Source organism: Ochotona princeps, chromosome 3 (assembly GCF_030435755.1).
Source record: "Ochotona princeps isolate mOchPri1 chromosome 3, mOchPri1.hap1, whole genome shotgun sequence".
Taxonomy (NCBI): domain Eukaryota; kingdom Metazoa; phylum Chordata; class Mammalia; order Lagomorpha; family Ochotonidae; genus Ochotona; species Ochotona princeps.
In genome coordinates this window covers 100,631,297-100,687,211 of record NC_080834.1, presented here as the reverse complement: position 1 = coordinate 100,687,211, position 55,915 = coordinate 100,631,297, and the positions used below count along the sequence as shown (strand labels likewise).

Below are 55,915 nucleotides of genomic sequence, written 5' to 3'. Positions count from 1 at the left end.
AAAGCCGTAGTTTATTAGTGGCATCAAACTGTATACACTGAGGGCCATACAGGATAAGGGAGGAAGTATTGAGCTCATCAACAAAACCATCAATGCTTTTGTTTGGAACTCTTGTCTCGTATATTCCACCAGGTGTTCTCATATACATACTCGCCACTCAACTGTTCTTATGCAAATGATATCCAATAAGGTATACAAAAGGTAACCATTTGGTTATTCTCCTCCAAATATTATCCAACCAACTGTAATCCTGTGCTCACTGACCTTCTATGGTCACAATGTCCTCCTACAAATCCCCCTTCTGTTTGGTAAAATTAGGCCTGAAAGATGTATGTAGGGGGAACATGCTCTTGGAAGAGCAGAAAAATGGGGAGAAACAATATTATATATTATATAAGTTCTGCCGAGGTAACGTGCTTTTGTGTCTAACCGAAATCAGAGTGGCACAGGAACAGTGTAAAGACCAACATTGACATACATAGCAGCTGAGTTCAAACATAACATCAAAGTTCTTTACAGTTACATCTTGTTTAGCATTAACAGTTTTAAATTGATAAAAACTTTTCAGGGAGATTCTTAACCCAATTTAAACTTTGCAGTTTATAGTGATTAAGCACTGTTTTTACAGAACTTTGCATTTAACAATTGAAGAATAGAAAAGTCTTAGACAGGTGAGCAGGGAAATCCCCAACAACTTAGTGAGTGAGGAAGAATTTAACTCTACGTGGGGCTCATAAGCAACCCTGATGGTTGGTTTAAGAGAGGGCTGGGAGCCAAGGCTGGAACTAGTTAAGAACCAGAGAAAGCTCCTCCTACAATCCTTTTGTCTCTGAGTGCCTCCCGGGGCTCCTGGCTTAAGTTCCCAGGTCACCAGACCCTATGAGCAGAGTACTGGGCTGCTTTAGTCCCTTGTGAGAAATCCAATAGGAAAGGACTGACCTCAGAGTTCTCGGCCTCCAAGGGCACTCATCTTCCTTGTGATCTCCTTGGCAGTTGGGATACGGTTCTGGATGTCCTTGATGAGGCAGTGAAAGCACATGGGAGGCCTCCGGGGGTCTCCGGGACTAGGATAGAGGGCTCCTCTTATCCTCCTGCTCCACCCTGAGATCCCCCTTGCTCTATACACACAACCTCCTTTAAGAGGGTGTCAGAGTCATCCTTGGATACCACCACAAATTTCTATGGCTTTTCTAATGTCTAAGGTCATTAAAATCTATAAATAACAAGTTACACTTAAAGTCTTCCTCAAACATTCTAAGAAGGTGGAGAATTTCTCTGCACTCCTGACCTGTAGTGGAACCGGAGGAATATTAAACAAATTTAGCTTTTCAGTTCTTAGAGGCAGCTCCACTGGGGGTTCCATCTTCTCCATGGGCAGTGTTGAGTTCAAGGGAGCTGCAGCATTTTTGAGGTCAGATGAGCCATAGTTTTGAGGATCCATCAGGAAATTCTAGGGACAAGAGCATAACCTTTTCCACGGATTATTAGTGTTTATCAAATGCATCATACTGTCAAGGACAGTTGCGCTTGATGCACCAATCTCTTAGGATCCCTCATGTCACTCGGTGTTGGGAGGAGTTTGGCCTCCTCCTCCTCCAATGTCTCCTTGATAGCGATGGATCTTTCAGGATGAAGTCGCGAAGTTGTCTTACTGCAGGCGCTTCCTCCGGTGAATGGAGTCCAGGGCTTTACATTACCAGCTGGCACCCACTCAGGCTGCAGCTCAGTTTCTGGGAAAACACAAACAAACCCTCCTCTTCCTACAGTTAGCAAGGGGTCAGGACCTCTCCACTTGTGAGTGGCTGGGTCCCTTGACCAAACCAAAGGCATCCAGGTTTAGCCTGCAAGCAGCCTCCAGTAACGCAGTGCTGGTTATTGATGCGAGATCATCACTCAAATATCTTTAAAACAAATACAAAACCTTGACACATTAAAGGCAGTGAGAGATTTGATAACCAGCCAAAAACACAAGAATTACATTAATACATGCAATTAATACATGCAAACACTTTGTAGACAAAGAATATCACATTAACTTATACCTTGAAATAATCAAATAGTGTTCGAGTTCAATTTTATACCAAATTATTTATGATAAAATTTCACATTTTTATTAAATGTCCCCCCAAAAAACCCTCAGGATTTACAAAAGCCTAGTATCTTCTTTGAATTCCAAGCTCCCAAAAGTTGCAATGGATATACAGATGAAGTCAGTTTGCTAAATATCTACCACAACAAAAAACCTTGAAATTGGTGATTATTGTGAAAGCTAGCCATTAAACTGAAGGCCAGCTTCCTCAGCATTATAAAATATTCCAAAAGACATGCGGTTACAACTTGGGTACATTAACAAACAAAACAGCAAACATTCACTTTATAATGATATAATGACATCACCCAAACACACCTTAAAGCAAGAACCTCTTTTGTTAATTTTAAACAATGAGAACTTAATGAGACAGTGAACATAAAAATTAACTTAATATAAAGACTTGTACTTAAAAATTAGTATACATAATTAAGCAATGCTGTATAGGAAAAGTGCTATATGAATAACATGCATACACCACAACTGATTGGAATTTCAGCCTCCAGGATTTATACTTGCAGGGTGAGGAGCACAGGTGGGGCAATGAGACAGTGGCAGTTTTAAGTTTGTAGCTTCTCTGCAGATTCCCATTTTGTAAACCTGTGTATGTTTGGGACCTGGGGCTGACCCCTCCCAGAGTCTTCTGGCCACAGGCATCTGCCATCACGGTCAAATTTGGATTTACATTCTTTTTTCCAGTGTTGGCCTCTTTGGCACTTAGGACATATTTCAGGGGAGTGACTGTTAAAAGTATCCGCATGGTATTTTTGAGTTGAAGGAAGCATTCGGCAATCTTTTCTAAGGTGTCCTGGCTTGCCACAATTAAAACATTTAGCCTTCATTTGTTTTTGAATAGCAAAAGTTTCAAGTGCTGCTAGGCGGGCATGGTGTTTAAATGTCCCTATGTTGGGACAGGCTTTCAGGTAACCCAGAAGATCCTCTTTTTCTTTTATAGGACGAATAACAGCCTGGCAGTTCTCATTCGCATTATCAAAGGCCAGTTGCTTTAACAACAATTTCCTAGTGCCTCCTCCCCTAACTTGTTTTTCAATGGAGTCTGTCAAACGTCTTACAAAATCAGCATAAGATTCTCTGGCTCCTTGAATGACTTTTGTATAACTGCCTGCAAATTCAGACCCAGTTTCAGTTTTCTCCCATGCCCACAATGCTACGTCTCGTATATGCATGAGCGCAGCTTGAGGTAGCTGTATCTGTTGCTCTGTAGTAACCCACTGTCCGTCTCCGACCAACATATCATAAGTCAATTGTCCTCCACCAGGGAGTTGCCGACCTGATGCTCCTAAGGACAGCAGTTTTTCTTTAGCCATATCGCTTCTTCACATTTTCCATTGTAAATATTGAGAAAGAGAAAACCCTATTTTTGCTATTACTTCAAAATCATAAGGAATCCAGTTTGCTCCCTGGCTCCAGCCATTTAAATATTCCCACACATAAGAAGTAGGTCCATAGGACACACAAGCCTTTTTAAAAGCTATGATGGCATTAACATCTAGGCTTTCATAGGTAGGTTGGTTATTTTCTTGACTAAGTATGATTGGAAAAAGCAATCGGAATTCATGAGGTCTCCGGGGAACATCAGACATTTGGAAACGTTTTTGATCAGATTTAAGAGCAAGACGGCATGGGCTGATATTTAACTGTTGCTTTATCCCAGCCTCATTTACCTCACTAGAGAAATCCTGTGGTTTAACACTGAAAATTTTCTTTTTCTTAGTTCTGATTTCATTTTCAGTCACATTATGGTAACATCTTCCAAGTTTTCTTTTCCTAATTTCCACTTCTGTAGTATAAGGCCTTTCTCTTTTAGCTGCATTACAGTGGCATCTCCTCGTGGGAGGGTCTCTCACACATTCTTTCTCGTCTTCATCTGTAGTATAAGCCATTTCTTTCCTAGCCACATTACGGTGGTGTCTCCCGTTAGGGAAATCTCTCACAGGCTCCTCTTTGCCATCCTCCTCATCTGTACTATGAGGCGTTTTTTTTTTTTTAGCCGTATTACAGCGTCCTTTCCTGTTAGGTGGGCCTCTTAAGGATTCCCTTTATCTTTCTTCCTTGTCCGTACTATGAAACACTTCTTTTTTAGCTACATTTTGGGGGTGTCTCCCCTTAGAGGAATTTCTTGCAGATTCCCCTTCTAAAATTATAATAATAGCTCTAATTAAAGCCGATATAATCCAAAAACTAACTTGAATATCTTCTATCCTTCCGGCCTTTTCACCATTTTTCTGAGTAAAATTCTTAAGTCCAGTTTCTAGTGTCCATTCATCTGGAGACCAAGGATTATATTCACTAACAAGCTCTAAATAAGAACGCAATTGCTGCCTAGTTACCTTCGCTCCACTTTTCACTAAAAAATTCTGCATAAGAGAGATAAAAGACTGTGCCCTACACTGGTTCTGGCCCATTGTCCCACTCACCACTTTCTGTGGGGGTCTCCGCTGCACTTTCTCTTCTTCTTTCAAGTTCCTGCTCAGGTGCCAGTTGTCGCTGTCCCGCAGCGATGGACTTGGTGCACGGAGCCGATAATAACACACGTGGACCCTGACTGATGGTCAAAAGCCGTAGTTTATTAGTGGCATCAAACTGTATACACTGAGGGCCATACAGGATAAGGGAGGAAGTATTGAGCTCATCAACAAAACCATCAATGCTTTTGTTTGGAACTCTTTTGTCTTGTATATTCCACCAGGTGTTCTCATATACATACTCAACTGTTCTTATGCAAATGATATCCAATAAGGTATACAAAAGGTAACCATTTGGTTATTCTCCTCCAAATATTATCCAACCAACTGTAATCCTGTGCTCACTGACCTTCTATGGTCACAATGTCCTCCTACAGTGGCCCAGTGGCTAAATCCTTGCCATGAAACAACTGGGATCCCATATGGGATAAATAAGTAAATAAAATAAATCTTAAAAAAAAAAAAAAAAGAGGGCCCGGAGCAATAGTGTAGTGGCTGAAGTCCTCGCCTTGAACACGCCAGGATCCCATATGGGTGCCAATTCTACTCCTGGCAGTCCCGCTTCCCATCCAGCTCCCTGTGGCCTGGGAAAGCAGTTGGGGAGGGCCCAAGGCCTTGGGACCCTGTACCCGCAAGAGAGACCCAGAAGAAGCTCCTTGCTCCTGGCTTCTGATTGGCTCAGCTCCAGCCATTGCAGTCACTTAGGGAATGAACCATCGGACGGAGGATCTTCCTCTCTGTCTCTCTTCCTCTCTGTATATCCGGCTTTCCGATAAAAATAAATAAATCTTTTAAAACAAAAAAGAAAAAGGAAGAAAAAAATTATTTTAAGGTTTTTTTTTTTTTTTGTAAAGGCAGAGAGAAAGAGAGACAGAAAGATCTTCTTCCGCTGGTTCACTTCTCAAATGGCCACAAGGGGCAATGCTAGGAGCCCAGAGCTTCTTCCCAGTTTCCCACAAGGGTGCAGGGTTCCAAGGCTTTGGACCATCCTCTGCTGCTTTCACAGGTCATAAGCAGGGAGCTGGAAGGGAAGTGGAGGAGCTAGGACACACACTGTTGACTACATGGGATTCCAGCACATGCAAAGCAAGGATTTAGCCATTAGGCTATTGTGCTGGGCCCAGAAAAAAATTAAAGTTAGTGATGAAAGATGATGAATTGTGTTCAACGCTTCTCAGGAACATCTTGTATCTTTATGTTGGGGGCTATTCTGCCTGATTTCTTAAGAGACCAGACCGGCAGCATTCTGGGCAAAAGAGAGCAGTAGGCAGGAAAGGTGACGACAATGGGTCGCAAACTAGACCCTGGATTGGACCAGTGGAGGCTCTTGAGAGGCAGAGTTCGATGCAGCCTTTCCCGGTCCCGGACCTGGGTAGCCCTCAGACATCTGTATGCTTCCTGGTATGAGACAAAAGGAACATCGTTATTCCGAAAGTGGCACAACAAGACACACATGCCGTGCTGCCCCTGTGACTCCAAGACCTACCACCTGCAAAAGTCTACTTGCAAGCCCGGCGCGGTAGCCTAGCGACTTAAGTCCTTGCCTTGCATGCGCCAGGATCCCATATGGGAGGTAGTTCTAATCCCGGTGACCCCATTTCCCATCCAGCTCCCTGCCTGTGGCCTGGGAAAACAGCCCAGGATGGCCTAACACCTTGGGACCCTGCACCTGCATGGGAGACCTGGAAGAGGGCAGCTGGCTTCTAGCTTCGGACTGGCTCAGTTCCAGCTGCTGTGGTGACTTGGGCAGTGAATCGTTGGACAGGAGATTTTCCTCTCTGTCTCTCCTTCTCTCTGTATATCTGACTTTGCAATAAAAATAAATAAATCTTAAAAATTCATAGTATTTCTAGATTCATGACTTCCAGACATTGCTTATTGATTTGCAATTCTGATTCAAGCTGATCTCTTGATCTCTAGCACCTTAAAATAGTAAAATGAAACCTTTTGGCTAAGTAAATAGAGCACTTAATAGCATTGGCATTATTTTGACAAGTGAATGTTCCCTGCTAAGCTGTGTTTACCTTTCCAAATTTTTGTTTCTCCTGGCATCCATTACTGCTTTACTTTTTCATTTTCTTTGTTTCTTATGTATGGTACTCATCAGTAGTTCTCATATAAGTTAATAGTTTCTCAAAGCACATATTGTTCACTCAGCCAACTCTGTTGGAAAACTTGTCACACTTTCCCTGCAGCCTTCCATTCATCTCTACCTGGACAGGGCTGTCACCCTAAAACTTCTAATCATCCTTAGAATTCTACTTACTTATTCTGCCTGTTGGATCTTGATACCTGGATATTTTATTCCTTTGTTTCAGAAAGGCATATCTTTGGGCCTGGCACAGTAGTCTAGTGGCTAAGGTTCTCACCTTGCAGGCACCAGGATCCCATATGGGCTCCGGTTCTAATCCCAGCTGCTCTGCTTCCCATCCAGCTCCCTGCTTGTGGCCTGGGGAAACAGCGATCATCTTTGATTGGCTTCAGGTTGGTTTTGGATTGGATCAGCTCTGGCTGCTCTGGCCACTTGGGGAGTGAATCAGTAGACAGAAGATCTGCTTCTCTGTCTCTCCTCTTCTCTGGATATCTGACTTTCCAATAAAAATAAAAATTTTTTAAAAAAGCTTATCTTTTTGGCAGCTTCCTTTGAATATGGGAAAGGGTTTAAAAAGATTTGTTGGGACCAGTACAGTAGTGCAACAGGCCAGCACTGGCATCCATATGGACATCATTTTTGTTTCCTGACTGTTCTACGTCCCATCCAGCTCCCTGCCTTTGGCCTGGGAAAGCAGTTGAGGATGGCCCAAGGCCTTGGGACCCTGTACCTGCATGGGAGACCTGGAAGAGCTCCTGGCTCCTGACTTCAGGATTGGCTCAGCTCCGGCAGTTGCGGTCACTTGGGGAGTGAACCACCAGAGGGAAGATCTTCTTCTCTGTCTCTCCTCATTTCTGTATATCCGCCTTTCAATAAAAATAAATAAATCTTTTTTTAAAAAAGATTATTTTTATTGGAAACGCATATTTATAGAGAACAGGACAGACAGAAAGATCTTCCATCTGCTAGTTCACGCCCCAAAGTGCCCACGATGGCCAGAGCTGAGCTGACCCAAAGTTAGGAGCCAGGAGCTTCCTCTGGGTTCCACGTAGGTACAGGATTCCAAGGACTTAGGCTATCCTCTACTGCTTTCCCATGCCACAGGCAGGGAGCTGGATGGGAAGTGGAATACCAGGACATGAACTAGCACTCATATGGGATGCTGGTGTTTGCAGGCAGAGGACTAGCTAATTCAGCCATTGTGCTAGCCCCTATAAATTCAGTTCTAAGATAAACCTTACTTACCTCCTTTCTTGAGTTTTTTTTTTTTTTTTTTTTTTTTAGTATTTATGTAATTTGGTTAGAAAGGCAGAGTTACAGAGAGAAGATAGATTTTCCCTTGGCTGGTTAATTCCCCAAATGGATTGGGCTGGAGCAAGTTGTGTCAGGCAGAACCACCTAGGAAAGTGCCAAGATTTGGGGCTGGGAGTGGATGTAGTAGGGAAAATGTGGACAATGTGGGCAGCCTTAATGGTTTGCAGCTCCCGCCAGTAAACATGAGAACCATGTTTGGCACCTACCAGTGTGAGTGTGGGCTGGATAGTGGGGTCAGTTGCCTTGAGCTAGGATCCAATGTCCATTGATGTATACAAGAGCTGAATGGGATGCATGACAGACCTGACCAGTCTGTTGCACATACTGGCATGTGTATACAGGGACCAGTGCTGGTGGCAGGCCTGGTGGGATTAGGGGTTGCTCCCAATAGGCTACAGTTCCCACTGGTGTGCATGGGGCTCAAGTATGTGTGGGCAGGGTTGGCTGGACCAGCATCCATTGGTTTGTGTATGAGATAGGGCTGGGGATGGACTGACTAGGTGACTGCGCTTAGGTGTCTGTGCATTATGGACTGAGCTGGACCGCACACTGGCTGGCACACACAGAAAATCAGGTTGGGGTCACCTGATTGGGGTTTCTTTGGAGAGCTCCCCAACTGGATTGTTAGACTCGGAACTCCAACCATGCTGAAAACTGACGGATCTGTGGTCTAACTGTGGATTCCATGTGTCAGAACTGGACCTCCTTAGTTGCTGAAGATGGTGCAGTGGACAGCATATCCAAATGTTCATGGGGGGACTAGACAACCAGTCATTGAGGCCTGCAGAAGTACTATGAAGGGTAAAATAAATTGGACAGCTCTCTAGGTCAAGCCTTTCTTTTTTTAAGGTTTATTTATTTTCATTGGAAAGTCAGTTTACAGAGGGAAGGAGACAGAGAGGAAGATCCTCCATCTGCTGGTTCACTCCCCAAGTGGCTGCAAGGGCCGGAGCTGCCCCAATCCAAAGTCAGGAGTCTCCTCCAGGTCTCCCACATGGGCACAGGATCTCAAGGCTTTGGGCTGTTTTCTACTGGCCTCCCAGGCCACAAACAGGGAACTGAAAGGGAAGCAAAGTAGCTGGGACATGAACCAGTGCCCATATGAGATCTTAGTGCATGCAAGGCGAGGACTCTAGCCACTAGGCTATTGTGCCAAGCCATCTGATCAAACAGTGAATATCTGAGTGAATGAAGACTGTAAGGTGGACTATTTCAGCAAATGGACCCTGAAGGATTTTCCTCAACCTTGGAGCAATGAAATCAATAGCTTATCAGAACTACTGAAACCACTTAAGCAGTATCCTGAGCATGCTCCACAGCGGGGACCCTGGGATAGCACTGGGTGGCTATCCCCCATTCCCAGGTAGTGATGCAATTAAGATGCTGAGTGGACCTTTCCCCACTTTCCACAGATACAGGAATCAAAAAGTAGTTTGGAGGCAGTTGCTTTCCTTTTCCCCGTCTCTTGACCCTCCATACCCCAATCAGTGGTCAACATGGGCATACATCCCTCTCAACTATGTAAACATCATAAAAAATGAATTTACTAGAATGATTTCTTTTTATTGGAAAGATCAGATTTAGAGAGAGAGGGACAGAGAAAAATACCTTCCATCCTCTGGTTTACTCCCCTAATGGCCACAACGGCCAGAGGTAAGTGGATCTGAAGCCAGGAGCCAGTAGCTTCGTCCAGGTCTCCCATGGGGTTCAAAGTCCCAAGGCTTTGGGCCATCTTCTATTACTTTCCCAAGCCAAAAGCAGGAAGCTGGTTGGGAAGTGGCGAAGCCAGGGCATGAAGCAGTATCCATATCAGATCCTGGCATGGGCAAGGGTGAGGATTTAGCCTCTGAATCATCAAGTAGGTCCCTATTTTTTTTTTTTTTTTATTTAAGGGATTTACCTATTACTTGAAAGACAGAAATAGAATTTTGCATCCACTGGTTTACTACCCCAACATCCTCAACAGTAAGGGCTGGGGCAGGCTTAAGGCAGGAACGTGAAACTCTCATCGGCCTGCTGCTTTACCAGGCACACTAACAAGTAGAGCCACAATGCCAGACCCCTTTTGAGGTACCCAGAAAGTTCTCTACTTTGCCATTGATTCCTTGGTTTCAATTTTTCTATTTATTTGTTTTGGTGTCTGACCTTTATATTTGAAATTTTGGATGTTTGATCGCCCTTAACTATTGACATTTAGGAGTAATATATTACAAAGCTAATTGGAAGTTGTCTGTGTACAAGGTTTATTAAAAGGCTTTATACAGCATAAGGCGGGAGAAAATCTTGTCAAGAAAATAAAAATTTCAGCGTTCATAGACCATTTTTCCTGCAGCTGTCCAGCCTGTTTTTGCCTGAAGGGGTTCAAGGTGGTGTGTACGGATTCTCACTGCCCCTGTACTTTCACCTAATTCCTTAATTTTGGTCTAAACCCCCGATTCCAGCCTCACTGTGCTGGATTTAAGTAAATGCACGGGCTGTCCCATTGAAGATGTCAGTGACTGAGGAGTGTGAATCATCAGTCCAGAAACTCTGACATGTAGGTTTAGAAAACCTTAAGTATTTCTTGAGAAGGAAGCTCCCGTTTCAGGGGAGGTTATCACCTTGCGTGGTCAGATCTGATGGGAAACTGCAACCAACTTCGTATTCCAGCCTGTTACCCTCTTCTACCCCACTCCCAGTTCCTACCCTTCTGCAGGTGCTGCACTATCTCCGGGTTGCAAATGGCATGCTGGATCCAAGTCTGCAACCATTTGGGCAGGCAGAACCCAGCTTACTCTGCTAATCCAGTTTTTCACTTCACCAAAACACTGATGTCTCTCATTCACCATCACCTTGTTTCTCCTGATCACCGAGTCAGGTGCATTTTTGAAGTAATCCCGCTGTGGCTGTGCCCTTGGAATCTCTCCTGTTTCTCAGGACACTTCAGCATCACCATCTGTCAAGGCCTTCCGTAATCACCCCAACCAGAGCAATCTCCCTTTCCTGAAAGGTTCCAGAGGCCGCTGCTGACCTTTTGCCAGCCATTTGGTACAGATCAGAGAAATGCTTACAGGCACCTGTGGCTATCTGCCTCAATTAGGTCCATGCCACAACTTTCATGTGCTCTCTAGGCACTCAGATCAAAACTGAGATTCCCTGCACAAGAAAAACTAATGGAAAATTAAATTAAGCCAACCCCTAGCTAGCCTGTTTTTTCTTCTGCAGAAACATTCAGTAATGCTTCATGTGCCCATAGAGTTCTATGTCCTCCCACATAGATACAATGAAGACTATCACTTTTTCTCTCTCTGCACACCACTTGCTATACACAGTGACAATTGGCAATCTAAGTATCAACAGAAATGCCAACATGAAGGCAACACAGAGCTCCAAAGATGAGCCAAAAGGGCTTATTTCCTGGTTAAAGGAAGGGAACGGGGCAGGTGACAAATGGCAGCTCGACTCCAGGATCAGACCCTGCATCTATTGATTACTACTCTCGGGGCTTCTTCTAGCTTCAGGCACTTCATCTAGAAATGAAGCTGAAGACTTCAAAACAGGGCTGATGTGGAATAATAGGTGATAAGTTTTTAACACACAGCAAAATGCCTGTCAAACAGTAAACACTCTCTTCACACTGAGAAAACATTTCACGGGATCTTCCCGTGTTCTCTGGATTCCATTACTGGCTTTCGGTTTTATTTTCCTCTTGGGGCAGGGGCTGGAATTCCTCTTCACGAACACACAACGTGCTCAGAGTGTTCTGGATTCTGAGGGGCAAGTCCTTGGCTTTACCCTTCGAGAGCTGTGGGACCTTGAACAGATTTTCTTATCTTTATGACAAAGATCTGCCCAGCCTCCATGGCAAGGCAAGTATTGTATCAATCCAAAAGAAGTATGAGACAGACTAGCAAGTGGGACTGGTCTTTACATCCGCCTGACATTGTCACCCTTTGGCAGAAGAGGCTGGACTAGAGTCCTCTATGGAAACAGATTTAGCCCATCACCCCAGAACCACAAACTGGTTTGCAAATATTGGAAAAGCATGCAGGTCCATCCTTCACTCTCCCCAGGGAGGCACTACAGTACTCTCCTAGCAGCTATAACACCTCCCTTCCCCTCTCCTTCAGGTGTGAGGGAAAGGCAGCCACACCAAAGGATCAGAATTCCAGTCACATACCCCCATGGCTGGTCAGTCAGAGCTGAAGAGAAAGCAAATACACCTCTCTTTTTTTAATATGAACAAGCACAAGCAGCAGAGAGGGCCAGCTGCTCTCTGCTGTTCCCTGAGGGAAAGCCAGAGCACAAAGAGCTTCCCCTGGCCTTCCTCCAACTGCAGGGCCTGCCTAGCTCACTCTAGGCAGGTGCTCTGTTCCAGTCCAGCTCCCCTCATCCCAGCTCCCCCATCACGATGGTTCCTGGTAGTGTGATGTGAAGAACACTGCAGTCCCAGCCTCGGTGCTGTATGTCGCAGGATGGTGGTCACCTTTCCTGCAACTGGCTCCTTGCTTGCCCTGGCCCAGGAACCACGACACTCAGTCACTCCCACAGGGGTGGGCAGCATGCGACTTCAGTCATCTTCAGATGATTCCTCTTCTGCCTCTTTTAGCCACTGCGTGAACCTCTGCAGCTGTAAGCACACAGAGGGGAGAACTACTGCGGGAGGGGTACGCAATCCCACTGCTCCCCTTGGCAAATAAGCAGCTCAACCCCAAGCCCAGCCATCCTGGAATCTGCGGTCAAAGACTGGGGAATGGGACAGGCCCCAGGGTGAGAAGAGGGTGGCTTTCCTCACCTGCTGATTCTTACGCAACTGCCGACCCTTGTCAGTTACATCCTTTTGGTTGAACCAGCTCAGGATCGTTTCTTCCGCCAGGATCTCTAACTGGTAGAAAGCCATCAGTACCTGTGGAAGGCCAGCAAAGGGGATGAACCTCACAAAGTCCAGCAAGACACAATGAGCAACAGAAAAAGAGTGAATTGTTCATTTTGGTAGCAGGAAAGGTATAACTTCTGGAACTCAGGCACATTTCCATGTCAACTCCCAAATGTGTGCCTCCCTATGCCTACAGCTCCAAGCTTTACCATTCCAACAAGTGTGACACTAGGAATGGCCAGTGCTATCAGCCGAAGCCCAGACTGGGTGCACGTTAGTCTGTTTTGTGTTTCCCTGGGAAGTCTTCCAAGAAGCCTGGGCCTTGAAGTATTTACCTTGGCCATGCAAATACTGAGAGCTTCATGTTCCAGGAAGAACTCCTCAATGGCTGCCAATGCTTCCAAATGGTCAGCTGCACGTTTTATATAGTTCCTAAACACAGGGCTCCAGGACTTGAGCAGCTGTGGGAGAAAGCAAAAATGGAATGCACTCCTGGGGGTACGCACTTATCTGAACATCAAAACAAGTTGACCTTTTGTGATATGGGAGAACAAGAGAAAAATGATATAGGTGTTGTGGAAACATGTTAGAAGAACCTAGAAGTCTGATAGTTGGAGTGTGGAAGGAGAACGCTGAAGATTCCCCAGGGAAGGTGAAAGGAAGCCAGGCACTGTGCCATCTTAAGGCACCTATTCCCAGCCTTGAGTCTGAAAGCCCAGGTCTATCCTGAGTACACCACCTTTGGGTGTCTGGTAGAATCTGAATTGTGTGGTCTCAAAGGCCATTCAACACACTCCTGTTGGCGTCCAGAGGCATAGGGAATGGAAATAGAGGCAATACAAAACCCGATTTCCTCTGAAGTCAAACAGAGCAAGAGTGGGTGTGTGTGTCACCACCCAACCCCGCTTACCCAGCCCCAGCCTTGGCTCACCGGAAGCAACAGGGCAGAGTAGTGGCTGGCTTCTAGGGGGGTGTTCATCTGTTGCAGGGGGAACTCCAGAACCACATGGCTCAGGACCTGCATCACCTCCTTCAGGCTGATGTTGTAGGCGTACCTGTGGGGAGACTGGGGTGACACCAGGGCCTTCGCTGGTCCCATCCGTGTGCTGCAGGACTAGGCCTTGGACAAAAGCCTGGCTGGGGAGTCAGATGAGAGCGTCTGGGAAGTGGAAGGTCTGTGCTGAGGTGAGGCTGGACCTAATGCCCTGCCCCCAACCCTGCACCAACATTTCCAGCCTGAATTACCTCAGGAAGGACACAGCAGGGAGGGGCTGCTCTTACTTGAGAGAGTTGATCTCCAGAATGAGATTGTCACAAGAAATGCTCTCCTCTTTGCCCCGCTGCAGTGTGCCTTGTACTTCACTCTGGAACACTTGAAAATCAAAGCAAGAGTAAGCTCATGGGCCAACATCATTTCAGAAGTGCTTTCTTGACATCATTTGGCCCTGACAGCACATCAGACCCTTCATGGGAGAAACACATGATCTAGGTCAAGGATAAGCAGACTGGATGGCTTCCTTCACTGTCCAGCATGCCACTCACCTTTGATGTCATCCAACTGAGGGGAGCCTGCCCGACTGTCCAGCTCTTCAGAATCCATACTCCGCTCACTTTCTGTCTCACTGTCTTCTTCCTCATCGATTGTGAGTCCTGCCATCGCAGAAAGGATAAGACAGAAAAATAAGGAAAGACTTATTCACATGTTTGTCCTCTCCATGTGAATACAGTGAACAAATTACCTGAGTCCGAAGGACTCAGCATCTTATAAGAGATCCCGAGCCAGTAGAGGAGGCAGGCAGAAGGCCGAGCTCACCCCATAGACTCTGCCGTAGCTCTTCCTCATCCTCGGTGTTCATGTCTGCAGCTTTCCAGAGGTACCCCTGGCCAGCAGCTCCTACTTCGGCTGGATTGTAACCTGGAAGGGTGCTGCCCGTTAGTGAGAGCCCATGGAGATACCCAGCCACCCTTCCTTGCCAGGTGCAATCCCTGGTTCTCCTATGGGGCAGAGAGACACGCAGATGCCCCACACCTGTTGAGCCTCACACCTTTCAGCTTCACTTTCTCCTTTTCTTGGTTGGCCCCAGAATCATCACTGAACTGGCCATCATCCTCATCTTCCTCTGCATCTGGAGGGTGCAAAGAGATCACCGAGCCCTCAGGCAGCGTGATGTTTGGGCCCACCACCACCTGGGGGAGAAAAAAGGCATGGGTGGCATGGACCCCACAGTACATGGAGGAAAGGCACATCCTGACAATGAGAGCAACTTGCCTTTACTAAGCCAGTGACTTGGGTTTTCAATTCTGGTTGGCCTGTGGGTGGAGACAAGGACCCCTGCCCCCTGGCTCACTGTGACCACCACTGAATTTAGGGCCTGTGTGCAGCAGGGGGTGGTAGCTCACCTGAGAAGTGAGGACGCAGTGTGGCTTCAATGTAACTTGTTCCTTGACCACAGCATTGTCACAGAGCAGAGACTGATGGATCTGCGCCCCAGAGGCCACTTGGACACCTCTCCATAGGTAGGCCCGGTCCAGCACCACGTTATCACCTGGCTCAGGATGGGAAAGACTCCTGGTCTTGGGGTTCCAACAACAGACCAGAGCTCTTCAGGGAGGACAGGGCTGCCAGACCCCAGCAAGCTCCTTATAGTTCTGATCCCCTCCTCTCCTGCTAGTGCAGCAAAGCACCCCTTCGCCTGCGAGCGCAGCACTGCTTGGCTGGTCTGTCTGCCCCACAGTAGACAACCATTACAATGTACAGATTCAAAAGCTGAGATCCTTCCAGGTTTCTGGGGTCTTCTTCTCAATTTAAGAACATTATTAGAATCCTATCCATGCCTAACAGAATCAAGTAAAATTATTCCACCTCTTCTTTTACAGTGAACTTGAACCTTATGATTCCTACAATCAAAGTGAGTTGCCAAGAGGTGAAACTGTCAATTACAGAACAGTAAAATCAACACTGGACTTGGAATGCCACCACTATCCAGGTTTAGGTCCTAGCACTACTTCTTATTACCTGTGATCAGCAAAACAACCTCCTTGAACCTATAAGTAAGAGGTAAATAATAACTACCTTGCAAAGCTTTTGTAAGGGCTAAACGAAATAGTGTATGTAAAAGCCCCTCTGTAAACGGTCATGCACTTACACAGATGTATGACTGCATGCTAATTATCCACCTGGTCCTAATTATGAATATAGGGTGTCCTGGAATGTGAACAGTCACCCAATACACAAGCCCTAAATTAGGGTCTCACTACTCTCAAGTCCCTCTTCCCTCCTTACTTAAGGATGGGCATTCTGGTTCCTCATTCCCAAGAACTGTCCCTTACATGTACATCCTTGTATCTGGAGACACATGGCCCCAGACTCCTGTCCCTGGCTTGATCTCCCAGCCGGTGCTCACCAATGTGGCAGCCAGGGCCAATGACGCTGTTGGTGATGCAGCAGTTGCTGCCGATGACAGTGCCTGAGCCCAGGAGCACATTTTCCTCCAGGACACTGCCATGGCCCAAGCTGACCTCCGGCCCTCGGTAGATGTTGTGCCGGGAATGAGTGCAGCTCTGAGTGGCGCTGTCAGTGAAGTTCACTTCAGGAGTGAGAGGGTACAGCCATCGACGGATGATGTCAGCACAGACGGTGGAGTACATGTGTAGGTTAGAGACCCGGGCACCATATTCCTTAGTTGTTACATGCATGTGGATCTGGTTCCCTAGGATCTGAATGAGAAAAGGAGAGGGAGGTCAGCCATGCCAGCAAGCTAGGAAGGATGTTCCCAGGTACAATGCCTTTCTAATCCTCTTCAGTTCCTCTCTGCTACTTCTCACTGCTACAGCCAAATAGCCTGAGACCTTTTTTTTGGTGTGTGTAGTTCCCCTCTTCCTTAGGTCATTTCGTCCCTCCTGAGTCTTAATAAAACAGAAAATGGGACCGGCTGTAACAGCACAAGATAAAATTACAGTGTCTACTCTCCAAAGAGGCACTGAGAGCCTTTTCTCACCTCTTCATTCACCAACAGGCCTCGCACAAAGTCATCTCGGGTTTGGTAGTCAAAGTTGTCTGTGAAGAGCTGAGCCACCTGTTGGGTGAAAAGGGTAGGCAACATGACTTGCTGGAAGCAAAGATAAGCTGCCACACAAACCAGTGTTAACTGAACAAGGACTGAATCCCAAAGGTCATGGTAGGTGAACAAGGAGATGAAGACAATATCTCTGCTTTATAACAGATGGTAAAAGATAAAGAAGGAAACATTGCCTGGTCACTAAAGAATTTATCTGACAGCATGTACACAGGCACATACGCCTATCCATTGATTCAATCCCCCAGTGCTTGTAACAATTGGCATTGGGCCAGGCCAAAGCTAGGAGCTGGAGCTGGGGCAGCAGCACAGGGGTTGAAGATACCACTCATGGCTCCAGTATTCTACACGGACGCTGGTTTGAGGTTCAACTTCTGTACTTCTGATCCAGCTCCCTGCTAATGTGCCCAGGAAAGCCCAAGTCCTTGGGTCCCTGCACCCATGCGGGAGACCCAGAAAAGGCTCCAGACTCCTGGCTTTGGTCTGGCCTAGCCCTAGCCATTGGGGAAGTGAATCAGTAGATGGAATATCTCTCTCTGCTTCTCTTTTTATCTGTGCTCACTCGTGCAAATAAACAAATCTTGGGGTCAGGCACGGTAGCCTAGAGGCTGAAGCCCTTCCCTTGCACGCACTGGGATCTCATATGTATGTCAGTTCTAATCCCGGCAGCCCCACTTCCCACCCAGCTCCCTGCTTGTGGCCTGGGAAGACAGTCAAGGACAGCCCAAAGCCTCGGGGCCCTGAACCTGCGTGGGAGACCCGGAAGAAGCTCTGGGCTCCTGGCTCTGGATCAGCTCCAGCTGTTGTAGCTACTAGAGTGAATCATCGTATGGAAGATCTTCCTCTCTGTGTATCTTACTTTCCAATAAAAAAAAAAAAAACTTTAATAAAAAATAAAATTAAAAATCTTTAAAAAAAGGTTGGAGCTGGGACCTCAATTCACGTTTCCCATTTGGGTGGCAGGGACCCATCTGCTTAAGCTGTCACTGCTCTTCCAGCTGCTGCTGCTACTCATTAGCTGGAACTGGGAGTGGAGCTGGGAGTAAGCCCTTCTAATGAGAGACAGCTGCCCCAACCCAGGTCTTAACTGTTAGCCCCCACCCCTTGGCTAGCCCTCTAAGTGGGCAACAATAGACCCTCAAGAGTTTTGCTGTGAATGTGCAGTGCTGGGGAGCTCACCTGAGGGGAGCAGATGCTGATATGACAATCTAGTAAGTCGTACCGAATCTCCACTCCTGCTTTGCTGCCCTGGAACAGGCTCTGTGGGGACAAATTCCAAACACTTGAACCAGTCTCTGGTGCTGAAGGCCTGTCACTCTCCTACCTCAAGGACCCCAGCCAGCCACACACCAGAGGAAAAGCAAAACGTCGGAGGCCCTGAGTCTTCTGGAAATGGAGAATCCGGTTTGTGGTGCTATCCACTGCCACAACCACATTGTCCTCATGGCAGCGAGTCGGGTGGCTGGGGGAGGACTCTTTGAAGACCATTGTCATCACAGATACATTTTTTTCTAGTTTCCGCCTCAACCTGGAAAGGCCAGGAAGGAGATACCTGTTGGAAAGCAGCCCTGGAACAGGCTCTGTGGGCCCCTGGCCCCTGCCACTTTCCTGGCCCTACCTATGCTCCTCAAGGGCTTTGGTGATGTTGATGTTGGAGACGACATCTCCGTACACTAGCACGAAGTCGGAGCGCACCAAGGCTTTGGCATCAACGTCCCGGAGGACATCTCCCAGGGACCGGTAGAGCTCGGACGTAATGATCCGAACCACGTTGGGGGATGTAGGGCGGCACCACTTGGATTTCCTAGAGGAGGAGGAGGGCGGTGAGGGCAATGAATCAATCAGACACAAAGAGCATGCGCACCGTGCGTACCTTTCGCCCTCATTCAGCATTCACACTCCTGTTCTAGGGCTTCTTTGGGTTCCTGCCAGCGTCCTCAACTTCAAAACAAGACCTATGGTCTATAATTAACACTTTTAGCATCCCGTGTTACCAGTCTTGTTTTATGGGTTAGAGGAACATGATTATTTCCTCTCAATATCCTGATCCCTATCCCCAAACAAGTACTTAAATTCCAAATCCTGCTGAAACTGAGGATAAACATAGTACACTTCTTGTCACCTTTCCCCCTTCTTCTCCTTTTAAATATTTTTATTTGAAAGGCAGAGTCATACAACGAGAGAGACAGAGCAAGAGCTCTTCCACCCATTCTTTAACTCCCCAAATAGCTGCAATGTCCGGAGCTGGGCTGATCTGAAGCCAGGAGATTCATCTGGGTCTCCCACTTGGTTGCAGGAGTCCAAGGACCTGCTGAATCAGAAGTGCAGCAGCTGGGACATGAACCACACTCACATGGGATGCCTGCGCCTCAGGCCATGGCGCTTGTCCCACCTTTCTCCATCTGTGCTTACTAAATTTAGGAATTTTCTGATGAAGACTGTGCTATTATCTTATATTTATTTGCTAAAGTTCCATAAGGCCTGATATTCACTATTTTCCAAGAAGATTTCAACATATTTAAGTGCTCACTCTGTGCTTGGTGGGGATAAGATGAAAAACAGCTCATTCTTGTCTGTGAGGATCAGAACACACAATATTCAGATACTCAGTGGAAAAACAAAGATGCTACTCTTCTAACTTCCATACTGAAATGGAAGACCCAGAAAAAGCTCCTGACTTCTGGTTTTGGCCTGACCCAGTCCTGCCTGTTTAACTTCCCAGGGAGGGAGCTAGTGGATGGAAGACCTTTCTGTCTCTCCCACCACTCTGTAACTCTGCCTTTCAAATACATAAATTTGTTAAAAAGTACAGGCAGCTTCAGGTATTCACATTCTGATAAATGAAGAAAACATCCCAATGAGCTCTAACTAGACACATTCTACCACCCCCCACCTATGACCCATAACGATTTTCTTCCTCACTTTGAAATGAATAGAAAAAGTAAAGTAATTAAGTTTCAGGGTCTTACTGTAAATGTTCTTTGATCTGAGCAGCCTTCCAGCAACAAAATACAAAGGTTTCCTGTACACCTGTGGCAGTCAGGAATTCCAGAGTATAGTCAATTAATGCCACATTGGCCAGGGGTAAGAGGACCTAGAGGGTAGGATAAAATAAAGGTTGGAGATCTTGAATCCATGAGGGCCTCTGGCTTTCCCACTGTAACAATCCCCACTCCTCTGCCAGTATTTACAAACACTACACTTGGGCTTCATGTTCCCAATTCAAAGATAAAACTGGTTTCTGCCTTTCTGAGTCAGTGGTAGGCAAGGAACCTGTCTGCCCTGCATCAGACCACTGCTAACAAAAGACAATTAGGAAATCGGACAGATCTCTCCAAACTTAGGCAGCACGAAGGCTTCCTTTCCCCATCACATCTCCTTCTTTGAGCCTTTTCTGAAAGTCAGGGACCAGTTACCCTTCTTTGGGAAATCACTTGTCAAAAATGAACTGCCAAAAAAAAAAAAAAAAAGAAAAATGAACTGCCATGAGACTTTTGGAGGGGTGTGTGTGGGGAAGGCGGGGAGGGTAGGAAGGCAGCTAAGGAAAATTTCCCGTTAAATCCAGTGCGGTTCTCTCTCTGAAACGAGCCAGCAACACCCAGGACTGGCGCGGCCCAATTCCCCTCGTGTCCAGACAACCTAAGGAATGATGGCAACCCGCTACCAAACGTGCTCTGCGTTACTTTTGACAGATGGCACTTGGAAGGAAAAATGGTACCTGGCCGAGGTTCTGGTCTGCTCCCTTTTAGGCACAAGGCCGTCCCCTCTCTGAGGCAAACAGATCCTTTCCTTCTCCTACACAAGGTTAAGGGTAGCGCGGCCTCGCCCACCCCGGGCGCCCATGCCTGTCAGCCGCTCGCTTGCTCAGGCCGTGATCGGAGCTGTAGTCCGTGGCCCCCGTCCACCTCCTGGCCAGGTAACCCTCGATCTTAGGACCACAGAGAGAGGGAAAGGCGGGGGGATACGGGGCCTTCCACAGCACGCTTCGCCACGCAACCCACAGGAGCGGCATTCCACCTTCCCGGCTGATCGCGTGCGCAACGCTCCTCACCCGAGGCTGGTCCTTGGAGATGGGGAAGAAGCGGCGGTTGAAGCTATCGGCCACCAGAACTGCCTGGAGGGGCGGCGGCGGCTCCTCCTCCGTCCCTCTGGCTCCCCCGCCGCCGCCGCCGCCGCCGCGCTTCGGGGCTCGACCAGACACCGCACCAGGAGGCACCACCGCAGTGGCCGCCATCTTCTTCCCTCACTTCCGTGAGGACACACACACACCGCAAGCAGGAGGGGACAAAAAGGACCCAAGACTCGAAACGCGCTAGACTGACGGAAGGGAGGAGACGGGGGGGGGGGGGGACGCGCATGCGTCGTGCCCCTGCGCTGGCGCTCCTAGCCGGGAGGGCTCGAGGCGTGGCGCCAGCCGAGAACCGCCCTGGCCAGTGCAGGCGCAGGTGGATCGCCGGTGTCCTCTCAGGCTTTTATTGGACCGCCACCAAGCTGAGATTCCCACGCCGTGCGTTGCCGCGAAAGAGCCAAGGGGGCTATTTCGTCGATTTGATCACCTCGTGGACCCGGTGCCACGGGGGATTCGGAGCCAAGTCAGATATTCCCCTCCCCACACCCCATCCCCGCGAGGCGCGGAGGCTCCCACTAAGACAGAGAGTGCTGTAGTGGGGAGAGTGGGAATGCTGCTGTTTGTGGGTCGGGCACGAAGCAACCAGTCTGGTGAATCACGTATGTCTGCAAGATATCTTGCTCATCCCGCAAATACTGGGAAGGAACTCCCAGCAAACTGAGCAATACTGGAGGCAAGCGGCAGGTTCTCCAGACTCTGGGACCTGAAGGGGCTGAAGGGGAGCCGCGCGTTCCGGGAAAAGCAGCAAGCGGCTGAGGGGGTAAGGACGTGACGTGGGAGCCAGGCCGCACCCTTGCACGTGGTGCACGTCGGGACTTGTAGTTCGCGGGGCCAAGATTCGTAGTTTCCACGTGGCGTGTCCCACGCTCAGTAGTGTGGGACTAGGAGTCCTAGTATTTCTTCCTGCTCCCACTTAAAGCAAACACCATTCGCTGTATGCAACTTTTTTTTTAAAGAAATTCCATTTTCATGGATTGGAAAATTAATTATTATTATTATTTTAATTGGAAAGGCAGATATACAGAAGAGACAGAAAGATCCTCCACCCGCTGGTGCACTACCCAAATGACTTCAACTTCACTCCCCAAGTGACCCAAATGGCTGGAGCTGAGCCAATCTGAAGCCAGGAGCCAGGAGCTTCTCTCTGAGTCTTCTACGCCTGTGCAGGGTCCCAAGGTGTTGGGCCGTCCTCCACTGCCTTCCCAGGTCAAAGGCAGAGAGCTGGGTTGGAAGTGGACAGCTGGGACACAAAGCAGCATCCACACGGGCAGCTCACGGTTTTGATTAAATGAATGTGAGTGGTATAGGCAGGTGCTCAAGTACTCTGTAAATGAACAGGCACAGCAAAAACAAACAAAAAAAGGAGGAGGTGGAGGGCATTAACCGGGACCATGCACAGATACACGGAGTACAAGGAAGAAGGAAGGAAAAATGAGTCCAGTTGTAGGAAAATTTTTATTCTCATTTATTTGAACAGCAGGGCAACAGAGAGAGATAACAAATCTGTCTGCTGCTTTACTCCCCAAGTGCTGGGCCAGCGCATATTCAGGAGCGCAGAACTCCATCTGGTCTCTCATATGGGTGACGGGGACCCAAATACTTGCTGCCTCCTACCATGTGGATTCCCAAAACGCCCAGGACTTGAACCATGTACTCCTATATGGAGTGTAGGATTCCCAAGTAGTGGCTTAACCCAGATGTCACAACGACTCCCCTAATTTTAGAAATTTTTGAAGATTCTGGGGACTCTGAAGGGTGGGGAATTTCCAGTTGAAAGCATCAGTAAGAATGGTGACCCTACTAGGCTTTAAAATCTTGTAAACAAGGCTAAGAGTTGTGGCGCAGTGGGTTAGGACACTGGCATCCCATGTGAGCTCTGGTTAGGGTCCTGGTTGCGCTGCCTTTGGGAAAGCGGCAGAGTTCCTGCACCCACATGAGCAACTCAGATCGAGTTTCTGGCTTCTGGCTTCTACCTGACATAGCACCCTCACTTCCTCTCTTTCTGTATATGGAACTCTGCCTTTCTGACATTTTTTTAAAAAGGTTTATTTATTTCCATATGAAAGGCAGATTTACACAGAGAAGGAAATACAGAAAGATTTTCCATCTGCTGGTTTGCTTCCCAAATAGCTGTAACGGCCAGAGCTGAGCCGATCTGATGCCAGGAGCCAGAGCTTCTCGCAGTCTCTCATGCAGGTGCAGGGTTCCAAGGATTTGGGCCGTACTTGACTGCTTTCCCACACCACAAGCAGGGAGCTGTTTGGGAAGTGGAGCAGCCAAGACACGAATTGGCATACATATGGGATCCTGGCAGATGGCAAGGATTTAATCACTAGGTTATTGCATTGGGCCCCTGACAAAAAAAAAAAAAAAAAAAAAAACCTTTTTTTTTTTTTTGCTGCTTAATAATTTATCGCAAACTTCTTGCCAGATATCAGATGCTATATTAAGCAACAAATTCTTTTTTATTTTTGGAAATTTTTTGTAATGATTATATGGTTGATCATGGTGAAAGGATCGAGGTTTAGGGAAAATTGGGTGAACTCATGGCTTCCAAATTTGCTATTTCTTCTTGTTACTTCTGGAGGAAGGAGAGAGACAAAGGGGGAAACTACTCATGACTTTCTACACGACCCAGTACCCAGGGATGAGCAACTGCCACCTCTTATCAACCCAGAGTCTCAATGTGTACATATTCCAAGGGTTCTGACCAAGTCATTTGGATAGTTCTGAAATGCTACCGATTTCACCAATCCGAGGATGATGTCACCCTCCCAATGTCCATTGGCTCCATTCACTGAGATTTTTTTGCTGTCATCATTTGTTTGGGGTAGTTGTCCAGTTAGTTTTGTTCTGCTACAGAACCAAATGAGCTGCCATATTCTCCTTTTACAACAGGGCCTATGTCTACTACTGTGCCTTTTTCAATAATTAGGACACATGCAAGATGAGGACTTTAGCCTAGTTTATTTCAAACTTTGCCAGAAAGATAGTGAAAACCACCTGTACAAGATTAGACACAAACTAGATAAGGAGCTAAAAATCCCTCTCCCTGTAGCTCTGATTCTGCCCGGTCTACCCCTTCCTTATGATTTGACAGATACTCTTTTCATTTGTTTCCTTAGTGTGTATATCTGGATCTAGAGATATATACACAAACTCATGCCAATACGCACAAGTATACCCCGACACACACACATATGCACATTCACACAGAGTCACAGAGTTGTCTGTGCAGGCTGTGTTGTGTGAGGATGTGCTGGAACTCCCAGGCCAGCCATTTTCCATTGGCAGTTTACTCAACCTCTGTCTGAATCTCAGCTTTGAATTGGGATAATAGTACTCAAAAGGTTGTCATAAGGATGAAATTAGTACTATAGGAAAAACCCTTGTTTGGAATAGCATTTACCACACAGTCAATGTCAGTTGTTTACTTATTTATTTGAAAGGTAAAGTGGCAGAAAGAGAGGGAAAGATTTCATTTGCTGGTTTACTCCCCACATGGCCATGACAGGGCTGAGTCATATTCGATCCCAGAGCCAGGAACTCCATCCACGTTTCCCATGTGGTTGGCAGGAACCTGAGTACTCGGACCAGCATCCATTGCTCTTTCCCAGGGTAGGCATTAACAGTGCAGCTGGGATCAAACTGGCACTCTGATATGGGATGAAACCTAACTTGCTTCATCACAATGCCCTATCCCCCAACCCCACAACTTGATATTTATTTTACATATGATGAAATGTAGAACATCAGCTATTTAAAAAAAGATTTATTTATTTTTACTGGAAAGGTAAATTTACAAAAAGAAGGAGCAGAGAGAAAGATCTTCCATCTGTTAATTTACTCCTCTAGTGGCTAAAACAGCCAGAGCTGAGCCAGTCCAAAGCCAGGAGCCTCTTTCAGGTCTTCCTTGTGGTTGCAGGGTCCCAAGACTTTGGGCTATCCTCTGTTGCTTTCCCAGGCCACAAGCAGGAAGTTGGATGGGGAATGGAGCAGCTGAGACATAAACCAGCACCCATATGGAATTCTGGCACTTTCAAGAGGAGGATTAGGCAATTGAGCCATTATGCTGGGCCTGACAACCAGCTATTTTCAGTTATTCCATAGTGTTCTGTAATATTTTTTTTCCAACTAGATCACTGTTGATAAATATTCAGATTAATTTTTTTTTGCAATTATGAGTACTGCAGCTACAAGTGTCCTTTCTATATAGATCTTTTTTTAAAAAATATTTATTTATTTTTATTGGAAAGACAGATGTACAGAGAGGAGAGACAGAGACAGAAAGATCTTCCATCTGCTGTTCACTCCCCAAATGATTTGCAATGGCCAGAGCTGAGCCAATCCAAAGTCAGGAGTCAGGAACTTCTTCTGGGTCTCCCATGTGAATGCAGGGGCCCAAGGACTTTGGTCATCCTGTGTGGCTTTCCCAGGCTGTAAGCAGTGAATTGGGTGGCAAGTGAAACAGTCGGGACATGAACTGACACCCATACAGGATGCTGGTACTTGCAGGTGGAAGACTAGCCAAATGAGCTGTTTGTCTCTCTCTCTCTCTCAGATTGATTTTTTTAAGCTTTTTTTTTTTTTTTTTTTTAAATTGGAAAGGCAGATATACAGAGAGGAGATAGAGAAGGACTTTCTGTCTGCTCGTTCACTCCCCAAGTGGCTGCAAAGGCCAGAGCCGAGCCAATCTGAAGCCGGGAGTTTCTTCAGGGTCCCAAGGTATTGGGCCATCCTCTACTGCCTTCCCATGCCACCAGCAGGGAGCTGGATGGGGCAACTGGAACATGAACCAGCTCCCGTATGACGTCCCAGCAGATGCAAGGTAAGGATTTAGCCACTAGGCTATTGCGCCAGGCTCTAGATTGATTTCTTAGAATTTGTTCTCCAAGTGGGGTGAGAGTGGTTTGAATTAGATATAGTTCCTAGGGTACAGGATGTGATGTGAACCCACAGGCAAGCTGCCTGGCACTGGCAAGACCCCCAGAGATAGTGCTTAGATGCTGTCCACAGACAAGGTGCCATTTGGTCCCCGCACCACCCAAATGTGAGAGTACTTATTTCCCAGTAACTAAACCAACAGAGTGCTATGTTAATGGTCTGGATCTTTACCATTCTGGAAGGCAAAAAACAATGTATTATAAATTTTGATTTTTCTTATTTTGAGTGAAGTTGGACATCATTTTGTTTGCTAAAGGGCTATTTGTTGGGTCAGTTGTCCATTGTGATTATTTTTAAATAAAAATTTGAAACAGTAACAGAAAAAGATGTCTTCCATCAGTGGTTGCTTCTCAAGTGATCATAATAGCCAGGGTTGGGCCAGGCAGAAGCCAGCAGCGAGGATGTTTTTCCATGTCTCCCATGTGATACAGGGGCCCAAGGACTTGAGCCATCTCCCCAAATGGCTACAATAGCCAGAGCTGAGCCTATCCAAAGCCAGGAGTCAGTAGCTTCTTCTGAGTTTCCCACACGGGTACAGGGTTCCAAGGACTTGGGCCATTCTCCGCTGCTCTCCCAGACCTTAAACAGGGCTCCCTCTGGGTCTCCAATGTGATGGCAGGAACCCAAGTGCATTAGCAAACAACCGGGTCAGAAATGGAGCAACTGGGTCAAATTGGCACTTGGATGCGGGATGTGGTGTCCCAAGCAGTGAAACTCACCGTGCTAAAGTGTCTGCCCCTCTTGAACCATTTTTTGAATCATTTACTTTTTACTGAGTTGTAGTTATTCATAATTCTGGGCATCCAGCCCTTTTCATATCTATGATTAAAAATATTTTTACAGTTCTGGGAACTGCCTTTTGACTCCATTAAGAGTGTCCTTTGATGTGCAAGTTTGTAGCTTTGATGGAGCCTGGCCTTTGTTGTCATGTACAAGAAATTGTTGCCAAGTCCAATGTCATGAAGCTTTTCTTAAGTTTTGAATGACACCTTTTTTTTCTCCCCAGATTTACCTGTAAGTACGTCAGAATAGTGCTAGGCTCTGTCCCCTTCACAACACCCTGGATACATGCACAAAAACTGGCCTTTTCCAGGATTGTTAGTGTCAATGTTGTGCTCCTAGACTCAGCAGCAAACTGACAGAGGAATTGCATAGAAGTGGGGTTTTTTTGTTTGCTTGTTTTTCTGCTTTTTTTTTTTAGGTTTACTTATTTTTAAAAGATTTATTTATTGTTTTTTATTACAATGTCAGATATACAGAGAGGAGGAGAGATAGAGAAGAAGATCTTCTGTCTGATGATTCATTCCCCAAGTGAGCGCAACGGCTGGTGCTGTGCCAATCTGGAGCCAGGATCCCAAAGCATTGGGCTGTCCTCAACTGCTTTCCCAGGCCACAAGCAGGGAGCTGGATGGGAAGTGGAGCCACCGGGATTAGAATCGGCCATGCCGCCGGACCCTAGATTTACTTATTTAACTGAAAAGCTTAATCTACTACACCGTGGCACTGGTTCCCATATGGGTTCTTATGCTCTCTCTGACCTTCCTTTCCTGTTCTGAACCTTCTGGGGTCTTACTTGTATTCATGCTGTAAAAGACAGGAGTTGGGGGGCCCGGCGACGTGGCCTAGCGGCTAAAGTCCTCGCCTTGAAAGCCTCGGGATCCCATATGGGTGCCGGTTCTAATCCCGGCAGCTCCACTTCCCATCCAGCTCCCTGCTTGTGGCCTGGGAAAGCAGTTGAGGATGACCCAATGCACTGGGACCCTGCACCCGCATGGGAGACCTGGAAGAGGCTCCTGGTCCTGGCATCGGATCGGCGCGCACCGGCCCGTTGCGGCTCACTTGGGGAGTGAATCATCGGACGGAAGATCTTCCTCTCTGTCTCTCCTCCTCTGTGTATATCTGGCTGTAATAAAATGAATAAATCTTTAAAAAAAAATAAAAAATAAAAGTCAGGAGTTGGGGCAGTCCGGATAAGTTTGCTCAAATGTGTGGGTGTCTGAATCTCCAAGCCAGTTAGCTGTGGCTGGGAGAACTCATGCCAAGCCAGGCTTCCTGCTGAGGCTCCTAGCTCTCCGTCCACCACTGCCAAGCAGTGGGCAAATCCTTAACTTTTCCAAGCCTGAGATCTGAGAATTTCCTCTGTCCACAATGATGATGTTGCAGGCAGATCTTGGACAGTACTGGCATGCTTAGGATCATGGCTCTGCCTATCGCAAACACATTGGTGAGTGGAGTTCAGGTAAGTCTGATCAGAAGTGTGGGTGTCTAAATCTCCCAACCATGTGGCTGTGACTGAGAGAACCACGTTGGGACAGGCTTCCTAATGGAGTCATAGTACCCCATCCACCACTGCTAGGTGGGGGGGGGAGGTTCTTGGCTTGTGGGCCCACAGTGCCAACTGGTGCTAAGCTTTACCCACTGGCTGCCCAGAGGCGAGCTCTGGGGTATTGGGGGTCTGGAATTACTGCCCAAGGACATCCATGGATAGGGCCACAGTACATGTAGGTGCGGAATGAATCTGGAGGGACACTCAAAGACAGGGCCACTGTACTTGCAGGTAAGTGAGGGGACTGAGACCTGGTGGTTTGGAGGGGAGAGACAGAAATATTTGTATGGGTCAGACTCATGCACCAGCCCACATGGGAATCCAGAACTGGGATTGTTAGCATGGAACATTGCTGACCACCACATGATAGTCCATGTGAAAGCTAAGGCTGGGAGCCTGTCTAGCAGGACTAGATCCCAGTACCTGACTGAATGTTGGGACAGGGGACAGGTCACATTAGACTAGACCAGGACACTAATGAACATGCAAGAGAACCAGGTCCAGGGGTAGATTCTGTGGAGGATGTGTGGGCCAAATCTTGTGGAAATGCAAGTCTTGCTGGTTAGCTCAAGAGCTGGGGATGGTGATGGGCCGAGCTAGGTGTGGCTATGGAACCTGACAATAGTCATGGGTACAGAACCGAGAATAGTCTGGACATGTGCATCCTAAAAGAAGGTGTGGGGTGGGCCAGGCCTCAACATTCATCAGCTCATACAAGACCAAGATGGAGGAGCAGGTTATGCCAGGCAAGGACCTAACATCCAGTGGCATGTGTGAAATCTGGGTCTGGGATAGGGCCAAGTGGGGGAATTGAGAAACTTCTCTAGTGGGTCATAGCTCCTGCTGGTGAGCACATGGTCCAGGCGTGGGAGTCAGGCAGGATGGACAAAATAGCTCCAACTGTTGGTGAATTTGTAGGTTAGTTTAGGAAAGGCAAGGCTGAACAGCCTTAGCTCACTGGAAAGTGCAGGAACCAGACTGGAGAACAGGTCATGCCAAGCAAAGCTGTCACACAAATGGTTTACATGAGCCAGGGATGGGAACAGACTGAGTGAGACTTGGGACTGGGGGCAGGCCCAGTCAGGCCAGGCTGCAGCATCCAAAGGCAAAGGCCAAGATAGGTGAGGGGCTATGCAAAGCTGGGTCAGAGCAACCACTGGCATGCATAAGATCTATTCTGGGAACAGGCCTGGTTAGGGAGCAAAGGAGAAACCCTGGCTAGATTGTGGTTCCCACTAGATTGTGAGTGCGGGGGCTGGAGTGGGAGCTGGTGTCTAGTCTGGGCATGGCTGCAGGGTCCCTTGGCACAAGTGTGGACTGGGTCTAGACTCCAGCACCCATTGATACTTGTGAGAACCAGGGTAAGTATAGGCCAGGCTAGGCTAGGTCTCTGTCCCTACCGAGCCTTGTGTGACCTGTGTCTGGGTTTGGATCAGCCTTGGCTGGCATGAAACACCCAAGAGTAAAAACTGGAATGGGTGAAGGCCAGTCAGGAAAGGCCACTGTTCCTGCTAGGACAGGAGGTGGACTAAGTAGGGCTGGCCCATGGACCACCGGTGTGTGCAAGATCTGACTTTGGGAGAGGTCCTGATGGAGGAGCTTGGGCAATTCCTCTGTTGGGGACACAGTTCCTGCAGGTGAGCACAAGAACCATGATAGTGAACAGCCCAGACCAGGCCAGGGAATGGTACCCACTGGCAGACATTTGGCACAGGTCAGGGGCAAACTAAGATGGGCTAGTTCATATCAGCTGCTGGCAAATCTGAGTACCAGAATGGAGTGTGGGTCGGGCCAGCTTAGGTCACAGCACATATACCAGTACACATAACAGTTGGGACCGGTGGCCAGCTAGGCTGGGCTAAGCTGTAGCCCACATGAGCATGAGTGGGAATTGGAGGTGGGCTGGGGAAGGCCAGGCTGCAGAACCCACTGGCAAATGTTGAGGAGAGGCAGGCCATGCCAGACTGGGCACAGCACCCAACCTACATATGTGAGACCCAGCGGGGGAGGGGGCAAAGCTGGTAGCGGAAATTGGAGGGCTCCCCTGCCAGATTACCACTTCCATTGGAGAGCGTGGGTGGGAATGGGCCCAGTAGGGAAACAGTGGGCACCTCTCTGCGTTGCCACTACCGCTGGAGAGCATAAGAACCAATACTGGGACAGGCCTGGCTAGACAGATAGTGGCAACCACCAGCACATGGGCTGGTTGGGTTGAAGTAGGCTTCAGTGCCCATTGACATGTATGAGAGTTAAATGGGATATGGGACAGACAGGACCAGTCTGCTGTACATATTGGCAGGCACAGGAACCAAGAAAGGGGGTGGACTTGGTGGGGTTATTGTGGGTTGCTCCAACTAGGCTGCAGCTCCCATTAGTGTCCGTGAAGGCCAAGTGTGTGTTGGGCAGGACTGGGCTGGGCTGCAACACCTATTGGTTTGTGTGAAAGACAAGGCTGGAAACAGAATTGACCCAGCAATTGCAACCACCAGCATGTGCATAAGCTGATTGGGGTGGTAGACTGTGCTGGACCCAGTATTGGTGAGCACATGCAAGAACCAGGTCTGGGATCACCTCAGACGAAGTTTCTATGGGGATCCCTCCAACTGAATTGCTGATGTCAGAACCCCAACCATGGAGAGAAGTGCTGGTTCCATGGTCTGTTCATGGAGTTCATGGGTCAGAGGTGGGCCTCCTCAGTGGCTCAGATGGAGCAGTGGACAACATATCCAGGTGCACATGGAGGATAAGGCAGTCCATTGGGATCTACAGAGGACACCTGGTACCACAACAGAGGATGGAGGACAGACCAAATCGATCAACTACCCCAGCCAAGAGTTGGCAGTGAATAACTGGGCAAATGGGGACTCTAAGGTGGACTATGTCAATCAGTGGATTCTGGAGAGATTTCACCGTGCTTGGAGTGGTGAGAGTGGCAGCAATTCAGAACTGTTGAATTATTGAAACCTCATGAGTAGAACCCTCATCACATGCCCCGCATTGGGGACTCTAGGGTGGTGTTGGGTGGCTGTTTTCCATCCCATGGTGCAGAGGCATTTGGGAGGCTGAGTGTGGCTGTGGCTTCTCTCCTTGTCTCCTGCTTCAACCAGATACAGGAAGGAGAAAAAGAGATTGTGGAAATTGTGATCTCACGTACCTTCCTATAGCCCTAATCAACTATGTAAAAATCATTAAGAACAAAAATAAGTAATAATTTTTAAAGATTTATTTATTTATTTTGTAAAGATTTATTTTACTTTCATTACAAAGTCAGATATACAGAGAGGAGGAGAGACAGAGAGGAAGATCCTCCGCCCGATGATTCACTCCCTAAGTGACCGCAACAGCCGGTGCTTTGCCGATCTGAAGCCAGGATCCAGGAACTTCTTCCAGGTCTCCCATCCGGGTGCAGGGTCCCAAGGGCTTGGGCCATCCTCAACTGCTTTCCCAGGCCACAAGCAGGGAGCTGGATGGGAAGTGGAGCTGCTGGGATTAGAACTGGCACCTATATGGGATCCGGGTATTCAAGGCCAGGACTTAGCCACTAGGCCACTGCACTGGGCCCAAGATTTATTTGTATTGCAAAGTCAGATATACAGAAAGGAAGATCTTCTATCCGATGATTCACTCCCCAGGTATCCACAATGGCTGGTGCTGCGCTGATCCAAAGCCTGGAGCCTCTTTTAGTTCTACCACGCGGATACTGGGTCCCAATGATTTGGGCTGTCCTCAACTGCTTTCCAAGGCCACAAGCAGGGAGCTGGATTGGGATGCAGAGCCACCGGGATTAGAACCAGCACTCATATGGGATCCTGGCGCGTTCAAGGCAAGGACTTTAACTGCTATGCTATCACACCTTGCCCTGGAAACCATTCTCATTCTTAATTTTCTTCTCATTCCTACCCCAAAATGAATATTGGGTGTTGTCAGATACTTTTCCTTCATTCACATATGGAAGTGTTTGTGATTATGGTTTATTTTCTTTCACTCTGAATATTTTATGTTATGTCAGTTTTTGGATGTTAAACCAAGTTTCTATTTGTGGAACAAATTTCACTTGTGGTAGATTGGGTTTGCTAGTATTTTGTGGAGACTTTTTGTATTTACTTACAAATGATACTGTTCTGCAGTGGTTTTCTCTCTCTCCCTGTTTGTGTATAACATCTTTGACTTGTTTTTCTGGTAACACTGGTCTTATGTAATATATATGAAGTCTAGTCTCCTCTCCTGATTTTGGTAAGTGTGTGAAGGATGAATATCCTTAACCTGTTTGGTATAAATTCAGTAGCCAAATTCTCTGGACTTCCTGCTTTGCAAGTAATGGAAGCACTGGAATTTTCTTATCAGTTAATTTTTTTTAAAAAAAGAGCTATTTTCTTTGAAAGTCAGAAATGATAAAGAAATGTTTCACCCATTGGTTCACTCCTCCAATGTGGCCACACCAATTCAGGTCCCACCAGGCTGAAGTGAACAACCTGGAATCCATCTAGGTCTCCCCTGTGGGTGGCAGGACATTAAGCCATCCTTTGTTGCTTTCCCAGGCACATTAGCAGGGAGTTGGATCAGGCTCAGAAGCCTAGATAGTAAGAGTGCTCCCATATGGGATACCAGCCTCACGGGAAGTAGCTTAAAAGTTGCATAACTCTAATAATGAACTTCCACTTTAATAAATGTTAAGTAATAAGTATAAGCTAGCCATACTCTTTTTCAGCCTTTTGGTGTACAGAGTTTTTCATTTTACTCTGATGCTTTCCTGAAAGCTCAGTGACCCGCTGGAGGCCAGAGTGCTTTATCTTCAACAAGGAGTTTTCTCAGAATGCTATGGAAAAGGACCATGACAAACACTTTGGGACACAGGTTCCTGAAGGCAGGGCCTAAGCAACTTTGAAACCATACTTAAAAAAGCTGATTTTTTGAAAAAAAAAAAAAAAGGAAGAGAAGTCAGTGCAATGGCTCAGCTGGCTAAACCTCTACCTTCAAGTACCAGAAGCCTATATGGGCATCAGTTTGTGTCCTGGCTACTCCACTTCTGATCCCGCTCCCTGGGAAAACAGTAGAGGATGGCCCAGGGCCTTAGGTCCCTCCATCCATGTGGGAAATTTGGAAGAAGCTTCTGGCTCTTGGCTTCGGATCAGCTCAGCTCTGGCTATTGCAGCCATTTGGAGAGTGAACCAGTGGATGAAAGATCTTTTTTCTTATCTCTCTTTCTCTCTGTAAATCTACCTTTTCAATAAAAATAAATATGTTAGGGGAAAAAAAGGTGGTAGGCTCATGAGGCATCAGGGTAAGATCTACTAACCCAACATCTAATGGAGCACGAATTACACAGGTTGAATGAACAGATCACAGACAAATGTAGCCTTCCTTCTTAAAATACATTTAATAGCAAAGTAAATTTCCACCTAAGTAGGCTTCTCCTTGTGGCTTAGGTTTCTTAACTTTACACATTCGTCTTTTAATAATTTGCTTCTGCGTAGACAGCATGTTTTCTTCTGATTTTTTTTTTTCCACGTTCCAGCTGTCAGGCCTGAAGAAAGGAGGATAAACCAAACTTGAGTGGTGGCAACAGAGAGCAGGGTATAACTTCTCCCAGCTTCACTTTGGCATTGATATCTGCGCTGCGTTTTCTTCCTCCTCCTTTTCAAATCCTGAACAGACCACAGATCTTCCCTTGGGGTACCGGGCACAGCACTTTCGCAGCTCTTGAAGGACAGCCTGACACTTGGACTCCAGGTAGTTGTTGGCCTGTAAGCATTTCTGTAGTTCACAGGCCTGTTTCTGGCACGGATCCTTCTGCGACATACTGAGGAAAATGAGCCGGTTTCCCGGGCTGACTACTTCTCTTCAACAGCAACCAGCCCCAAACTGCCAGGTCCCGCCACGCCGGACCACGCAACCGGGAGGACACCCAGGTGGCCGAGGTCACCGGCGCTGGCCCACAGCGGAAGTAGCCACGGAGACTGATGCAGGACTCAAAGGCTGCTACTGGGAAGCAAAACAAAATGAAATAAAATCTCAAGTGCTGACGAACTCAAAGAGTTTCCTTGACTCAAGCGGCTGGAGTCGCTGGCGATGTCACCCCAAAGGGCGGTGCCCGGAGCATGAACGCCGCGCACAGCTCCCCTCAGGCGACCCGCAAACCCGGAGCAGCCGCCGTGAAGGGACGTCCACGCATGCGCTGTCACCAGGCGTCTCCGCGTCGCTTGCAGCCTGGCGGGTCCGCCTGAGGCCCGAGGGCGCCCTCTCCCGGCCGCCCCGTCGCTCAACCTGACGCCTCCACCAAGCCCAACTCCACACCTGCTCCAGTGCAAGTTCCCGGGTTTAAAGGTAAATACACAAAAAATAATTTCCTCGCAAGTCCATAGATTTTATAGTTTTTCTCCAAATTTAAGATCTACTATAAATTTATGGATACTGTAGGGAAAATCTGATGCATAGCGTGATTTCCTAGCCTACAGACCACACACACACACACACACACACACACACAAAAGTCCTGTGTTTCTTTAGGAAAACTTCCAACAAACCAATCTCAATAAAGTCTATATATGGGACCCATACGGTGGCTTAACAGACTAGTTCCTCCAGTTTCAAACTCTGGCATCCCAGAAGGGCATCAGTTTATGGGTCTTGGCTGCTCAGCTTCTAAATCAGCTCCTCCATTATGACTTGGGAAAGCAATAGAAGATGGTTCGAGTCCTTGGGCCCCTGCACCACCATGGGAGCTCTGGAAGAAACTCCTGGCTCTTGAATTCAGATCAGCTGAGCCCCAGCTATTATGGCCATTTGGGAAGTGAACCAGCAGATGGAAGATTTTTCCCTGTCTCTAATGCTGTGTAACTGTCTTTTGAATAAAAATAAATAAATCAGGGTCCGGAGCAGTGGCCTAGTGGCTGAAGTCCTGGTCTTGAACGCACTGGGATCCCATATGGGCACTGGTTCTAATCCAGGCAGCCCTGCTTCCCATCCAGCTCCCTGCTTGTGACTTGGGAAAGCAGTAAAGGATGGCCCAAAGCCTTGGGACCTTGCATCTGTATGGGAAACCTAGAAGAAGTTCCTGGCTTCAAACTGATGCAGCTCCAGCTGTTGTGGTCACTTGGGGAGTGAATCATTGGACAGAAGATCTTCCTCTTTGTCTCTTTTCCTCTCTCTATATATCTGACTTTGCAATAAAAATAAATAAATCTTCATTCCACCAAAGCAACCATATTTTCTTGTAATAAATTACTGTCTTCCACTTTTGAGAATTATCAGTGAGTTAGGAAGCTGACCTCAACTATTTGAAGTCTGGTCTTCTACAGATGTTTTCTGTCTTACTCTAGTGCTTCTGTGGAAATGCAACAGTGAACCACAGGCCACAGGTTTTGTTCATCTTCTGTATTGTAACAGAATACCACAGAATGAGTAGATGAGAGGTGATAGAAATGTATTTCTTTTCAGTCCAGCCAGACCAAACTCAGGAGCTTCATCTAGGTCTTCTGCCTGGGTGGCAGTGTCCCACGCACTTAGGCCATCTCCCACTGCTTTTCCCTGTCTATTAGCAGAGAGCTGGATTGGAAGTGGAGCAACAAGGACTCAAACCAGTGCCAGTGTGGATTGCCAATGTCACAGAGGGCACTAAACCAGAGTCAGCTTCCTTTTAGGCTATGCTTTTGGAAGCAGACATGAAATATTGAACAATGACACCTCATTCTTTGCTTGATCCCTACAGCATTTAGGAACTCATTAAACATTCTTAATTTTACGACAATATAATTGTATTTTCATGGAAATGTAATTATTAGCACACATTCAATGAGAACTGGCTCTCTTGTTTCAATTTTTGTGAATTATAGTAAATCTATTGTGCTGTAGAACACCAGTACTTTCTTCTTTTTTAAAAGTTTTAGAAAAAGATTTATTTTTATTTAAAAGACAGTTACAGAGAGAAGGAGAGATAGCGATAAATATCTTTCATCTTATGGTTCACTCCCCTTATGGCCACAGCAGATGGAACAGGGCCGGTCCAAAGTCAGGATCCAGGAGTTTCTTCCTGGTCTCACACGTGAGTGCAGGGTCCCAAGGACTAAGCCATCCACCGCTGTTGCCTTGACATGTCACGAGCAAAGATCTGGAACTGAAATGGAAAGGCCAGGACATGGACAGGTGCCCATATGAGATGCCAGTGTGGATGGAGACATAGCCTACTATGCCCCACCGGTGGCCGCAGTACTTTCATTTTCATTTTTATTATTATTATTTTATTTTGGTAATCTTTACATAGTTGATTAGGGCACAAAGGGTCAAGGGCTACAGGAAAGAGAGTAAGAACATTTTTTCCACATTCTCTTTTTTTCCCCCTGTATCTGGAGTAAGGGGGGAGATAAAGGTAGAAGCCCCAAACAGCCTCCCACCCATCCTAGGGTTCCTGACGCGGGGCATGCTTTAAGGGCACTGCTCATGAGGTTTTGTTTTTGCTTTTGTTTTTTAAAGATTTATTTATTTTATTACAAAGTCAGACATACAGAGAGGAGAGACAGAGAGGAAGATCTTCCGTCCGATGATTCACTCCACAAGTGAGCCGCAACAGCCGGTGGGCGCCGATCCAAAGCCGGGAACCAGGAACCTCTTCTGGGTCTCCCATGTGGGTGCAGTGTCCCAAGGCTTTGGGCTGTCCTCGACTGCTTTCCCAGGCCACAAGCAGGGAGCTGGATGGGAAGTGGAGCTGCCGGGATTAGAACCGGCGTCCATATGGGATCCCGGGGCGTTCAAGGCGAGGACTTTAGCTGCTAGGCCACGCCGCCGGGCCCGCTCATGAGGTTTTGATAGTTCAACAGTTCTGAATTGCTGCCAGTCTCACCACTCCAAGCACGGTGAAATCTCTCCAGAATCCACTGATTGACATAGTCCACCTTAGAGTCCCCATTTGCCCAGTTATTCACTGCCAACTCTTGGCTGGGGTAGTTGATCGATTTGGTCTGTCCTCCATCCTCTGTTGTGGTACTAGGTGTCCTCTGTAGATCCCAATGGACTGCCTTATCCTCCATGTGCACCTGGATATGTTGTCCACTGCTCCATCTGAGCCACTGAGGAGGCCCACCTCTGACCCATGAACTCCATGAACAGACCATGGAACCAGCACTTCTCTCCATGGTTGGGGTTCTGAGATCAGCAGTACAATTCAGTTGGAGGAATCTCCAAAGAAACTTCGTCTGAGGTGATCCCAGACCTAATTCTTGTGTGTGCTTGCCGTTAATACAGGGTCCAGCACAGTCTACCACTCCAATCAGCTTATGCACTTGCTGGTGGTTGCAATTGCTGGGTCAGTTCTGTTTCCAGCCCTGTCTTTTACACAAACCAATGGATGCTGGAGTCTAACCTGATTCTGCCCACCACACACTTGGCCTTCACTGACACTAATGGGAGCTGCAGCCTAGTTGGAGCAACCCACAGTAACTCCCACCAGGCCCCCTGACCTTATTCCAGCTTCCAGTATGTACAGCAGACTGGTCCAGTCTGTTCCACATCCTATTCAGCTCTCATACATGTCAATGGGCATTGAAGCCTAGTTCAACCCAACCAGCCCCACTATCAAGCCCACACACCTGCCAGTGAGTGCCACTTCCGAACTGGCCATGCCTTGTCCCAGTCTTGGTTCTTATGCTTACCAGTCAGAGTAGCAACCCAAGAGGGAGGTGTCCACTATTTCCCTACTGGGCCCACTGCCACTCCAGGGTCTTGCACTCTCCAGGTGGTTCTGCAGTTTGACTTGACAGAATTACCCCCAGTGCCAGCCTCTGCCAGCTGATGCTGTGGCAAAGCCCAAACAACGTACCCTCACTGTGTCTTATGCTTGCACCAGTAGGAACATCTGCCCATCCTGGCTTTCCCATGATCCAGCCCACATGAGGCCCACAGGAGTTGTGGCCCTGCCTGGCTTGGTGTGTCCCCATCCCAACTCACACTCTTCAGTGGGAGTGGTTGTCCAGCAAGGGAGCCCTCCACATTTCCGCTACCAGCTTTACCTCCTCCCCCGCTGTTTCCCACATGTGCTCTTGGATGCTGTGCCCAGTCTGGCGTGGCCTGCCTCTCCTCAACATTTGCCAGTGGGTTCTGCAGCCTGGCTTGGCCTGGCCTTCCCCACTCCCACTCATGCTGGTAGAGGTTATAGCTTAGCTCAGCCCAGCTGGCCACCAGTCCCAGCTGTAATGTGTACTGGTATGTGCTGTGACCTAAACTGGCCGGACCCACACTCCATTCTGGTACTCAGATTTGCCAGCAGCTGATATGAACTAGCCCATCTTAGTTTGCCCCTGACCTGTGCCAAATGTCTGCCAGTGGGTACCATTCCCTGGCCTGGTCTGGGCTGTTCACTATCATGGTTCTTGTGCTCACCTGCAGGAACTGTGTCCCCAACAGAGGAATTGCCCAAGCTCCTCCATCAGGACCTCTCCCAAAGTCAGATCTTGCACACACCGGTGGTCCATGGGCCAGCCCTACTTAGTCCACCTCCTGTCCTAGCAGGAACAGTGGCCTTTCCTGACTGGCCTTCACCCATTCCAGTTTTTACTCTTGGGTGTTTCATGCTAGCCAAGGCTGATCCAAACCCAGACACAGGTCACACAAGGCTCGGTAGGGACAGAGACCTAGCCTAGCCTGGCCTATACTTACCCTGGTTCTCACAAGTATCAGTGGATGCTGGAGTCTAGCCCAGTCTGGCATACCACAGCCCGAATCCACACTCAGGCCAAAGGACACTGCAGCCATATCCAGACCAGAACACAGCTCCCACTCCAGCCCCTGCACTCACCAGTGGGAACCCCAACCTAGCTGGAGTGTCCCCTTAGCTCCCTAACCAGGCCTGTTCCCAGAATAGATCTTTTGCATGCCAGTGGTTGCTCTGACCCAGCTTTGCATAGCCCCTCACATGTCTTTGCCTTTGCTTTGATGCTGTAACCTGGCCAGACCCGACCTGCCCCTTATCCCAATTCTCGCTGGTGGATGATGGGACCTGACCCTGTTCAGTCTGCTCCAATCCCTGGCTCATGCAAACCAGTAGGTGTAAGAGCCTAGCTTGGTATGACCTTTACTCCAGCCTGAGTTCTGTTCTTGCTGGTGCGCTAAGGTTTACTCAATCCTGCCTGGTCCACCCCCTTCCATAGCCAACCCACACATTAATAACAGTTGGAGCTGCTTTGCCCAGCTTGCCTGACCCCCATGTATGGACCATGTGATCGTCAGTAAGAGTTATAACCCATTAGAGGAGTTTTCTGAGTTTCCCCACTTGACCCACTCCCAGACCTAGATCTCATACATGCCATCGTGTTTGGCCAGTGCCCAGCATAGTGTGTCCTTTCATCCTGGCTTTGTATGAGCTGGTGAATGTTGAGGCCTGGCCCGCCCCATACCCTGTTTTAGGATGCACATGTGGGTGCTGTATCCTGGAACTGCCCAGACTGTTTTTGGTCCCTGTGCCTGTGAGTGATGGCACGTTCCATGGTCACACCTAACTCAGTCCATCACCACTCATGGGTCTTGTATTACCACAGGGTGGACCCATATATCACCCACAGAATCTACCTCCGGACTTGGTTCTCTTGCATGCTGGTTAGTGTCATGGCCCTGCCTAATGTGACCTGTCCCTTGTTCTGACATTAAGTCAGGTACTAGGATCTAGTCCTGCTAGATAGACCCCCAGCCCTAGCTTTTGCATTGACTGGCATGTGGTGGTCAGTATTGTTCGGTGGTAACAAGTCATATACAGGACTCACATGTAAGCTGGTGTATCAGTTTGACCCATACAGATATTCCAGTCTCTCCCCTCCAAACCACCAGGTCTCAGTACCCTGGCTCACATCAGGTAAAGTTACCTTGTTGGGAGTTCTTCAGGACTGATTCCTCACCAACACGCACATTGGCCTCATTCATGGGCATATCTAGGCAGCAATTCCACATCCGCAAGACCCCAGAGCTCTCCACTGGGTGTCCAGCACACCAATTGGCGTTGGGCTCCACCTGCTGGCCACCCAAGGCCTTGAACTAACTCACCGCGAGGCAGTGGTGCCTGGGGCCAGTGCCCCAAGCATTGAGTCCGACCTGGCTTGGGTACTCCCAGTAGTCTAGTGCTAGGCTGCTAGAAACTCGCTGTACCCAGATCCTGGGTTGAACGCCCCTGGGTCCCTCCCGCCGCACAATGGTGGCAGTGGGTGGAGAAGCGGCCTGCCTTTGTTCCCAAGAGATCCCTTCTTAGGGTACTCACCAGGAAGGGAGAAGTATGAGGCAGATTTATATATAGAGAGAAGAGACAAACACACACAAAGAATTTTCATCTGCTGCTTCATTCCTCAAATAGCCACAATGGCCAAAATGAGCTATTCTGAAGTCATGAGCTTCTCCTGGATCTCCCATGTGGATGCAAGAACCCAAGAACTTGAGTCATCTTCTGTTGCTTTCTTAGGCCATGAGCAGAGAGCTGGATCTCAAGTGGAGCAGGTGAGACTCAAACAAGCACCCATATTGATACCAGCATTGCAGGCATAGGATTAGCTTGCTAAGTCACTGTACTGGCCCCAGTGGGCTGGTTTTGTACTAGACCTTTATAGGAAAGAGTAGACAAGTTATAGGTGGGATAATTGGCAGTTGGGATTATTTTGCATTCAAGGGAAAGCTCAGTAGTTAAATGGGGATTGTTTACCTCATGCCTAGGAGATAAGCAGTTCTGATCTCAGTTAATCAGATCTCTAATTAAAAGTGTGATAAAAATTGGGATACTGGATATTCTGAGTCTGGTCTTGTCAGTAGGATTGGGCAAAAGGAGAAAGTCTATGTTTGACTTTGTTACAGGGACAAGGGGAGTCGCCTGTGAGTTCAATAGGAGCCACAAGAAAGATGAACAGTGGAGCACAGCTAAGGTTTTTGAGTACTGGGATAGGTGGTTCTTTGCATATTTCCAAGAGCAGAAAAGGGAAGGGTGATGGTTTATCCATGGCTGTTTCTATGAACAGGTACAGTTTGGTATTGTCTCTATACAGACTCTTTTCCTGTAATGTTGCAATTGATTTCTCTCCCCCCCCCAAGAAATAACAGTTTTGCAATTTATGTATTTGCACTATCTAAATCAGTGCGTCTTAACCTTTCCCTTCAACTTGTGGTGGCATCAGGTATAAGTTTGTAGGAGTTTAACCGATTATTGGACACATATCTTTTTGACATTTATGTGAAGAGTTATTATTTTTGCCTTTTTCTGATTATTGGCTCTTTTTTAAAAAAATATATTTATCTGAAAGGCAAAGTTACAGAGAGGGTGGGAGGGAAAGAGATCTTCCATCCAGTGGTTCACTCCCCAAATGGCAGCAACAGTGAGGGCTGGATTGGTCCGAAGCCAGGATTCTAGAGCTTGCTCTGAGTGCCCCATGTGGGTACAGGGACCCAAGTGCTTGGGCCATCCTCTGTTACTTCACTAAGTCATTAGCAAGGAGCTGGATTAGAAGTGAAGTTGTCAGGACTCTTATGGTCCAAATGAGATGTCTATAGCTACTACAGGCAGCAGATTTACCTGCTATACGAGAGCACTAGCACTGAAATTAGCTCTTATAGCACAATGTGTAGATAATCCCGGTGGCTCCACTTCCCATCCAGCTCCCTGCTTGTGGTGTGGGAAAGCAGTCAGGAACGGCCCAAAGCCTTGGGACCCTGCACCCGTATGGGAGACCTGGAGGAGGTTGTTGGCTCCTGGCTTCGGATCAGCGCAGCACTGGCCATTGCGGTCACTTGGGGAGTGAATCACTGGATGGAAGATTTTCCTCTCTGTCTCTCCTCCTCTCAGTATATCTGACTTTACAATAAAAACTAAATAATTCTTTAAAAAAAAAAGAATGAGAGAGGTTTTCCATCTGCTGATCAACTCCCTGCATGACTGAGTGGTTGAAACTAAGCCAATCTAAAGCAAGGAGCCTGGAGCTTCTTTCTGGGTGTTCCATGCAGCTTCAGTGGCTGTATTCCCAGGTCATAAGCAGGGAACTGGATTGAAAGTGGAGCAGTCAGGACTAGAACTAGCACCCAAATGGGATACCAGTGCTCCAGGCAGAGGATTAGCCTGTCATGCCACTGTACCGACCCCTTATTATTAATTGATTTTTTTAGAAAAGGCTGTGGATGGGGCTGGTATTGTGGCATGAGTGGTTGAGCCTCTGCCTGCAGTGAATCTCACATGGGCGTTGGTTCAAATCCCAGCTACTGCACTTCTGACCCAAAACTCTGCTAATGTACCTGGGAAGGCAGCAGAGGATGGCCCAAGTGCTTGGGTCCCTGTGCCCATGTGGGAGACCCAGAAAAAGCTCCAGGCTTCTAGCTTTGAAGTGGCCCAGCTCCAGCTGTTGAGGCTGTTCAGTGTGTGAACCAGTTAATAGGAGATTTTCTGTTTCTCTTTTTTCTCACTGTAAACCTGCCATTTAGACAAAAATAAATAAATCTTAAAAAAAAAACAAAAGAAAAGGTTGTTGGAATGAATAATTCTACAATTCTGAAAATGAATCTTATAATGCATCCAGATCTTAAGCTTAGAACCAGACAGGAAATGGTCAGCGTGGATTCACACATACCTTACTAGGTAGGACACCAAGATGAGTTACTCCTCACTAAGATATTGAAGATTTCTCTGCACACCCCTCCTAAAACTGTTCTGCACCTCAATTGTTAACACATGCCTTGTTAGAGTTATAAGCCAGTTTAGACTATCCTAAAATCTGTCAAGTTCAGCAAAATTATGCTTCAACACTATAAACTGCTAAATACTAAAATGAAAATAGACATGAGACAGCTGAATAGTACCCTATAGCCATTTTAAGGTGTATAGAAGCTGGTTGTATATAAACAAAAATTGAAATGTCAATGAAGCAGTCACAAGATGTGGTTAAGAACTTGCATTTTTTAACATATTGGTTATTCAATACCATGTCAAATAACTCCATACTGTTGTAAATTGTTGTTGATGTTATGTTGTGGCTTTTCATTGAACGGGATGATATTCTGCCAGCTCTACTTTCAGACCAGAGATGGTCTCCCCAAGAAACTGTTGAATTTATCTGGACAATAAGATGTTGGACTCTATGCTTGGTATATGCTTGCAATGAAAGAATCTCAACTGAATTTGAACTGTAGTATTGCAACAAGGTGGAGGAATCTACCATGGGGGGAGGGTACGAGGAGGGGTTGGGGGAATCCCAGAGCCCATGAAACTGTGTCACATAATGCAATGTAATTAATAATAAAAAATAATGCATTCAGATTTTAGCCAGGGAAATGTAGAGAATGCAGGTATACTAGGCATAGATTCTCTTTTACAGGTACATAAGGTGACCCATAACCTCAGAGAAATCTGGAGTCTCTCCCCAGGGGTGGTAAGGGTATCCCAGAGAACCAATAAGTTTATGTTATTTCCCAGGTCTTCCTTTGATTTTTGTTGCCAGTCAGGATCATTTCTGATAACCTGCTGATCTATGGTTGCTACCATGAGCATTTGTAAGCTAAAACTTACACATTAGAGTATCTTTAGAATTCAAATATGGGGATTGTGCTGCTTAGGTTTAGGATGATTTAGGGTTCTGAGAAGACATGGAGGTGGCCATTTGCGGGTAGAAGGGACTGAAGACAGCACAGTATGGTAGGAGAGGCATGGCAGGTGGGAAGTGACGTTGCAGTCCAGGCAGACAGCAGGTCAGGGTCTGAGAAAAGATCCAGCCCATGAGGCAGTGGACAACAGCCTAATTATATTGTTTGTTGGTAGGGGGACATGAAGACATGCAGAAACCCATGTTCATAGTGGCAAGGTGGGTCTGACCTGGCAGGGTACTCCCTGGATGGGTGTTTATTGCAATCAGCCATTTACAACATGGGGTCTTGGCAGCCTGGATGTCTGAGCTAGCAGGGCTGATTCCATCATGGCAGCATTGTGAATTGGGTTTAGTCTTTTAGCTGTAAAGCTAACTATCCCAGGGACCCAGCAAGTCCTAACACTACCATGATTCTGCATGTCTGAGGTCATGATGGTCTTGTCTGCATGCAGGCATTAAAATGTCATGAGGGGAGTTTTCAGATTTGCTAACTCCAGGCCCACCCCAAAGATTCTGCTTTAATTGATCTGGGGTTAGACCTGAGCATTAGGATGGTTTACTTATTTATTTTTTCATTTTTTTACATTTTATTATTATTGCTATCATTTTATGATACAGTTCCATATTCCCTTATCCCCTCCCCAATTCCCTCCCCCCGGTTCCTCTATTATCATTACTAACATAGTTTTTCATACTCAGTCATATGTCCATCACTGCGGGCGTGAACGATGGCAGAGAGTCCAGCATCCTATTGTCAAGATATAGTGAACAGATCCAGGCGGGGGCCCAAGCAGCTTGGCCCCGGGCCGCCATGCGGCCCGGGTGCTAGGGTCCCTGCCACGATTCCAGCCTAACACAGCCAAGCTTTCCACCACCTGCGCAGGTACATGGGGTGCCCGGCCAGGAAGTTCTGGAATTTGGTTTCTCTGATATGCTGCATGAGACGCTCCATGCTGAACCCACAGTACTCTGAGAATATGTATTAGTCCTTAAGCTTTTCAAAGGCATTTAATCTTCCTCTGAAGAACCTGTAGTCACTTCATAGTGCCGATCGCCAACATCAGCTCACTTAAAAGGCAAAATTCCGGGCTTGTCCAGCAGGATGCCCCATTACCTGATAAAATGAGGGATCAGCAGAGGGGTCACAGAAGGCATTACTATGACACTGACTGGCATTCAAGAACCATACTCGGGGCTAGAATGTGTGAGGCATGCGTGGACCAATCCCCTGACACTCTGACCCCATTGGACGGTTTAGACGGGCCGGTGGAGTCTATGCAGGAGGCATGACAGTCTATAGGACGCTCTGGGCTGACCAGAGCAACCTCTGGCATAGTTAACAGTGGCGGGCAACAGGCCTGGTTGGAGAGCGTGGTGGAGGCCTTGGCTGCGTGGAGCCTACCACTAAGGGGCACAGGAACTGGAGGGAGGCTGAGTTCTGGTCGGGTCACAGTTGTAATCCCTTGGCACAAATATCAATTCGGCTTTGATGCACCATGCCGGATTAGACCACAGCACAGCTTGGTGCTCCGGAGGACCAGGATAGACGTTGGACGGGCTCGGCTAGGCCTCAACCCCATCTGAGCCATATATGAGATACACGTGGGTATGGACGAGCCGTGGCTGGGCTGAAACTCTCAACAGCAGGAACCAGAATGGATTGAAGAGCGGAGCTGGCCGAAGGACCTGCTGGAATGCGTGAAGCCCGACACCAGGAAGGAGTCGGAGGGAGGAACCTGAACAGTTCCTCTGACAGGACACTGACTCTACAAATAAACGCAAGAAGCATGGAGGTAAATAACCCAGAAGAGGCTTTGGAATGTGACCCACTGGAATACACTTGGCTCGGGTTGGGGCAGACCAGGCTGAGTCAGTTCACGTCATCCACTGGCAAGCCCAAGTGCTGAAACTGTGTGGGGGCCTGGCCGGGTTTGGTTGCGATAAAAAAAAAAAAACAGTACAAAACACAAAATGCCAAGGTGAAATGGCCTGTGCCAGTAGGGAATGCAACACCCGACCAGCACTCCTCCCACTGGTTTAGGTGAGGGACGAGAGTGTGATGGGCAGAGCCGGGGAGAGATGCGATACTCATTGGTTCCAATAGAGGTCGGGGCTCAGAAGAGAACCAACCCAGGGGTTAAAACCATCAGCTGATCGGAGTGATGGACGGTGGCGGGCACTGTGCTTACTAGTAGTACATGTAGGAGCCTGGACTGGGAATGCCTCAAAGTTTTTTTTAGGGGGATTCCCCTGAACAAAATGGAGGAATCAAAGCATTAATCAAAAAAAAAGATGGAAAATGGAGTAGATGAATCAACCACCTCAGCTTTATGCTTGCAGCGGAAAACTGGACAAGGGGAAACCCTAAGACGGACTATGTCAATCAGTGGACTCTGCACCAGCCTCATCATACCTGGACTATTGCTGATGATATGTTGGAGCTTCTAATTGATCAAGGTGACGCTCTGCTGGCTCTGCCTACAAACCTGAGAGGGCCTCCCTAAGAGGCCGTTGAACTTGAACTGAACAAGTGGGATGCTGGACTCTGTATGGTGTAAACTTTTAATTAGGGAATCTCAACGGAACTTGAGCTGTGGTTATGCATCAAGGTGAAGGAATTCATGATGGGGGAAGGGTTTGGGGTGAAGGGGGGGAATCCCAGTACCTATGAAATTGTGTCATGTAATGCAATGTAATTAATGAATAAATGAATATTAAAGAAAAAAAAAGATATAGTAAACAGTTTCATTGTAAGTCCATCTTTGTCTGGAAATAGAGATGCATACTGCATCGTATCCTCACATCTGGATGTTAGTCTCCATTTCACAACTACTGTACATCCCCTTAAATGAAAAGTCATGATACAAAATCAACAATAGAAAGAAAAATAGAAATTTACAATGCCATGAAGTTAAATGACATGTTACTAGATATGACAGTCTCCATTACACAGCTACTGTACATCCCCTTAAATGAAAAGTCATGATACAAAATCAACAATAGAAAGAAAAATAGAAATTTACAATGCCCTGAAGTTAAATGACATGTTATTAGATATGACAGTCTCTGTTACACAGCTACTATGCATCCCCTTAAATGAAGAGCCACAAAACAAAATTAACATCCGGGATAAAAAAGAAATTAACAACACCAAGAAGTTAAATAACATGCTATTAAATGACTGATGTGTAGCTGAAGAAATGAAAATCAAGAACCTTCTTGCAGAAAATGTCACTGCATGATGTACGAGTCATTGAATGATTTGATCAGAAGAAAGTGTTTTGAAGAGATGAAACCAACAGAAAACAACAAAACCCATGCGATATAGTTTCTGTTGATCTTTGTTGAAGTGTATCTCCTCCAGACAGTAAACAGATGGGTTTTGTTTTTGAATCCAGTCTACTAATCTATGACGTTTGATTAAGCTTAAGCCATTTACATTCAGAGTTTAATATACATGGGTGTTACTTTGGTCCTGTCATTTTAGGAATGGGTTGTTCATTGGTTTAGTCTTCTGTTGTCATTTTACTGGGATGTTCTTCCCGTTTGCCTTTGGTTTGGTAGGTGCTATTCCTCTTCTGTGTCAAGAGAACATCTTTAAGTATCATTTGTAGGGCAGGTTTAAAGAGGCAAATTCTTTTAGCTTTTCTTTACTGTAGAAAAATTCTATTTCATTTTCAAAGACAAAAGAAAGCTTTGCTGAATATGTTATCCTAGACCAACAATTTTTTTCTTTTAGAATCTGGAATATGTCACTCCATTCTCTTCTGGCCTGTAGTTTCCTGTGAGAAATCTCCTGTGAGTTTAATTGGCTTTCCTTTATATGTCAATTGATTTTCTTCACGTGCACATTTAAGGATCTTTTCCTTATGTTCAATTGAAAAGAGCCTGATTATCATATGTCGTGGTGAAGATCGCTTTTGCTCAAGCCTATTGGGAGTTCTGTGCTCCTCCTGGATCTTGTTTCCCAATTCTTTCTCCAGATTAGGGAAATTTTCCTTTATTATTTCATTAAATACGTTTGCAAACTCAGCTTCTCTTTCTGCACCTTCTGGGACTCCCATAACTCTTATATTTGGCCTCTTAATAGTGTCTTTCAATTCTTGAATATTTTTTTTGGCCTGATCCAGCTCTGCTTCCAGCTTTTTGTTTGTTTCCCCCTGATGGTGACAGGAAATATCTTCCAGTTCTGAGATTCTTTCTTCTGCTTGTTTCATTCTATTTTGGAGACTCTCCACTGTACTTTTAATCTGCTTTACTGTGTTCTTAATTTCTGATATATCAGCCTTGATTTGATACATTGCTTCCTTAAATTCTTTGAACTCTTGCATGAGCTTCTCATTGTTGATCGGAATCTTTAAAATGAGTCTTATGGATTCTGTGTGCCCCATTTTCTCGATGTCTTCCTCAGTTAACTCTGAGGTTGGCATAGGGTTTTGCTGTTTTGCAGGGGAGTTTTCAGTAATATTCATTGTGCCTTTGTCTCTTCTTTTGCTCTTGATCATTGTACTTCTGGTTAACAGAGTCTTCTCCTTGGGGCAGGTTTCTAAGCTGTGTCACCCACAGGTCTACAATGCGATTTTACTTATTGCGGTTGGCACACAACTTTTTGCTTGCAGCCACTTGTGCTACAACCTCCAGCGAGTTCCAGGTCTGGATTCTTATGTCAGATTTCCCCTGTGGTCTCCACAGCCCCAGTTCTTGGCTCACCACTCTCTACCTGCTGTGATACCGTGGTGAGGCTGCACCGTTGTCTCTGCAACCTTTCTCCCACTTCTGGTTGGAGCAGGTCCCAGGATTAGAGACACCAGGTGTCCTATATGGTTAGGTTGTTGGTGGTGCTGATTTTGTCGGTACCTGTTGGATGTTAGGTCTAGGTGCCACACGGACCTATTTTGACCGGTACACTGCTACAGTCAGTATTATTTTCCTGCGGGACCAATGCAATCCACGGACCTCAGTGAGTTCTTGCGAGCTCAGCACATGTGCAGTTCACTATTGTCCCCTGCAGTCCCAAAGCTATTGCCACAGTGCCCAAAATGGTGCCTGACGTACCACCACTACAGTTCTTGATCTGCTGGCCATCAGATTTGAGGGCTACCCAGACCTGCCCCGGGTGGAACCCATTGAATGCCACAGGTGGAACCTGTAGAATGCCATGTCGTTGCAGTTCACCGAGTCAGAGAAATGAGTTCACTCCCAGCTCAGCACATGCTCAGTCCTTTCCCTTGACTTTTCCTCTTTTCGCAAAATGGCGCCCATTCAGCTCTAGAGGTCTGACTGGGCTATGAAATCCACCCTGTTCTCGCACTGCCCGTCTGAGATCTGCTGCTCTGTCTCTGCTCCTGGTCAAATCAAATGGACCAGCAGGACAGACAGTTCTTTTTCTGGGTTCACCTCCCAAGCTCCCAGTGAAAGTCCCTTCCCACCTGGTTGCTGGTGGAGTTCCAGCTGCTGTGGAGTTCAGATCGCTGTGCTGGAGCATCAGTCACTGCAACACCACACCATTGTGTCCGCTGCTTTCCTGTGTCTGTCAGTCTCCAGGTACCCCTCTGCTGTTGTTCTGTCCTTTCCTATTTCCTGAAATATGTCCTCTCTGCTTCATCCTGATTAAATGTTTTTCTGTCCGTTTAAACGTGTCCTTACCCTATTCCGCTATCTTGATTCTCTTAGGATGGTTTATTTATCAAAGCATATTTATCTGGAAGGCAGAAAGAAAGAGAACTCTTTCATCTGCTTAGTTCACTTGCTAAATGCTGTAACAACCAGAACTAAGCTGGGTCAAACCCAGGAGGCTGGAACTCAGTCTGAGTTTCACACAGGAAAGCAGGGATCTAAGTACTTGATCCATCACTTGCTGCCTCCTAGTGTGTGTATTAGCAAGCAGGAAGCTGGAACTGGGTGTGGAGTTGGGACTCAAACCCAGGTACTCTGATGGGGCGGGTGATAAGTGGTGTCTTAATCAGTTGGCCAAACACCTGCCCCTATTTGAAAAGCTTCTTAGGGGGGCAATATGGTGGTGCAGTAGGTTAAGCTGCTACCTGTAATGCCAGCAAACCCTATCGAAGTACTGATCTGGGTCCTGGTTGACCTTTGTCTGATTCCGCTCCCTGCGAATGTACCCGGGAAAACAGCACATGATGCTTCAAGTACTTGAGGCTCTCCTATCCAATAGGAGACTCAAATATGGCCCCTAGGTTTGGTGTGGTTAGCCCCAGCCACTGTGCCCATTTGGGGAATAAACCAATAGATGAAATTATTCTCTTTTTTTCCCTCCCCCTTTTTCTCCCTCTCACTCGCTTTTTCTATCGCTCTGCATTTCAAATAAATAAAAATAAATCTTTAAAAAAAGCACCTCAGATGAGCCTAATGGGGAGCCTGGATTAAGAACCAATGCTGCACATGGAGGATATGGCAGGCCATTGGAACCTCCAGAGGACACCTGGTATCATGGCAGAGGACGGAGGACAGAACAAATTAATAACTTCTTCAACCAAGTGTTGGCAGTGACTATCAGGGCAGACAGAAACTAAAAGTTGGACCATAGCAGCCAGTGGATTCTGGAGAGAGCTCATCACGATTGGAGTGGTGGGACTGATAATAATTCAGGACTGTTTGAATTATCAAAACAAATTTTCTTCCTGTTGTTGATTTTGTATTGTGGCTCTTCATTTAAGGGGACGTATAGTAACTGTGTAATGGGGACTATCATATCCACATGTGAGGATACAATGCAGTGTGCATCTCTACTTCCAGATAAAGATGGACTGCAAATGAAACTGTTTACTATATCTTGACAGTAGAATGCTGGACTCTCTGCCATTGTCCATGCCCGCAATGATGGACATACGACTGTGTATGAAGAACTATTATACTATAGTAATAATATAGGCAGACTCGGGTGGGAGAGGACTTGGGATAGGGGTAAGGGAAATGCCAGGGCCTATGGAAATGTATCATAAAACGATGATAATAATTTAAAAATTTTTAACAAAAAAAGAAAAAAATGATAGAAACAAAAATAAAATACAGTATTTCAACAAAAAAGGAACTAAATGTTGGGCACTTGTTTAGTAAAGAACTAATCTGTTTATTAAGGGAAAAAAAATAGGTGCTGCAGCTAAGAGCATACGCTCTCCTGTGAGATTTACAGTCAGAACTTTGTCTTTAACGGCACTCAGCAAAATCTTAAAAGCATGTTCTACATTTAATTGCAATTCTTGCGCGTAGTTATTTTACTTTCCCAGCTAGACAACAAGACATCATCTTAAAGCCTGTGAAAGGATTGGCCAAACATCATCCGTTCTTGCTGTCCATCACCTGTGCTGCCTAAACACTTGTTAAAGGCATACCTAAAGCCTCACCTTAAAAAAGAGCTAAAAACAGTGCCATTTGCAAGAGATCTGCACCTCTTGTAAAACAGTTGTGTTGTGAAATGATGCTTTGCAGCCAGCCTGCTCTGCCCCGGTCACCCAAGCTGTGTGTTGTCACTCCTTCCCTTACTCTTATTGTCCCTGTGGGCTTTGCCCTGACTTCTCTTGTCCCTTGCTTCCCCACTGCTTGTCACACACTATGTGTGTTTATCTTTGTTACTGTCAGTTTCCCTTTACCTCCCATGTGAGTTCCATGAGGGCCTAGGACCCTGTCAGGCAAGTTCACTGCTGTGACTTAAGCAATCAGAGCAGGGTCTGGTACATAAGTTGGTGCTCAATAAATGTGTGTGTGTGTTTTTAAGATGTTTGGGAGGGGTTGACTAAGCATTTGCCTTTACGCTGGCATCAAATATGGGAGTCAATTAATGTTCTGGCTGCTCCAGTTCCAATCCAGCTCCCTGCTTATGGCCTGGGAAGGCAGCAGAGGAGGGTCCAAGACCTTGGACCCCTGCACCCGTGTGGGAGACTCCAAAGAAGCTCCAGCTACTGTCTTCGGATTGGCCCAGCTCTGGCCTTTTTGGACATTTGCAGAGCGAGCCAACTAATGGAAAATTTCACTGTTTCTCCTTTTCTCTGTAATGCTGCTTTTTCAAATAAAATAAATAAATATATATATTTAAAGATTTATTTATTTTTTGTTGCAAAGTCAAATATACAGAGAGGAGAGACACAGTGAGGAGTCTGGTGTCCAGGGGCTTTTTGGTCATGGGAAAAGAAGTGAGAGGCTCTGGTTCGGAGACACACAAGGGTCTGATGAGAGAGGAGGTGGTGAAGAGGACAGCCATGCCCAATCTCAGGGCTTCAGTGGAATATGATATGTCGAAAATGACTGGAGATCATAGACTACTTTAGACATGGCTTTGTGAAGGCAGGAATTATCCTCTTCCCCTTATGTGCAGACCGGGTCATGTACAATCTGCACACTTCCTGTTTGTGTCCAGTGATGTGCTGTTCATCCAACATTCATTTGCTCAGGACCACCTAGAGCTTCCATCCACTGGTTGACTCTGCCAGTGACTGCAATGTTGGCATCCCAGGAAGTGACTTAACCTGCAGTTCCAGAAAACTGAACCTGATGAAATCTTACTGGCCTTTCACTTTCTATCCAAGAGAACTCTTAAGCTGGATGCTGGATACATTTGGGCTTTCTCAGGGCCTTCTAACTCTACATCTGCCTTCTGCCTATATTTTCTTTCTTTCTTTTTTTTTTTTTTAAGGAATATCCCCAAGGCAGGGATACATTTTTTTTTTATTGAATACATTGCATTATGTGACACAGTTTTATAGGCACTGGGATTCCCCCCCACCCCTCTCCAAACCAGCCCCCCATGGTGGATTCCTCCACCTGTTGTATTACCACAGTCCAAATTCAGTTGAGATTCTTTCATTGCAAGCATCTACCAAGCATAAAGTCCAGCACCTTATTGTCCAGATAAGTTCAACGGTTTCTTGGGGAGACCATCTCTGGTCTGAAGGTAGAGCCGGCAGAGTATCATCCCGATCAATTAAAAGCCCTAACATTACATCAGTAACATTTTATAACTTTATGGAATTAGTTGACATGGTATTGAGTAACCAATATGTTAAAAGAGAGAAAAAAAAAAGAATGCAAGTTCTTAACCACATCCTGTGACTGTTTCATTGACATTTCAATTTTTGTTTATATACAACCGGGTTCTATACACCTTAAAATGGCTATAGGGTACTATTCAGCTGTCTCGTGTCTAGTTTAATTTTAATATTTAGCAGTTTATAGCATTGAAGCATGATTTTGCTGAACATGGCTGTTTTTTGGGTAGTCTAACTCTATAACTCTAACAAGACATATGTCAACAGTTTAGGTGAACAGTTTTAGGAGGGGTGTGCAGAGAAATCTTCAATACCCCAGTGAGGAGTAACTGATCTTAGTGTCCTACCCAGTGAGTTATAAGTGCATCCCCGCTGTTTCCTGTCTATTTCTAAGCTTTCCTTGTTGTTCTCTATCTATTCTAGTTTTTTTGTAATTTTTTTTGTGTGTGTTTGTTTGTTTGTTTTGAGGGGTTTCTGGAGCGAACCTGATGGTCATTGCCAGAGAGGGTGGGGACCCAAACTCGGAACCAGGCAAGGACCAGAGAAAGCTCCTCTCCCTAGTCTCGAAGGAAGTTTACTGTTCTTCTGTTGCTGCGGACCGCGCAGTGCTCCTGGTTGTCGTCCTGATAACCTTGGATCCTGAAAGGCAGGATTTGGGCTTCTTCCATCCCATGTGGTAGATCCAAATGGGGGGGGTGACCTCAGAGTTCTTGGCCTCTGAAGGCACTCCATTTCCCTGTGGTCTCCTTGGCAGTTGGGATGTAGTCCTCGGTGCTCGTACTGATAGTCCTTGGTGAGGATCTGGGAGTCTTCAGGGTTGGGATACAAGCCTCCTCCTGTCCACCTGCTCCACTCTGGGGTCCCCCCCCCCCGCTCTATGCATATGACCTCCTGTTAAGAGGTTGTTAGGATTGCTCTTGATTACCCCCATTTGCCTTTGTAGTTTTGCTATTGTCTAATGCTGATTCGAGTCTGTTGTCTATGAGTTACCAGTTATGATCCTAATAGGTTATACTTCCTGTCTTCCTCACACTTTCTAGGGTGATGTAAGATTTCTCTGCTCTCCCTCCCCATGCCTGTATTTTCCATCCATGATTTCAATGTTGATTGGCAGCCCAGAACATTATTTGCCACCAACACTGGCTCAATTTGGGTTGGATTATGCATTCTCTCAGGAACTGATAATTTCAACAAATGTGACTTTTGCAAGTAAGCTCCCCCCCTCCAAAAAAAAAAAAAAAAGAAGAAGAAGAAAGAAGAAGCTGAATTTCACAAACCATATTTAACCACAGAAATGACAACACCAGAAGTTGTACATCCTGACAACAACAAAAGCCAGATTCCAATTTAGGATCTTTATGCTATGAAATCCAGTCCGAGGCTGCCTCCTGCTGTGGCTTCATAAGTGATGATCCTTATGACCACTCAGCTTTTCAATCACAAATCTCAGAAGGAAAATGGGCCCCCCAAATATAAGTCGCGTAGACAGTGCAGGTGAAAAACAGCACATGAGCCCATTGGGAAGCATTTTCAGAATGTTCTCACAAGAGCAGTCCTTACGGACCAAGGCTCCCTGCAGAAATAGTGCTGCAGCACTCCCAACTGTCTTCCCACCCATAGAGTGGAGATGTGTCTTGTGCAAAAATTGCTCATTGCTTGTCACAGGATGAGGACCCTATTGGGCTGACAACATAAAGATTCATTTTTTGTTTTTTGCTCACTAGTGGAAGCCTTTGGAAAAATGCAGGAGTGTGAACTTACCACTTCCAGGGTGGCACACAGGGTATTGGAATTGCTGATGTGAGTGAGGAGGCCATAGTTGATAACAGGGGTTGGGGCCTTCTGGTTAAGTACAGCCTAGAGCACCCAAAAGTCAAGTCCTGCGCAGTCGATGAAGAAAGTGCTTGCCCTTCTGCTAGAGAAGACTCCATGTGGTGGGGACATGGTTTTTGTTTCCCATGGGAGAGAAATTCCAGGCCTAAGGTTTCTCTCTGCAAGAAAGAAAATGTGGACACTTAAGCATCGTACCCCTCTGAGCCAAGATTTCTTTGTGTCAGTGCCAAGAGACTGGGCAGGTCTGATAAGCAAATGGTGGAAGCTGTTGTGGTGAGTGGAGTAGGGGCTCAGAGATTTCTTCCTGTGTTTTTGCTCCCAAGTAAGCCTATCCAAATTTGTATGCAAATAGCCATGCTAGGAGCCCTACTGCTTTCATCCTGGAAACCCTGAAGTTTTGAACTTGGGCCTGAATTTTGGTCTGGTAGTTCAGATGCAACCTGAAATGTTCGTATCTGTATCGGAACACCTGGATTCAAATCCAGATTCCAACTTGCTGGTGATGTGCACCCTGGGAAGTTGTGATGGGAGTATGTGGGTCCCTGCCATCCATGTGGGAGACCCAGATGCAGTTCTGGACTCCTGGGCTATAACCAGGTCTAGCACTCGTTGTTTTAGGCATTAGGGAATGAGAGATTTCTTTCTGTCTTTCTAACTTTCAATTAGATAAAACATAACTGTTGGCCTTTATTTCTTCTCCAGCTCTAAAATGATTCTTTAGGGGGCTGGCATTGTGGTGTAGTGGGTAAAGCTGCTCCCTGCAGCACTGACTTGCTGTGTAGGTGTGGATTCAAGTCCCAGATGCTTTACTTTTGATCCAGCTCCCTGCTAATGTCCCTGGGAAAGCAGTGGAAGATGGCTCATGTGCTTTGGCCCCTGCATGCATGCAGAAGTTCCTAGTGCCTGGCTTTGGCATGGTCTAGCCCTACCTCTTGTAACCATTTAGGGAGTGAATCAGTGGATGAAGACTGTCTCTCTTCTCTCTGTAACTCTGCCTTTCAAATAAATATAATAAATCTTAAAAAAAATGATACTTACTGATAGTCTTAAACATGAAATTCCTAAAATATCTTTCTTTCATTTTTCTCTGTCACTTTCAGATTTTCCTGCTTCTTATAAGGCAAATCTGATACATGAGCATGAGCATGGGGACTTATGCAGTGCTGTAGTCCCATGTGAGTT

The 55,915-nt window shown here is 46.7% G+C and overlaps 2 protein-coding genes across 2 annotated transcripts; both read right to left on the bottom strand.

Annotated features, from left to right (window-relative positions):
* Positions 1-12,147: 12,147 nt before the first annotated feature.
* EIF2B5 (eukaryotic translation initiation factor 2B subunit epsilon) lies at positions 12,148-21,234 on the bottom strand. The gene is made up of 16 exons (XM_004577762.2): positions 20,964-21,234; positions 19,882-20,006; positions 18,531-18,716; positions 18,263-18,440; positions 18,092-18,172; positions 16,835-16,912; positions 16,241-16,553; positions 15,237-15,382; positions 14,882-15,023; positions 14,650-14,751; positions 14,379-14,486; positions 14,118-14,208; positions 13,768-13,891; positions 13,172-13,297; positions 12,756-12,866; positions 12,148-12,590 (listed from the first exon to the last, which is right to left on the bottom strand). The coding sequence occupies exons 1-16, from the start codon at positions 21,144-21,146 to the stop codon at positions 12,531-12,533; spliced, it is 2,154 nt and encodes a 717-aa protein (XP_004577819.2). The 5' UTR covers positions 21,147-21,234; the 3' UTR covers positions 12,148-12,530.
* Positions 21,235-33,672: 12,438 nt separating this feature from the next.
* On the bottom strand, positions 33,673-34,189 carry LOC101531779 (cx9C motif-containing protein 4). The gene has a single exon (XM_004578224.4). The coding sequence runs from the start codon at positions 34,108-34,110 to the stop codon at positions 33,904-33,906; it is 207 nt and encodes a 68-aa protein (XP_004578281.2). The 5' UTR covers positions 34,111-34,189; the 3' UTR covers positions 33,673-33,903.
* Positions 34,190-55,915: the final 21,726 nt, after the last annotated feature.

Coding starts and splice junctions, on each gene's coding strand:
- EIF2B5 (XM_004577762.2), bottom strand. CDS start 21,146: ATGGCGGCCACTGCGGTGGTGCCTCCTGGTGCGGTGTCTGGTCGAGCC. Junction 18,717..19,881: donor CAGATCAAAGAACATTTACA/GTAAGACCCTGA, acceptor CTCCTCCTCTAG/GAAATCCAAGTGGTGCCGCC. Junction 13,298..13,767: donor ACTCTGCCCTGTTGCTTCCG/GTGAGCCAAGGC, acceptor TTTCTCCCACAG/CTGCTCAAGTCCTGGAGCCC.
- LOC101531779 (XM_004578224.4), bottom strand. CDS start 34,110: ATGTCGCAGAAGGATCCGTGCCAGAAACAGGCCTGTGAACTACAGAAA.